The sequence below is a fragment of the Camellia sinensis genome, chromosome 13 (assembly GCF_055761805.1).
Source record: "Camellia sinensis isolate YWXY chromosome 13, ASM5576180v1, whole genome shotgun sequence".
Lineage (NCBI taxonomy): Eukaryota > Viridiplantae > Streptophyta > Magnoliopsida > Ericales > Theaceae > Camellia > Camellia sinensis.
This window is the reverse complement of record NC_138973.1, coordinates 84,623,315-84,695,403: the sequence shown is the minus strand read 5'-3', so window position 1 is coordinate 84,695,403 and position 72,089 is coordinate 84,623,315. Positions and strand designations below refer to the sequence as shown.

The window sequence follows — 72,089 nt, the reverse complement described above, 5'->3', positions numbered from 1 at the left end:
ATAAGGCTAAATTGATCCTAGAACATCCCACACTCTATATTCATCATCTTCCTTGACACAAAAACGTGGAGAAAGAGAGAGAGAGAGAGAGAGAGAGAGAGAGAGAGAGAGAGAATTGAGTGCAACATTATAGAAGAAGGAGATTTGAGACGAATTAGCTTGGAATCTAGCTAGAAATTTGAGAATTGCGAAGAACAACTTAGAATTATTGCTAATTCAAGATCTTAGGTGAGTATTTGACTTCTAATCTTTGTAATCAAGTTCTTAATGAAGAGAAATCAAGAGAAATAAGTTGATTAATGCATAATTTAAGCTAAGGAAGTAGAATTGGGAAACAAATCATGCATGCATGCTCATTTCATCATGTTTTGAAGATATTTCCAAAGAATTCTTACATGCATATGTTTATCCTAGCTTTGTTTTGAGAATTCATCACATATCATGTCATTTTATCTCAATTGATCATGTCTTGGAAGAAAGGAAATCAAATCAATTCATGCATGTTGAATACATATGAGTTTCAAGTTTGGTTTTGAACAACTGGCTTGCTTTTAGGCTTTGATTTTGCAAAATGATTTTCAATTCATGATGTACTATAAGTTTCTAAGTGTTTTCTCAAGATTATGGCCCAAAAGGACATGATTTTGTGCATTGGAATTGAGTTTGGAATATGAAACAGAATTCTGGAAATTCCATAATTCTGCTTCATTGCTTGAGTGGTGAAAGCTTCGCTCAAGCGAAGATTGTGAGCTCTCAGAAGTTTTACAGACCAAGGGGTCCACTCTAGCGACTAGAGTTACGCTTGGGCGAACTGCCCCTGTTTTTCAAAATTTGGCAAGTGTTTTCAAAATATATTTTGACATCCTCATTGCATTCTAGATATTCTTAAGCCATGATCAAGACATAATAATGAGGATAAAAGTTAGAAACACACACTAAGAAAGAAGAATAATAATTTAAGCATCTATGGGACATGTGTTCAATGTGTATTTATCACGTGTTTGTGTAGGTCATGCGCCATAGTCCATTTGATCTATCTGATTCGTTTGATTCGCTTCTGGAGCTATTTGTAAGTAATAACTCCGTACAGCTATGTTTGACTATAAGTATTTTTTGAACAATATGATATGATCTGTTTTTTGAAATGCTATTTTGTGAATCATGAATGATTGTCCAATTTTCTGAAATGTATTCTGAAATGTATTCGTGGCATCCTTAGCATCATGTGATATCAGTTATCTGTTACTTGGTACTGAGGTTTCATGTGAATCTCTATGACCGTCTCATGTGCTTATGAGTCATCTGTATATGGGTCTTTATGACCGTCCCATGTAATTATGGGTCATCTGGTCCCATGTGATCATGGGTCATCTGCATATGGATCTTTAAGACCAAACTGATTTGTTAGCACTAATGGATGTACCACATATGACTATCTGTGAATTTTGAATATGAATATGAATCTGTTTCTGATCTGAATTCTGATTTATGAATCTGTTATGGACATCATTCATAAAACCCTTACTCTATTGTTATTCACTTTGCTCTAGCTCATTGTATTATTTATGTATATAGGTGATTAGGCGTGTGATCAGGCTTAAGCTGTTGCCTAGATCTGTTTTGTGTTGGCCAACCTGTATATCTCCCGAGGAGGTTCTCGAAATGCTTCAAGTGGTCAAAATTTGTGAACTAAGTTTAAAGCTTTTGTTTTCTTTTGTTTAAATCTGAAAAAGTCTTTTGTTTACTCTGTAATAGGGCTATGACCCATTTTGGTTTTATCTGTATATGAAAGTGATGTAAAACTGATGTAATTATGACATCACATATATGTATATGAGTCTAAGATTTTTCTGTCCCATATATGTCTGCACAGCTCTATAGACATTGTATGTTTGATATTTGCTTCCGCTAGCCGCTTATTTTGTTAATCTGTCTCAAAAGCCTTTGGTAATCTTAGGATTACTGGTCAGTTACACTGCTAAATCTATAAGGGCGGGTTTGGGTCGTAATAGTTGCTTTACATGCCAACTCAATGAACATTGCTGCTATTGTGCATTTTCCATGAAATAACTGCATCATTTGGGGTTCATTATGATAAAGTGAAAGAGTTGACATCTAAACAAATAAAAATGAAAAATGTTATCCGGAAAAAATAAAATAAAAATGAAAAATGTATAAACACAAGCAGTTTTTAGTATGATTCAAGCTGGTTAATGGTAATTGGCTTTGGTTCAAGCACTACCATGATAGAAGTTCCCAGCAATCTGTAAGTGCTAATACAGGGAAAGTCTATAGTACATTTTGTACAAAAAATGTATGTGTAACAAGTCCGCGGGGGGGACCTCGCTACAGTTCGGACTCGATTTGTGTCGCGGTTCTTAATCTGAACCAAAGAGTCCAAATCTGGCAAATCGTTTTGAGAAACAGATTTTTGAAAAAGTAGTGCCAAACATGGACTGCTTTGCCAGATACAGAGTCGCCACCTAAATATTTTTAAAATGGGGAAATTTAGGAAACCCTGACTCGGTGCCGAAGGCCACATGTCCGTCATCACCGGAGTTGTCTCGGCTCGGGAGCTTGGGTACGATGGGGGAAGGTCAGCTATGAGCACCCCCTTTCGCCCGGTCCGAAGACCGGCCTCTACTAACCGTGATATCCGTTTTTGAAAACTTTATGTGTTCTTAAACCAATTATTAGCCTAGAATTACTACGTTATGCGCGCAGCAAACAAGTATAGACTAGATTGCCTAATTTGGAAAGAAACATTGCATATCCGTTCGTTTTGAAAATGCTTTGGAATTTGCTACTCGCAAGTAGGCTAAAACACGGATTTCAATGAGTTCTTCCAACTCAAACAATCCAACCTTCACCCACAGGCATTCAAGCAGTTTATAACACATAAGCATCTAGCCACATGTTAAGCATGCTGTTATGGCAACATTCACACTCATGCGATATGCTAAAGCGGAAATACTTACATCGTACTCCGTGCCAAAACAAAGAACTGTTAGCAAACATGCATGATCCAAGTCCATGTTGAGTGTCTAATGCATCGCATACAAAATGTTGCTAGAATAGGCTCGGCTATCCTAAACATGTCATGTGAAAATGCATAATTATCACATATTCACTTTTTGATTTGAAGTACGAATGCAGTTAGCGTGATGTACCGAGCCTAATGCATGTAATACAAAATGCATGAATGCACGCATGCATAGCATAAGGTATGCTGAATTTAAACATGCCCTAATCTACCATCATAAGCAGGTAAATAAAAGGGAAGAAAGACGTGAGGTTGGAAGACATACACACACTCACGCACACTTATTACAGATTTGCCCTCGCTCGGAGGGACCGAATAAATATTACAAATTAATTAACTACGCAAGCTAATTAATATTACAAATTGCCTAATTTAATTAACAAATTAAATAGGCTAAGAAAAACAGTAAAACGCCTCGAGAAGCGTGTCGCCATGCACAAGCTGCCTCTGTTTTCCTTCCTTCACTCCTCTGGAGGCTGTCAAAACCTCAGGGTTACATCCCTGGGCACTGGGGAGTACCACCGGCTGAGTGAGATCATCACCGGCACTGGTATGTGGCCATCGGCACAAAATTGAAGCTGTCGGCAGAGAAAAGATTGCCGGCCGGCACCTTACACTGCCGGTCGGCAAAGAAAGCCTGCAGAACCTGCAACTCACAGCAACAGAGGGCAAAACAAGGCATGGCAGCACAATTCAAGGCATGTATGCACCAACCATGTCCCTTATCGTGATAATGACTCAAAGGGGCATGTGCCTCGATTCTCGGACCACCAATCACGCATTTCCATGCATGATGGCCCAAAGAATCAAGTATGCAGCTTTGGTTTCAAATGCAACGCAAACCAATCAAACAAAACTCCCAATCCCTATCACCCAAGTCAAGGGACAAGGAATGCATGCAAGATGCAATGCAACCTAGGCATACAAGCTAGGAATGCAACATGGCATGGCAATGAACTTATGCAATTATGCAAGCATACATGTGGCAATGCAAATGGATGGCAAGATGGGCTTATACATGAATTAGGCAGCTCTAATAAGGCCTAAAACAGTGGCCATAATGACCAAAAAAAGAAGCCAAAACACATGCACACGTACACGCGATTAAGGCCCAACACTTAGGCGCAAATTAGACAACCCTCAAGCACACTTGAAAGGGGCAATCATGGACTATTAACATGCAACATAGGCTCTGAAAATGCATGTTAGGATGGTGTCAAACCAAGCAACAAAATCAAGTCAAACATGCAACAAATAGTCCAAGTATTCAAAGCAAACCAATGGAGCATTGAACTACACTTAACAAGGCCAAACATGGCATGAAAAGAATGACCAAAATCAGAGGTTTAGCATGTTAAAACAAAGCTAAAGGACTACTTAGATGGCATCTAAGTGACTCAAAATCAAAGGCATGCATAAACACCAAAACATGGAGCATTGCTACACAAGCTTAAGAGGCATTAAAGATGCATGCAAGGCAATCAAACAAGCATGGAAATGGGACTGAAATAACATATAAAGTGACCCCAAATCACCAAATCAATGCAAAGATGTCATGCTATACATCCATATGCTCAAGGCCAACAATCCTAAATACAAAGGAGCTATATGATGCATGCCAAATTCGACCCAAACAACCTAGGACAGACCTAGAACATGGCAAAACATGCACAAAATCTTCACAAGACCAAGCCTAAAACATGCTCCAACAAAGGCTAACAACCTAAGACATGTTAAGGCATAACAAGGCATTACAAGGCAACTATGCTAAACATGCATGGAGTACCAAAACCAACTTAAAATCATGTTATATTATGGATATATAAGCATGAAAAACAGCCTAAACATGCTCAACACACACTCAAGAATAGGCTCTCTCAAGAGGCCAAAACATGCCCTTTTCAAGGACAACAAGGAGAGGGGGTGGCCCTCTCCTTCTTGGGACTTCAAGGCATCATCTTCACCACTGAAATCCCTCAAGATTTCAGTGGTGAAGAGACCCCAACACCAAAATCCCGGAGCTAGCACAAAATGGCTCAAAATGAGGCCTTTCAAGGCCTAAGGGGGGTCAACCACCCTCAAACAACAAAACACTCTTAATAAGAAATAAAGAGGGCCTAAAAACAGAACTTTTTTATGTTATACAATAAGCACAAAAACAGCTCTAAGATGGGTATAAAATCAATGCAAAAATGGGGGAAAATGGGACTAGATTCTCACCCTTGAAGCCTCCTTCACAAATGATGCTCCAATGGCCTCCTTTGGCTCCAAACCAGTCAAGAAACTCAAGAACAAGCCCTTAGAACCCTAGTTTCAAGAGGAAGGTGAAACACTAGGTGTTTGTGTGCAATAGTAAGACACAAAGCACCTAGTGAACAAATGGGAGGGAAAGAGAGATAGAAAATGTATCTCACCCAAACCCTAGAACAAGAGCTCAACAATGGCTGTCTTTTGCTCCCAAAATATCTCTCTCTCTCTAACCTAAGTCCTCTCTTCTTGTTCCAAGAGAGAGCCTCTCTCTATATCTCTTGTAAAGCTTACAAGACAAGCTTTACAAGAGGGAGATCCCTCCATACACGTGTATGGAGGAGAGCAAAAGCAAGACAGCTGTCTAAAAATATCTGCAAAAGCAGATGAACAGCAATCGGCCAGCCAAAAATGCCATCTTGGCCAAAAAGAGTGCCGACCGGCACAAAATAGTGCTGACCGGCAATAAATAGTGCCGGCCGGCAAACTACATTGCCGGTGGCATCAAACACCAGCCGGTGGCCTCTAGCCATTGCCGGTGGTGGGTGGGGATGGTCTACAAGCCTCACCCTGCCTCTCAAAGGCAAGACACAAGTGTTCGGTGTGAAACCGGACACTAAACGGTCGAGTTCGGGGATCCTGAGGCAAGGCGCACGAGCCAAGACCTCCGGGAACTCCAAACGAACACAAACATGGAAGATCACCGTGTGTTCAAACGGTGACGTCCAAGTCTTGAGGACGGTCAAAAATGGGGTGTCTACAGTTGCCCCTCTTTGACAGAACTCGAAAGTCATAACAATGACGGGAGTGAATGCCAAAGCCCAGAGACGACCCATTTTTGACAAGGCCGAAGACTTAGACAAACATGCAAGACAATCAAGATATGCGCCCGAAGGCAGGGGCAAAATGCAAGACAATGCAGAGAGCCGGACATAACTTATGATCATGCAAAGAAAGCTGTAATGAAGCAAACATGCGACAGTTTTAAGCTAGCATACCAAACTACACTATAATGCAGAAAGGATGTAAGAGAATTATGGAATTCTCAATACGTCTCACTCGGAGGATACAATACCTGTGCGGCTCGTCTGGTTGCACCAGCTTCAAATGAACCGTACATACAATATCGTGCCTGCAAAGAAAACAACTTAACAGGTACAAAATCGTTAGCAACATGCATGACAATGCAAATGTGGATGCAAAACGAGATGCAATATATACAAAACAATGTATAAACAATGCAAATGAAGATGCAATGTAATTGAAACAATGCAAGCTACATGCAAAGCATTTGAATCGTGATCCAATCACGAACGGTTCGAAACCACACCTATGTCAAATAGATTGATGGTGATAACAAGTCTGTCTACCATAGAACGGTCAACTGAACTATGAGCATTGTAGACAGACGCAAGAACAAGTATTGGGTGGAATTGACATAAGTGGGGAAACGACCCGCTGGAGAAAGGACTACGATCCTAATGCCGGATGCAAAAATTACACTACAATGTAATACATGGATGAATATGCTAGGAAGATGGCAATGGATATGGCACGCAGGCCAAACCAAATCTTGCCTAGGAAAGGTATGTACGCATACAGGCCATGTGTAACATAGAAAAAGTGCCGCAACCCTCAACCAACATATCAGCGTGGAATCGGCGCGATACACATGCAGAACTGTGTTTTAACATGAAAAGTAAGGGCACATACCGGACCAAGCTCAACCTGGAAAGGCGCAAGCCATAGGCGGAAGGTGATGCAATGAATGCATGCAATCTACAATGCAATATCTACAAATATGCAATGGAGTGGGTATGGATACAATGGATATGGCATATAAGCCAAACCAAATTTTGCCTAGGAAAGGCATGTACACATACGGGCCATGTGTAACACAGAAAAGGTGCCGCAACCCTCAACCAACATATCAGCGTGGAATCGGCGCGATACACATGCAGAACTGTGTTTTAACATGAAAAGTAAGGGCACATACCGGACCAAGCTCAACCTGGAAAGGCGCAAGCCATGGATGGAAGGTGATGCAATGAATGCATGCAATTTACAATGCAATATCTACAAATATGCAATGGAATGGATATTTACAACATGCATGACAATGCAGTGCAATGCGACCTACTGGGGAAAATGCAATGGATGCATGCAAGCTACAATGGAAATGCATGACAATGCACTATGATGCAATGACTATGATTGCAACTTTCTCTATCTTACCAACAGGTCGATATACTAGGTTGGTTCAGTATCCAGAATTGAGGCGTAGACATGCCGCCTCAACCTATGGGGCTTCCATACAGATTTCAAGCCGAGGGTAAACCCCTGGGTATTTAAACCAGACTTTAGTCTCGGAACTCCCGAACCTTTGCGTTCTAGGCATAAGCCGTTCGAACTCTAGTTTACACCGTCCCAGTTGGTCTTCTAGGAACTCATCGCAAACATAGGCAGGTGGCTTTACCAGACCACCGAAAGTCGTTCGGGCATGATAAACACCAAAGGAATTGCACCTTTAGAGGATTTAAGGTCTCCTAGACCGTGCGTGTTTAAGGTCTCGCCAGACCGCTAAATACCTGTCCGGTTCGTCTGGTCGCTCCAGCCTCAAATGAACCGTACATACAATATCGTTCCTGAAAAGAAAACAAACTTAACAGGTACAATATTGTTAGCAATATGCATGACAATGCAAGAATGAGGCACGCATGCCGTATGGAATGTAAGTTGATGCAAATGGACTTATATGCCGAAAAAAAATAGACGTGCACATCAATGCACCGGAGGTTTCGTACCTCCCAAGGATTTAAGGTCTCCTAGACCGTACGTATTTAAGGTCTCGCCAGACCATGGAGCAAAATGTAAGTGTGGTGCACAAAACAGTGCGATGCGCAAAACAGCGCGATTGAAATACAATGCACAAAACAGTGCGACAATTTGAAATGCACAAAACAGTGCGACAGTTTGAAATGCACAAAAAAGACTTAAATGCCCAACAACGCACGTGTTCCGGAATGCATGACAATGCATGGAATGGAAATGCGATGATGATGCATGAGAAATGTGCCTGACAATGCAAAGGGGTGCGTGTTGCAATGCATGTAACACGTGCATAACAATGCAAATGTGTGGCGCATGACAGCGTGATGTAATGCACCGAAGTAGTGTGATGAACTCGTGCAACACACATGGGGCAACTTTTGAATTTAAAAGGATACAAAAAGGATACACCTTGCACGAATTCGAGTGCCACGCGCTGGAGACACGGCCCGCGGTCAGAACGGAGGCCGGTTGAGCGTCGGAGATGCACTTTCTTGCACTTTCTTGAGCTATGAAGACCCAAAACAACTCAAATGGCCTAAACAAGGCTGTGGGAACCCCACCGGCCGAAAGGGGAGGCCACCGGCTGGCCATCGGCATAAAAACAATTCTATCGGCACAAAAAAGTGCCGGCCGGCACAAAACATTGCCGACCGGCAAACAGTTGCTGATGCGGGGCAGTTTTGACTTTTCACCTTGGGTGTTATAAAATAGGGTTTCAAAACCCTATTCCTCACTTTCCTACCGCCGAAAACTCTTGCCCTCTCTCTCTAGAGTGTTTCTCTCTCATTTTTCGCCCGTTTCTTCGCGTTCTACGCTCGTTTCGTCATCGGATTCGCGATTCTCTTCGCGTTTCGAACATTTTCCACCGATCGCATTTTCGTTTCGGTGCCTCGTTTGGCGTTCTAGCCTTTTCGGGGTTTGTTCCCCTCACTTTCCTCTTCATTTCCGTGCCTTTTCACATTCTGGCCTTCCCGGCCATTTTCGACCCTCTCGGGAGTTGACTTTTTGGTTGACTCTTCGTATTCCGACCCGGTTTCCCTTTTCCGGGCCATTCTCACATCATTCTCTACATGGCGGATGACATTCCACGTGGCGGGACTCCCCCGGACCACGAGATGGATCCCGGGGTCGAGCTCTTACCACTGAGCGAGCGCCCGTTCGACCCGGCGACCTACCGGCCGGCGATCCATATTCTGCCCCCCGACGGCCTGCGTCAGTTCCGGAGCTTCGAGAGGCATGTGGCGCCTGAGCTACTACTGCGTGAGCCTACCTCCCACCTTTCATTCGGCACTTCCGAGGTAACTCTCTTTCTTCTACTTTACTTTCTGCAATGTAGGATACAAAACTGCCGTAGCTAGTTGTATTCTTTAACTGCTGAAAACTGATATGCTGTAGACTGTAGTTGACTGTAAACATACATACAACTGACATCTGCTTGAGACTGACACATGCACACACACTGCACTAGCCCTGAATCACTCAAACACACTGTACTCACTGTATTCTACTGCACACACACTGGCACCCAGTATTTGTCTGAATCTGTCAAACCTGCATGCATGCTATATCTGTTCTGAAACACCCAAGCACGTTGACACAGCACACGTATTTCACTGTAAGCACACCGGCACCCGGTATTTTCCTGAAACTGACAAACTTGCATACATGCTATATCTGTCCTTTCAAAACTGCATTTTGAATGTTGTCTTGCCACCGTTATTTTCTGTTTACAGGAGGGTTCCCATACCATTCGCGGGTATGGAAATACTGGTGCGCGGGAGTGGTATGATGAGCTCCCTGACGCAGTCCGATGCATCGTAGACCGAGCGGGCTTCGGGACCTTCTGCCGAGGGCTCTCTAGATTGTCCACATGCAGACCTCTCCTTGCCGCTCTGGCGGAGAGATGGTGGGACACCACCGATTCTTTTCATTTCTCTGCTGCAGGGGATATGACGATGACCCCTCATGATTTCTCGATGCTCACTGGCATCGGGGTAGGGGGGATCCGATCCCTTTTGACACAGACATGGATGAGTGGATCGCCGCTCAGGTCCATCTACTGGGGGAGGCGCCACCCCTAGCTCGCCCAGGTTTCGTCCGATACTCCTGGTTCGAGGTCCAGTTTCGAGTCCAGCCCGTGTTGGAGGAGGAGGCGCAGATGACCCCGGAGGACGAGGAGAGGTATGCTCGCGGCTTCCTCATGTTCCTGTTCGGGACTACCATCTTCGTCGACCGGGCGAACACCGTGCCTCTCTGTCTTCTCAACGCACTGGTGGACGTCCGGGACATCCTGCACTACGACTGGGGCGGTGCTGCTCTGGCCACCCTTTATGGATATATGAGCTCGGCTTCGCGCGGCAGCGGCCAGCTACTCGGAGGCTACTGGCGGGCTTGGGAGGTACACTTCTTCTCCGCTTTTTTCATTTCTGTCTCGTACTTTCTGTACTCTGTACACTGCACACATTGTAGTCTGCTCTATACTTGCTGTATACTGTACACACGGCACACACATACATTCTGCTTTACACTGACTGTACACTGCTCACACTGTACACTGCAAACAATACACTGCACAACACACGGCTCTGCTATTTCTGCTTTATTCTGTATATCCTGCTTTATCTGATGGTCATACTGATATCTGTTTTGCAGTTGTGGGTTTACGCCTACTTTCCTAGGCTTGCCCCCGTGCCAGTTGCGGAGACTCCCCTGGCCGTTCCCTTCTCGAGTCGCTTCGACGGGAGATGCACCCGGCGACCACGGGAGACGTTCGGCTTCTTCCGCCGATATTTCGACACCATCACCCCCGCGGAGGTATGCTTTACTTTCAGTTCATTTAAGCTTCGCTTTTCAACTGTATATTTCAATAACAGTAGATAACAAACTGTCTGTCATTTTCAGATCACATGGCGGCCGTGGGCTCCTATGCCGGCGGCGATGCGGGGTCGGTTCCCTGGTGCGGAGGAGACCTCGCGTTTCCGGATTCTGCTTGAGGGCCCGGTCTGTCGGGCTTGGTACCTGGGGGAGCGTTTTCTACGCCAGACCCTGGGGTTACCTGAGCAGATAGTCCCGGTTCCCCCTCCTGCAGACATGAGGGAGACCGAGGGGCTGACCACTGAGCAGCTGGATGATTACTCTATCGGCTGGGAGGAGACCGGTTTCCGAGGCACTGGAGACTATCAGGAGTACGTGCGGACGTACCTGATGCGCCCCTTGAGCGGCCGTCGAGCAGAGGGGGCCAGGCCTGTGGCATCGGCGGCTGGGGCCGGAGTGGGAGCGGGGGCTGGATCTTTGAGGAGGGCCCGGGTCCGTGGTAGGGGTAGAGTGCAGGGAGGACGGGGAGCTGGCTGGCCTGCCCTGCCTACTGTACTGACTTTCCAGGGGCAGGGTGGGTCGACCTATCAGATCCCCTTCGCCCCTCCACCGGCTGGTCACGAGTTCATTGATGTCCCCGACTTACCTCCGGTACGTATTACTGTATTTTTGTACAGTTATTCATTTCAGTTTACTTGATATTCCACAGAATATTGATGTATCTAATACTTTTGCAGGCTTCTTCTGGGTACACCCGTCAGTCGTTGGCGATGAATGCCTCGATGATGAGGATGCTCCAGCGGACATTTGATCTCCTAGCCCTCTACAGCATACCGGTATGTCCTTCTAACATTGGCCTCAAACCACTCATACACTGCTTTGCATAATCTGATGCACGGCACAACCCCTGATACATTGATCTCACAGCATCTGACACACTACATACACTGCATTCTGCACCGTACTCTGTACTGATAAACTGCTCACGGCATTCCTACACTGTACTCGCACACTGCATTCTGCACTGATAGACTGCTCACGGCATTCCTACACTGTACTCTGCATTGCATTCTGCACTGATAAACTGTCTACAGTATACTGATGCATTTCCCTTTTGTGTACCTTTTCAGCCTCCTTTCCAGATTCCCATGGCAGGAGGTGCTCCAGCCGGACCTTCAGTCTCTGCTCGAGGGAGAGATGAGGGGGGCAGGATATTTCCCCGTACCAGGGGAGGGCGTACTCATGTCGGGAGTAGCTCGCGAGCTCCAGTCCCGGATGACGACGACGACGAGGAGTCAAAGGCGGAGGCAGAGGCGGAGTCCGAGTCATCGGAGGAGGAGACCGGAGAGGGTTCTAGCTCGGGCTCTGACGACGATGCTGATGATGCTCCTGGACCCTCGTCCAGGAAGAGGACCAGGACGGACTAACAGCCCTTGGAGTGCTCGGCAGAGATGCGGATTTTTGTTATCTTTCTCTTTCTTGTACTTTTCTTTTTTGTTGGTAGATAGATTACCTTGTACTGCCGCAGGCAGATTTTTGTTTCCAAAACTTGTACATTTGAAAAGATAATGAAATGAAACGGACTTTTTATCTGAAAAAGTGTTTACATTTACACATTTCATGCATTGCATCGCATCTCATCATGTTACACCTCAATGTAAATGAAATTGATTGGTTATCTGAAAATTGAACACTTGCACTGTAATAATCAGATAACTTAAACAGCCAATGGCGAAAATAACCCAAGCAGCCCACTGCCTGATTCTGGACACACAGCCCTTGCTCTGTTGGGGGATTAATCTGCATACAACCCATAACACAACATTCGATTCATTCTGTACACGGCAAAATTCTGAACAAACGGCCCAATCTAACAGGACGGACCTCAAAGATGGAACCGGTTGGAGTCGAAAACACGTTCAAATGTAGAGAATGGCACAACATTCTTGAGCATAAATGATTTTTGAAATCGAATGAGGGTTTTTCAGACCGGGATGTCGAGCCTACAACTGAACACAGCGGGGCGGACTCAAATACAGGTGCACGACCTAAACACAACGAGACACGCTCGGGAAAGACTAAAAACAAAAGACGAGAGCATCAAACCAAAGAGACACGACACACAGACGCGTTAGCGAAGATGGGGACCTCGGATCGCGAGGAGCCAGTTCAATCTGGGTATTGTTTCCCGCCCCCTTCTGATTTGTGATTCTCACATCACTCGGCTCTCGAGCTCGGATTTTCTCTCAAAACCCTTTTCCTCACTTTTCTCTCAATTTACACCTCTCTATTCTTCATTCTCTCATTTTTCATCCCTCCCCGGGGTGATTGATGAATGAACAGGAAGTTGCGGGTTCACGCCCGATGCCGTTAGCTCACGCCTATTTCTTCCGGCGGGTAGAGCGCCCTTCTGGCAAGTACGTCGATGACGGGGAAAAACAGAACGCCTGACTCAACTGTGCCCCTAGTTCATCATTTTAACCATTCTTTTCGTTTTTGTTTTCTACTAAAACAGTTTTGATCGAAATGAGAATCGGATTAACGTACTTGTTCGATTTTTTGATTTGGAAAAGCATGCAAGTCAGGCAGCAAGCACTGAGAATTTTCCTTTTTTGGGGTCCAAGACAATGGTCCAGTTTTGGAAAATGAAATAGTTTACGAGAAAATAGTCAACCTCAGTAAAAATTTTCAAAAACTATTTTTGCAAACAGCTGATGCTCAACAAGCATAGGACTTACTCTTTGAGATGCGCAACCTCGGATCAGAGGCAATGGAAAATTGCCCCTGGTTTGAAGGGGGGTGGGAGGCAACGGAAAGTTACCCCTAGTTTGAATGGCGGCTCACGGCGGCTTGTGGCAACGGAAAGTTGCCCCTTGTTTGGGATGGTGCCGCAGCAATTTGTAAACAGTCTTCATTTGGCGATGGTCGAACTCTCAGACACAGCGATGACGAAGACGGTTACAACACATATATGGACACAATCACCTTGAAGGGTGTTGGCCACTGGACTTTGGGGATGAAATCGAAACCATTGCATGGACTGAGACGCTATGAAAGCGTTGGGGGCTGGACTTCATGATGAAGTTGCCTACGTATCCCAAACATGGGAATCAAGCCTTACGTAGTTCCGGTTAAGGTACACTCGGGTATTTTAACCTTCACTTTTTTTTTTTAGGCTCTCACTTTTGCCAAGGCGCCCAATGCGGGTTTTCGACCTTGCGAGCTTTTTTTCATCTTCTATTTCTTTTTTCTTGCATTTTTCTTTTTCTTTTCTTTTTTGCATCTTTTGTCTTTTTCTTTTCTTTTCTTCTTTTTTGTATTTTTGCTTTTTTGTATTTTTCTCTTGCTCTAACTTTTGCTTGGGTCGCCCTTCTGGGTTTTCGACCCAGCGAGCCTCTCAAAGGGTAAAAAGTGTAGCAAGTCCATGTCAAATGGTTTTTTTTTGAAATTGAAGCCTCTCTGTGTCTAGGAGAACGGCTGTTGTAATGATTTGCGGAAGTATCCATCCTGGTTACTCCACGAGCTTCTTCCGGTGAGATCTACTCCTTCTGATTCGGCTTTGAAGCTTCTTGATCGAAGGCTACTTCAAAACTGGCCACACGGGCCTTTCATGGCGTTTGTCCGTTGAACTTTCTGAACGTTCTGAATGGGTTCAAAGTCGGAAAACAAATGGGTTGAATCTTGAGGCTGAGAGCGATCCTAGGCTGCGCGACCTCAAGAAGGATTCCACACAAGTCTTCACGGGGCCGCGCAAAACATTTGCTTTTGAAAGTTTTTAAGAAAGCGACAAATCGCTCGCGTCGAAGATAGTGTGGAACCAATCTGGATCAGGGCAGGATCCTTCTCAGTACTCACGCCGACAAGCATGATTTCATTCATAAAAAGGCTTAGCACGCCTCTCTTTCTCTCAAAATGATCAAAATTTTGCAAAACCCGAGGAATTCCTTCCTCTTCGTTTTTATCACCGCAGTGTTCAAAAGGTTTGTTTTTTGGAAAACTTAGGTTAATGCAATGAGTTTGGCACGCAGGAGAGCAGGCGAGATGTACTGTCAGCCCAATCCAATTCTCTGGCCCTTATGCTGAAAGCAAGCATGAAGTTCGAGATAGCAACAGCTGTTTCAATCGGCTTTGATGGGTGTAACTGGCTCCTTGGCAGAAACAGACTCAAAACAAAAAAAAGATAATTACAAAACAAAACGGTGTTCGGGATAACAACCCCAGAATCACCTAGTATTATATACAACGGGGACTGACTCGATACAACCAGACAGACCCTTAAGCAAAAAAGACTGACTCAAGACAAAGAGACAGACTTAAAACAAAAGACTGACTCGATATCCCAGCCAGGATTTACAAAACTCAGTTTCACCGATGCTCAAAAATGCGTGCCAGACGCTTCATCCAAAATATACCAAATGTTGCCCGCAGGCGGTCCACTTCACATACTCGCAGTATCTGAGCCCTCAAAATCCAACAACTGAGTGGTGACAGGCTTGCCTGAGGTGGGTGGTAGGATAACCTTGTTATCGATCAAATCCTGCACTTCATGACGAAGGCGGGAACATCCATCGGTACTGTGACCGGACTGTTGATGGTACGCGCAGTACAAGGTAGCATCATGAGTGGCGGGGAGATTCTTCGGGAGTGGCCGGGGCTCCAAAGGCTTAAGATGCCCATTCTTCGCCAATATTAGTAATGCCCTAGACAAAGGCATGTGGAGGTCGTGAAAGACCCTGCGCCCTCGGGGCAGGTACTTTGCAGTTTGAGGATCCTTGCCAGATGCGCTAGCGAAAGGATTGGCTGGCGCTGCCTTGGCTTTTTGAACCTTTCCCGGTGCAGGGTTGGGAGTGACAGGAATTGTCTGGGCATGACGGGGCCCATCTCGATTTTCTACCTGGCTTGAACTGCCTTTGATCGGAGCAGGGAAAGCATCATCCACAGCTTTGATCACGATTGCAGATGTTTGTTGCTTGTTCATCCCTCTGGCTTTCAGAGCCTCGACTGCCCACAGCAGTTGCTCAATAGGATCGGCGTCTACCTTTGCCTTGTCTTTTCCTCTGGCCTCAGCCTGGTCAAGGGTCTGGGTCGATGCTGGTATGTCGCGGCTGTAGCTGGAAGCCACCTCTGGCTGGCTGAGCTCTATCACAATCCGCCCCAGCAGCGGAGGCTCCTGTGGTATGAAATTCCCGGCATATGGTGCCGCTGGCGGTGAAGCCGACATTCCATAGGCCAGATCGGCCACGGACCTCTGGAGGTCACCTATCATTCCCATCAATTCAAAGGTGGTGGGCTCACGAGCCTGGTATAACTGGGGAGCCCAGACCGGGTGCACAACGGGCGACCTGGGTGGGTGTGACATACTGATGCTGGCCTCACTCTGCGGAGCGGTCCCCTGCTCCAATGCATCCGTCATAACCACAACTTCTTCTGTATTTTGTGCTGCCATAAATCCTGCCTCAGCAAGGGGAGACACTGGCTATTCTATATCAACTCTGCCACTCTCTGAACTGAAAGGAAAAACAGGCAGCATTTCAGTCCAAACTGATCAAACACGGGCGTAGCCAAACAACTGTACCCTACTGCTGATCACTGTTCCCAGATTTCTGTTCCCAAAATACTGAATCTGATACCCGCGGATAACTGATTCCTGATAACTGATTCTCAACAATACTGATTCTTGTGCCCTCGGGCCCGATACTCAAACTCGCAAACTGGTATATGCGTTCCTGTAGAGATGCACTCTAAAAGCACATAGCAAGTAAAGAGAGCTCAATCACCCCTATGTTGGGGTAGGGTTTCCCTGTCCTATTTTGTCAGGAGCTAGGGTTTCACTACGCACACAGCGGTTTTCAAACAACCTAACATCGGGTAAGCAACCTGTCCTAACTTGGAATGGTCACTATGGATCCGAATATACACTAGGTCGAATGGTCGAAAAGGGTGCCTCGGTAAAAACCGGGGTTTGTGTTCCCATGCTGTCAGAGCCCATAGCCGGTCAGCCTTATGGACATGTCTTGACAAGACAAGCCTCCGGCAAACCGTTCAGGAATGGCAGATGGCAAACACTGTGTTCCTAGGCGCACCAATGCACATGCAATGCAAAGAAACACATAAGTGAAATCAAAACAGGATATCACGAGTTCGAGTCAAGCTCTCTAAAATTCCCCAGCAGAGTCGCCAGAAACTGTAACAAGTCCGCGGGGGGGACCTCGCTACAGTTCGGACTCGATTTGTGTCGCGGTTCTTAATCTGAACCAAAGAGTCCAAATCTGGCAAATCGTTTTGAGAAACAGATTTTTGAAAAAGTAGTGCCAAACATGGACTGCTTTGCCAGATACAGAGTCGCCACCTAAATATTTTTAAAATGGTGAAATTTAGGAAACCCTGACTCGGTGCCGAAGGCCACATGTCCGTCATCACCGGAGTTGTCTCGGCTCGGGAGCTTGGGTACGATGGGGGAAGGTCAGCTATGAGCACCCCCTTTCGCCCGGTCCGAAGACCGGCCTCTACTAACCGTGATATCCGTTTTTGAAAACTTTATGTGTTCTTAAACCAATTATTAGCCTAGAATTACTACGTTATGCGCGCAGCAAACAAGTATAGACTAGATTGCCTAATTTGGAAATAAACATTGCATATCCGTTCGTTTTGAAAATGCTTTGGAATTTGCTACTCGCAAGTAGGCTAAAACACGGATTTCAATGAGTTCTTCCAACTCAAACAATCCAACCTTCACCCACAGGCATTCAAGCAGTTTATAACACATAAGCATCTAGCCACATGTTAAGCATGCTGTTATGGCAACATTCACACTCATGCGATATGCTAAAGCGGAAATACTTACATCGTAAACAAAGAACTCGTTAGCAAACATGCATGATCCAAGTCCATGTTGAGTGTCTAATGCATCGCATACAAAATGTTGCTAGAATAGGCTCGGCTATCCTAAACATGTCATGTGAAAATGCATAATTATCACATATTCACTTTTTGATTTGAAGTACGAATGCAGTTAGCGTGATGTACCGAGCCAAATGCATGTAATACAAAATGCATGAATGCACGCATGCATAGCATAAGGTATGCTGAATTTAAACATGCCCTAATCTACCATCATAAGCAGGTAAATAAAAGGGAAGAAAGACGTGAGGTTGGAAGACATACACACACTCACGCACACTTATTACAGATTTGCCCTCGCTCGGAGGGACCGAATAAATATTACAAATTAATTAACTACGCAAGCTAATTAATATTACAAATTGCCTAATTTAATTAACAAATTAAATAGGCTAAGAAAAACAGTAAAACGCCTCGAGAAGCGCGCCGCCATGCACAAGCTGCCTCTGTTTTCCTTCCTTCACTCCTCTGGAGGCTGTCAAAACCTCAGGGTTACATCCCTGGGCACTGGGGAGTACCACCGGCTGAGTGAGATCATCACCGGCACTGGTATGTGGCCATCGGCACAAAATTGAAGCTGTCGGCAGAGAAAAGATTGCCGGCCGACACCTTACACTGCCGGTCGGCAAAGAAAGCCTGCAGAACCTGCAACTCACAGCAACAGAGGGCAAAACAAGGCATGGCAGCACAATTCAAGGCATGTATGCACCAACCATGTCCCTTATCGTGATAATGACTCAAAGGGGCATGTGCCTCGATTCTCGGACCACCAATCACGCATTTCCATGCATGATGGCCCAAAGAATCAAGTATGCAGCTTTGGTTTCAAATGCAATGCAAACCAATCAAACAAAACTCCCAATCCCTATCACCCAAGTCAAGGGACAAGGAATGCATGCAAGATGCAATGCAACCTAGGCATACAAGCTAGGAATGCAACATGGCATGGCAATGAACTTATGCAATTATGCAAGCATACATGTGGCAATGCAAATGGATGGCAAGATGGGCTTATACATGAATTAGGCAGCTCTAATAAGGCCTAAAACAGTGGCCATAATGACCAAAACAAGAAGCCAAAACACATGCACACGTATACGCGATTAAGGCCCAACACTTAGGCGCAAATTAGACAACCCTCAAGCACACTTGAAAGGGGCAATCATGGACTATTAACATGCAACATAAGCTCTGAAAATGCATGTTAGGATGGTGTCAAACCAAGCAACAAAATCAAGTCAAACATGCAACAAATAGTCCAAGTATTCAAAGCAAACCAATGGAGCATTGAACTACACTTAACAAGGCCAAACATGGCATGAAAAGAATGACCAAAATCAGAGGTTTAGCATGTTAAAACAAAGCTAAAGGACTACTTCGATGGCATCTAAGTGACTCAAAATCAAAGGCATGCATAAACACCAAAACATGGAGCATTGCTACACAAGCTTAAGAGGCATTAAAGATGCATGCAAGGCAATCAAACAAGCATGGAAATGGGACTGAAATAACATATAAAGTGACCCCAAATCACAAAATCAATGCAAAGATGTCATGCTATACATCCATATGCTCAAGGCCAACAAGCCTAAATACAAAGGAGCTATATGATGCATGCCAAATTCGACCCAAACAACCTAGGACAGACCTAGAACATGGCAAAACATGCACAAAATCTTCACAAGACCAAGCCTAAAACATGCTCCAACAAAGGCTAACAACCTAAGACATGTTAAGGCATAACAAGGCATTACAAGGCAACTATGCTAAACATGCATGGAGTACCAAAACCAACTTAAAATCATGTTATATTATGGATATATAAGCATGAAAAACAGCCTAAACATGCTCAACACACACTCAAGAATAGGCTCTCTCAAGAGGCCAAAACATGCCCTTTTCAAGGACAACAAGGAGAGGGGGTGGCCCTCTCCTTCTTGGGACTTCAAGGCATCATCTTCACCACTGAAATCCCTCAAGATTTCAGTGGTGAAGAGACCCCAACACCAAAATCCCGGAGCTAGCACAAAATGGCTCAAAATGAGGCCTTTCAAGGCCTAAGGGGGGTCAACCACCCTCAAACAACAAAACACTCTTAATAAGAAATAAAGAGGGCCTAAAAACAGAACTTTTTTATGTTATACAATAAGCACAAAAACAGCTCTAAGATGGGTATAAAATCAATGCAAAAATGGGGGAAAATGGGACTAGATTCTCACCCTTGAAGCCTCCTTCACAAATGATGCTCCAATGGCCTCCTTTGGCTCCAAACCAGTCAAGAAACTCAAGAACAAGCCCTTAGAACCCTAGTTTCAAGAGGAAGGTGAAACACTAGGTGTTTGTGTGCAATAGTAAGACACAAAGCACCTAGTGAACAAATGGGAGGGAAAGAGAGATAGAAAATGTATCTCACCCAAACCCTAGAACAAGAGCTCAACAATGGCTGTCTTTTGCTCCCAAAATATCTCTCTCTCTCTAACCTAAGTCCTCTCTTCTTGTTCCAAGAGAGAGCCTCTCTCTATATCTCTTGTAAAGCTTACAAGACAAGCTTTACAAGAGGGAGATCCCTCCATACACGTGTATGGAGGAGAGCAAAAGCAAGACAGCTGTCTAAAAATATCTGCAAAAGCAGATGAACAGCAATCGGCCGGCCAAAAATGCCATCTTGGCCAAAAAGAGTGCCGACCGGCACAAAATAGTGCTGACCGGCAATAAATAGTGCCGGCCGGCAAACTACATTGCCGGTGGCATCAAACACCAGCCGGTGGCCTCTAGCCATTGCCGGTGGTGGGTGGGGATGGTCTACAAGCCTCACCCTGCCTCTCAAAGGCAAGACACAAGTGCTCGGTGTGAAACCGGACACTAAACGGTCGAGTTCGGGGATCCTGAGGCAAGGCGCACGAGCCAAGACCTCCGGGAACTCCAAACGAACACAAACATGGAAGATCACCGTGTGTTCAAATGGTGACGTCCAAGTCTTGAGGACGGTCAAAAATGGGGTGTCTACAGTATGGTACATACAAAATCAATGGTTAGGATTGAGCCACATCATTAAAAGTGACCTGCTAAACAGGTCACTTTTTATAGTTATGAGCTAAAATCATATTTCTTCATAACTATAATCAAATTGATCATAACTTAGCTATAACTACATCTCATAACCAATACCATTTTGTTCATAACTAATATCACATATTTCATAACCACATCTCATAACTAACACCATTTTGTTCATAACTAATATCACATATTTCATAATCATAATCACATATCTCATAACCAACACCACTTTGATCATAACAAATATCACATATCTCATAACTATTGATCACATATCTCATAACTACTACCCACATACATCATAACCACATCTCATAACCAATCCCTTTGAGTCATAACCAACATCACATATCTCATAACCACTAGTCACATATCTCATAACCAACACCTTTTTGTCATAACCAATATCACATATCTCATAACCACTAATGACATATCTCATAACAACTACCCACATACATCATAACCACATCTCATAACCAATCCTTTTGAGTCATAACCAACATCACATATCTCAGTCGACCCAAGTAAGATTGAAGCCGTTGTGAATTGGCCGACACCGACTAATGTGACCGAGATTCGTAGTTTTCTGGGTTTGGCCGTCTATTACAGGAAATTTGTGAAGGATTTTTCAAGGATTGTAGTACCGCTGACACAACTAACTCAGAAAGGAGCGGCGTATGAATGGACCGAGGATAGGGAGTCCGCTTTTCGAGAGTTAAAAACGAGGTTGGTTACAGCGCCGATACTTGTTTTACCGTCAGACAAGGAAGAATTTCAGATTTATAGTGATGTTTCACATAAGGGATTGGGCTGTGTGTTAATGCAAGGAGGTAAGGTTATAGCATACGCATCCCGTCAGTTGAAACCCAATGAAAAGAATTATCCTACCCATGATCTGGAACTGGCAGCCGTGGGTTTTGCTCTAAAGATATGGCGTCATTACTTGTATGGAACTTCTTGCCAAGTTTTCACAGACCACAAAAGTCTGAAGTACTTGTTCACTCAAAAGGAATTAAGTATGAGACAGAGAAGATAGCTTGAACTATTAAAGGATTATGACATGCAGATTCAGTACCATCCAGGTAAGGCAAACTCCGTAGCCGACGCGTTGAGCAGGAACTTAGTTGGAAGTTTGGCGTGCCCGGCAATGATTTCATTAGAGCCGACCATAATGGAGGAATTGAAGACCAGACAGATGGAGGATAAGTTCCTCAAGAAGGTAATTGATGAATTCGTCACCAGGCCAAGGCCAGGGAAGGGAGATTGTGCGTGGCCGACATCCCAGAGTTGAAAAGGAAGATTTTGCAGGAAGCCCATAGCTCCAAATTTGCTGTTCATCCAGGAAGCACCAAGATGTATCAAGATGTGAAGCGGACTTTCTGGTGGTCAAATATGAAAAGAGAAATAGCCGAGTTTGTATCCCAGTGTCTATGTTGTCAGCAAGTGAAAGCAGAACACCAGAGGCCAGCAGGATTTCTTCAACCCTTGTCAATTCCTGAGTGGAAATGGGAACATATCTCCATGGATTTTGTGATTGGTTTGCCGAGAACGCAAAAAGGTATGAACTCAATTTGGGTTATAGTTGACAGATTTACTAAGTCAGCACACTTTTTTCCTGTCAAGACTACATTCAATGCCGACCGACTTGCTGAACTTTATATGAATGAGATTGTGAGGCTTCATGGCGTGCCGATGTCCATAGTGTCAGACCGATATCCGAAGTTTGTTTCTAGATTTTGCCAGAGTTTACAAAGGGCTTTGGGAACCGAGTTGAAGTTTAGCACAGCATTTCATCCCCAGACCGATGGACAAATAGAAAGAACGATTCAGACACTCGAGGATATGCTCAGACTATGTGTGTTAGATTTCAAGGGAAATTGGGAAGTACATCTACCGTTAGTAGAATTCGCTTACAACAACAGTTACCAAGCCAGCATTGGCATGGCACCGTACGAAGCTTTGTATGGAAGGAAGTGCAGGTCGCCAATATGTTGGACTGAAGTGGGAGATAAAGCTTTGATTGGTCCCGAACTGGTTCAAGTTACAATCGAGAATATTAAGCTCATTCAACAGAGGATTAAAATTGCACAGAGCCGGCAGAAGAGTTATGCCGACCAGAGAAGGAGGGAATTAGAATTTGAGATTGGGGATCATGTATTTTTGAAGATCTCGCCGACGACAGGGATTTCGAGATTTGGGAAGAAGGGTAAATTAGTGCCCCGATATATTGGGCCATTTGAAATTCTCGAGAAAGTCAACCCCGTTGCCTACAGGCTTGCTTTGCAGCCAGGATTAAGCCAAGTCCACAACGTGTTTCATGTTTCGATGTTGAGGAAATATATCCGGGATCCACTGCATGTAATCGATTATTCTGAGATTGTGGTTAATGAAGATTTAGGCTACGAGGAAAAGCCGATGAGAATTGTTGACAGACAAGAGAGACAGTTGAGGAACAAATCGATACCGATGGTAAAGATCGACTGGGAGGGACATTATGGCAAGGTGGCTACATGGGAAAAGGAAGAGGAAATAAAAATCCGTTATCCGAAGTTATTTGTAGAGGAAGGTAACTAAAGTTTGGGGACCAAACTTCTCTAAGGAGGGTAGACTGTAGTAACCCTCATTCCCCACCTTAGCCTCGAGCACGAGCATTTGTATAATCTTGTTTTGCTAAGCTTACAGTAGTGAATTTTCTTGACTTGTTATATCTAGAATGAGATTTTTGTCTTGGTCTGTGCTTATGCGAAATTTACTTGTTGAGTCTTGTTCTTTTCCTGGTGAGTCTAGCCGAGGTCACCTTAAAGCTAGAACCATCTTGAAGCCACTTTGGTTGACCTCTACCTTCGTCCTGGCATATTGGCCGAGATGTCATTTTCTAGGCCGAGGTGCATCATCAAGGCCGAGAAGTGTATCATCTAGGCCAAGATGTTATCCTTGAACCCAAGTGATCTTGTTCCGGATTGGTGCGACCTAGACCGAGGTGTGGCACATCTAGGCCGAGGTATGGCACAGCTAGGCCAAGTGTTGTCCGTCCTAGCCGAGATCATAGATACCTCACCTACCGGAGCCGATGTTTTCACCCGATGTCAGTACTTTGTCAGAGTGCCATGCCACTTTACTTATTAAACACCCTTTCACCATGCTTTTGTCTGGTCTGTCAGTCACCTTTTCGAGGAGAACCAACCAGCCGTTGCCACGTGTCCGAGTTGAGTGTTAAATCACCCGGCAGAGAGAAGAACCTATCATTTTGTATCATATCTTTGCCTTTAGAGAGAGAAGCTCTAGAAGGAAGAAGGAGTTTTAGAGTGAGGAAGTGAATCTTCGAGCTTGATTCCTAGAGATCTAACCGTTAGATTCGTGTATTAAGGTTAGATTCTTGATCTACTCTTGTTGTTCTTGTTAATCATCTCACTGCATTGCATGATCGAACCTGATTTGCTAGCCATGCATTGATTGAAAGTTCGGTTTTAGAAAGAGTAAGTGGTATTCATGTGTTCTTGAATAAAAGCCTTGTTTGATCCGAAAGTTTGCATCAAGATTCATGCTTTTATGTTTGTTTCATAAGATCTTCGAGTATGGGTACCCAGGTCCATGTTTTTGAATTCATAGCATGAAGTTCCAGATTTCGTAGTGACAAGTTAAGATTGAGCATTCATGTGTTTCATGTTCGTCATATTCTTCAGCAGAGGGAAACCCAGATTTTCCCGACTTCATTTCCTTGAGTGTGGCCACCGGGACCACACCTCGGCAAGAAGGTGTGGGACCTCGGCAATAGCCTGGTTGGTACCCAGCATGTTTTCCCGAAAGGAGAAACAGTGTTTTGTCTTGGTTCGACTTAGTTTTGAAGAAATGCCGAGATCATTTGCATCCATGTAAAGCTTGTTTGAAAGTACATTCAATAGACTTTGCCATGTGTTTGTAGGACTTGGACTCTCGCTTGACCCCGACGTTGAAGAACTAAGTGAGTGGTATTTTTAATAAAGCTACGTTATAAAGTTTTGATAAAGCTTTGCTTTGTTTTGAAAAGTAATTGCTAAGCATGAATGACTATCCCTATTTGTGTATCAAGTATTAGCTTTGATCTTGACAATCTTGAAAGTCCGTACGTGATAGGGGACTATAAGCATTTGTAGCACAATCTTGAAAGTCCGTACGTGCTAGGGGACTATAAGCATTTGTAGCACAATCTTGAAAGTCCGTACATGCTAGGGGACTATAAGCATTTGTAGCACAACCTTTGTAAATGTCATCCCTTGAAACTTGGAAGCCTTGAAAGACTTTGATTGATGAAGCTTGATAGATTGGTTAGATGAACTTGATTTATCCCACGCTTTGTTATAAGCTATGATTATGTATTGTTTTGTTAAAGATCTCGGATGTCATACATGCAAACCCTTTATTACTTGTACCATTCACTGGGTATCCAAGCTCACCCTCTCTATATATATGTAGGTGATGAGCAAGAAGGCAATGAGGCCTAGACGTGTTGCCGAAATGTTTTCGAATGTGTTTGCCGACGTGTTTTGGATTCACGTTTTTGTAACATCTTGAAGATCATGCTTCTTAGCTTATATTTCATTGTGTTTTGTATATGTCAGCTTGAGAAGCCTTTTGGTCAAGATGTATTTTGTATTTCATTTCATTATTGTATCCAAGTTGTAAGACCTTGTAAAGATGTATGCCATTTCATTTGACTTATGCATAGCTCTTATGGACTAATTAGATTTGTATATATACTACTTCTACCCATGTTAGCCCCATATGTAATACTCTGGTTGTGTGTGAATTTTGAAAGTTGGCCTTCGGTAATCTCGGATTACTGGCCATCACGGCACCATTCTACTAGGGGCGGAATGGGGTCGTGACAGATTGGTATCAGAGCACAAGTTTCTTACAGTACGTTACTCACACACTTTGAGTCCTAAAGAGCATAGGACTTTCCATAGGATTGATGTTAGGATTGCATCCTTATGCTTGCTACTTGACAATGTGTGCATCATCTCGTCGTGACTATTTGCTATTGCATGCATATTATTTGATCGTCTTGTTTTAAAGTCACATTTTGCACACTCTTAGCATCATGAGAAGAGGTAGACCACTGGTTGGCCGAGATCATCCTGAAGACAGATTGGATAGATTAGAGAGACTGGTCGAAGGTTTGGTCCGTGAGTTAAGGCAAACTCGGCCACAAGACGCTAGTACTACTTCTACTCAAGCCGAACAGACAAATGGCCAACATGCAGTTCCACCTCCGCCTTCTCCAGTGCCGCAAGTGCCTCCACAACAAGCTTTATATGGGGACGGCACCATAGCCTTGATCAGAGAGTTCAAAAAGATGAAACCGCCGAGGTTCTCTGGGGGTATTGAACCGATGAAGGCCGAAGCGTGGGTCTTGGAAATGGAGAAGCTGTTCGAGATTTTTCCCAACATCGACGCCCAGAAGGTGTCATTAGCAACATTCACCTTAGACGACGATGCACGAAGATGGTGGATGATGACCCGAGAAAGCAACCCAGGTTTGACTTGGGCCAGATTTTTGGAGCTGTTCTATAACAAGCATTTTCCCCTTAGTGTTCGGGATCGCAAGACCACGGAATTTTAGACTCTGACACAAGGTAACAAGACAGTGGCAGAATACGATCGCAGTTTTATCGAGTTGGCGAGATACGCACCTCACATGGTCGGTGATGAATACAGAAAAGCTAGAAAGTTTGAAAGTGGACTGTGTGGACCAATTCAGGACCGAGTTAACATGCTCAACATGCTGACTTACGCCAGAGTGTTGGACAAGGCCATCCTTGCAGAAGCTAACCTGAACCGATATCAGAATTCAGGAGAGAACCAGAGGAAGAGGCAGAACAATGATAGTCGCCGAGTTCCGTTTAACGCCAAGAAAAAGGTGAATGTGGGCAGCTCCAGCAACTCGAACCAGGAAAGTAGCGCTAAGCCGGCGTGTGCAAGTTGTGGGAAGCCGCATTTCGGAGTTTGCCGTTGGGCATCAGGAGCCTGTTTTGAATGTGGTGAAATGGGTCATCGCGTGAAAGACTGTTCGAAGACCAGGACTGATGATGGTAAGAAAGATGGGAGCACCTCGGGCTCTGCACAAAGAAATAACATCGGGAGGGCTCAAATGAGACAGGGCAGAGTTTTTGCATTGGTACCAGGAGACACTACGAATGCTGAGACAGTGGTGTCAGGTATACTCTCAATTTTCTCTCAAGATGCATACATATTAATTGATTCGGGATCTACACATTCATTCATATCTGTTAAGTTTGCCGAGAAATTAAATAGAGAACAAGAACCCCTTGATTATGTGTTGCATGTGGTTACTCCATCTGGGAGAACTATGATTGTTGCATCCATTTATAGGGCGTGTATTGTTGTGATTTAGGGTGTAGAATTATTAGTTGATTTAATGCCGTTATGCATGACTCACTTTGATGTCATACTGGGGATGGACTGGTTAGTAGCGAATCACGCATCTATTAATTGTGTTTCGAAGAATGTCACATTGAAACCCCCAAACCAAGCCGAGGTTATTTTCCAGGGTAAAGGAGTAGTACCCCCACCTTACTTAATCTCATCTATGAAAGCCTACAAATTGATCCAAAAAGGGTGTCGAGGTTACCTGTGTAGTATACTAGGTGATCTGAATGGAAGTGTTGAGCTAGCCGACATCCCAGTTGTCAAGGAATTCCCCGACGTCTTTCCAAATGACTTGCCTGGCTGCTTTGTTGATAGAGAAATAGAATTTACGGTTGATATTACGCTGGGAACCCAACTTATCTCCAAAACACCCTATAGAATGGCCCCAGCCGAACTTAAGGAATTGAAACTGCAATTACAAGAATTGTTGGGTAAGGGGTTTATTAGGCCGAGCACTTCACCATGGGGAGCACCCGCTCTGTTTGTTAAGAAAAAGGATGGCACACTTCGTCTTTGTATCGACTACCGAGAACTGAACAAGGTAACCATTAAGAACAAGTATCCGTTGCCGAGGATCGATGATTTTCTTGATCAACTACAAGGGGCACGAGTCTTTTCTAAGATTGACCTCAGGTCGGGCTACCATCAGCTGAAAGTTAAGGCCGAGGACGTCGAGAAAACTGCTTTCCGGACAGGGTATGGCCACTACAAATTTTTGGTAATGCCTTTCGGAGTGACCAATGCTCCTGCAGCATTCATGGATTTGATGAATAGGGTCTTCAAGCCGTACCAAGACGAGTTCGTGGTTGTTTTCATCGACGACATATTGATCTATTCCAAGAGTGAAGTTGAGCATGAGAGGCATTTGAGGCTAGCCTTACAAGTCCTAAGAGACAAGAAATTATATGCCAAGCTTAGCAAGTCTGGATTTTGGCTCTCCAGCATCTCGTTCCTAGGGCATGTGATTAACGAAGAAGGTATCTCAGTCGACCCAAGTAAGATTGAAGCCGTTGTGAATTGGCCGACACCGACTAATGTGACCGAGATTCGTAGTTTTCTGGGTTTGGCCGGCTATTACAGGAAATTTGTGAAGGATTTTTCAAGGATTGTAGTACCGCTGACACAACTAACTCAGAAAGGAGCGGCGTATGAATGGACCGAGGATAGGGAGTCCGCTTTTCAAGAGTTAAAAACGAGGTTGGTTACAGCGCCGATACTTGTTTTACCGTCAGACAAGGAAGAATTTCAGATTTATAGTGATGTTTCACATAAGGGATTGGGCTGTGTGTTAATGCAAGGAGGTAAGGTTATAGCATACGCATCCCGTCAGTTGAAACCCAATGAAAAGAATTATCCTACCCATGATCTGGAACTGGCAGCCGTGGGTTTTGCTCTAAAGATATGGCGTCATTACTTGTATGGAACTTCTTGCCAAGTTTTCACAGACCACAAAAGTCTGAAGTACTTGTTCACTCAAAAGGAATTAAGTATGAGACAGAGAAGATAGCTTGAACTATTAAAGGATTATGACATGCAGATTCAGTACCATCCAGGTAAGGCAAACTCCGTAGCCGACGCGTTGAGCAGGAACTTAGTTGGAAGTTTGGCGTGCCCGGCAATGATTTCATTAGAGCCGACCATAATGGAGGAAGTGAAGACCAGACAGATGGAGGATAAGTTCCTCAAGAAGGTAATTGATGAATTCGTCACCAGGCCAAGGCCAGGGAAGGGAGATTGTGCGTGGCCGACATCCCAGAGTTGAAAAGGAAGATTTTGCAGGAAGCCCATAGCTCCAAATTTGCTGTTCATCCAGGAAGCACCAAGATGTATCAAGATGTGAAGCGGACTTTCTGGTGGTCAAATATGAAAAGAGAAATAGCCGAGTTTGTATCCCAGTGTCTATGTTGTCAGCAAGTGAAAGCAGAACACCAGAGGCCAGCAGGATTTCTTCAACCCTTGTCAATTCCTGAGTGGAAATGGGAACATATCTCCATGGATTTTGTGATTGGTTTGCCGAGAACGCAAAAAGGTATGAACTCAATTTGGGTTATAGTTGACAGATTTACTAAGTCAGCACACTTTTTTCCTGTCAAGACTACATTCAATGCCGACCGACTTGCTGAACTTTATATGAATGAGATTGTGAGGCTTCATGGCGTGCCGATGTCCATAGTGTCAGACCGATATCCGAAGTTTGTTTCTAGATTTTGCCAGAGTTTACAAAGGGCTTTGGGAACCGAGTTGAAGTTTAGCACAACATTTCATCCCCAGACCGATGGACAAATAGAAAGAACGATTCAGACACTCGAGGATATGCTCAGACTATGTGTGTTAGATTTCAAGGGAAATTGGGAAGTACATCTACCGTTAGTAGAATTCGCTTACAACAACAGTTACCAAGCCAGCATTGGCATGGCACCGTACGAAGCTTTGTATGGAAGGAAGTGCAGGTCGCCAATATGTTGGACTGAAGTGGGAGATAAAGCTTTGATTGGTCCTGAACTGGTTCAAGTTACAACCGAGAAGATTAAGCTCATTCAACAGAGGATTAAAATTGCACAGAGCCGGCAGAAGAGTTATGCCGACCAGAGAAGGAGGGAATTAGAATTTGAGATTGGGGATCATGTATTTTTGAAGATCTCGCCGACGACAGGGATTTCGAGATTTGGGAAGAAGGGTAAATTAGCGCCCCGATATATTGGGCCATTTGAAATTCTCGAGAAAGTCAACCCCGTTGCCTACAGGCTTGCTTTGCAGCCAGGATTAAGCCAAGTCCACAACGTGTTTCATGTTTCGATGTTGAGGAAATATATCCGGGATCCACTGCATGTAATCGATTATTCTGAGATTGTGGTTAATGAAGATTTAGGCTACGAGGAAAAGCCGATGAGAATTGTTGACAGACAAGAGAGACAGTTGAGGAACAAATCGATACCGATGGTAAAGATCGACTGGAAGGGACATTATGGCAAGGTGGCTACATGGGAAAAGGAAGAGGAAATAAAAATCCGTTATCCGGAGTTATTTGTAGAGGAAGGTAACTAAAGTTTGGGGACCAAACTTCTCTAAGGAGGGTAGACTGTAGTAACCCTCATTCCCCACCTTAGCCTCGAGCACGAGCATTTGTATAATCTTGTTTTGCTAAGCTTACAGTAGTGAATTTTCTTGACTTGTTATATCTAGAATGAGATTTTTGTCTTGGTTTGTGCTTATGCGAAATTTACTTGTTGAGTCTTGTTCTTTTCCTGGTGACTCTAGCCGAGGTCACCTTAAAGCTAGAACCATCTTGAAGCCACTTTGGTTGACCTCTACCTTTGTCCTGGCATATTGGCCGAGATGTCATTTTCTAGGCCGAGGTGCATCATCAAGGCCGAGAAGTGTATCATCTAGGCCGAGATGTTATCCTTGAACCCAAGTGATCTTGTTCCGGATTGGTGTGACCTAGACCGAGGTGTGGCACATCTAGGCCGAGGTATGGCACAGCTAGGCCAAGTGTTGTCCGTCCTAGCCGAGATCATAGATACCTCACCTACCAGAGCCGATGTTTTCACCCGATGTCAGTACTTTGTCAGAGTGCCATGCCACTTTACTTATTAAACACCCTTTCACCATGCTTTTGTCTAGTCTGTCAGTCACCTTTTCGAGGAGAACCAACCAGCCGTTGCCACGTGTTCGAGTTGAGTGTTAAATCACCCGGCAGAGAGAAGAACCTATCATTTTGTATCATATCTTTGCCTTGAGAGAGAGAAGCTCTAGAAGGAAGAAGGAGTTTTAGAGTGAGGAAGTGAATCTTCGAGCTTGATTCCTAGAGATCTAACCGTTAGATTCGTGTATTAAGGTTAGATTCTTGATCTACTCTTGTTGTTCTTGTTAATCATCTAACTGCATTGCATGATCGAACCTGATTTGCTAGCCATGCATTGATTGAAAGTTCGGTTTTAGAAAGAGTAAGTGGTATTCATGTGTTCTTGAATAAAAGCCTTGTTTGATCCGAAAGTTTGCATCAAGATTCATGCTTTTATGTTTGTTTTCATAAGATCTTCGAGTATGGGTACCCAGGTCCATGTTTTTGAATTCATAGCATGAAGTTCCAGATTTCGTAGTGACAAGTTAAGATTGAGCATTCATGTGTTTCATGTTCTTCATATTCTTCAGCAGAGGGAAACCCAGATTTTCCCGACTTCATTTCCTTGAGTGTGACCACCGGGACCACACCTCGGCAAGAAGGTGTGAGACCTCGGCAATAGCCTGGTTGGTACCCAGCATGTTTTCCCGAAAGGAGAAACAGTGTTTTGTCTTGGTTCGACTTAGTTTTGAAGAAATGCCGAGATCATTTGCATCCATGTAAAGCTTGTTTGAAAGTACATTTAATAGACTTTGCCATGTGTTTGTAGGACTTGGACTCTCGCTTGACCCCGACGTTGAAGAACTAAGTGAGTGGTATTTTTAATAAAGCTACGTTATAAAGTTTTGATAAAGCTTTGCTTTGTTTTGAAAAGTAATTGCTAAGCATGAATGACTATCCCTATTTGTGTATCAAGTATTAGCTTTGATCTTGACAATTTTGAAAGTTCGTACGTGATAGGAGACTATAAGCATTTTTAGCACAATCTTGAAAGTCCGTACGTGCTAGGGGACTATAAGCATTTGTAGCACAATCTTGAAAGTCCGTACATGCTAGGGGACTATAAGCATTTGTAGCACAACCTTTGTAAATGTCATCCCTTGAAACTTGGAAGCCTTGAAAGACTTTGATTCACGAAGCTTGATAGATTTGTTAGATGAACTTGATTTATCCCACGCTTTGTTATAAGCTATGATTATGTATTGTTTTGTTAAAGATCTCGGATGTCATACATGCAAACCCTTTATTACTTGTACCATTCACTGAGTATCCAAGCTCACCCTCTCTATATATATGTAGGTGATGAGCAAGAAGGCAATGAGGCCTAGACGTGTTGCCGAAATGTTTTCGGATGTGTTTGCCGACGTGTTTTGGATTCACGTTTTTGTAACATCTTAAAGATCATGCTTCTTAGCTTATATTTCATTGTGTTTTGTATATGTTGGCTTGAGAAGCCTTTTGGTCAAGATGTATTTTGTATTTCATTTCATTATTGTATCCAAGTTGTAAGACCTTGTAAAGATGTATGCCATTTCATTTGACTTATGCACAGCTCTTATGGACTAATTAGATTTGTATATATACTGCTTCTACCCATGTTAGCCCCATATGTAATACTCTGGTTGTGTGTGAATTTTGAAAGTTGGCCTTCGGTAATCTCAGATTACTGGCCATCACGGTACCATTCTACTAGGGGGGAATGGGGTCGTGACAGTTTTACTATCTCAGCTCTCTTCATCTATCAAACATCTCTCTCATTCCTTACTGTCATTGTAGATATCTCCGATGTTCCTTATCGGAAACAACACCATCTTTGACATTATTTTCACAGACGACAAGTCCGTTCAGTCTTTCTTACTCACATTCCCTTTCCTTTCGTTCTATTGGTTAATTTTCTCTAACTCTCATTCCCTATTCCATGGCTATAAGTCGTGGATTAAATTATTCAATTATTATCATTACATTCTGTGTTTATCTGTATCATTAGAGATCCCGATTGGTGATTAAATTATTTAAAAATTTTAGATGTTTTTGTTACACCAATTAGTGGATAGTTACATAATTTTTGGTTAATGTAATGAAATTTTGTAAATTAGTTATGACATTTGTGATTTTCTATAATTTTAAACAATTTCGTTACGCCAATTAGTGATGCAGTTCTGTATTTTCTATTTTATATCACAAAACTCTGTGACTTGATTACAATATTATGGTCTGTTTGGTAACTATTCCGTTTATAGTTTTCAGTTTATATTTATAAAATTTTTAAAAACTGTCATAAAAACTTATTTGATAATTTTTTTTTGGTTTATAAATGATTGTCTCAGTTTATAAATTTGAGGAAAAAACGTAAACTCAAAAAATGAGTTTACGTTTTCAGTTTCCATTTTTTTTTCAATTAATTTATTTTCAATTATTTTTTTCAAATGATTTTTTTGAAATAATTTTTTTTTCAAATAAATATTTTTTTAATTATTATTTTTCAATTAATTTTTTTTTCAATTAATTTTTTTTTTCAAATAAATTGTTTTTCAATTATTTTTTCAAATATTTTTTTTTCAATTAATTTTTTTCCCAATCAAATTTTTTTCAATTATTTTTTTTCAAATAATTTTTTTTCAATTATTTTTTTAATTAACTTTTTTCAATTATAATGTGTGTGATCCCATTGTTATAAATAATAAAAATAAATATAAATATTTTAAGCCTGAACAGACATATTTTTTAGTTTATATTTTTAAAATTTTGTAAACATTTGTTCAAACCAAACGCGTTTGTAATTTATGTTTTTTCTAAAAATAAACAAAAACCAATTTATAAAATTTTTGTAAACATAAACCAAAAACGTAAACATTACCAAACACTGCCTTATAGTTTCTAAAATTTTGTCTATTATGTTTACGCCAATTTATGGTGTGATTATACATTTTGTAAATGATGAGTAAAATATTTTTTTTTATTAATTTTACTTAATAAAAATATATGAGAATTTATATTAAAATAAATAAAAAAATTTTGAGTATAAATTGATAAAATTATTAATCAATAATTTATTTTATTATAAGACTCTAATTATTTTAATTTTTTTTATTATGATTATTGCATAATTTCCTCCAAATAATTTCGCCCAAAAATTTGGAACAAACATCCAAATTTCCAAATTTTGTGAAAATCAAAATTCCCTCCTCTCGTGACAAATCCCTCAGACCCTTTCTTCATCCCAAACGTCTTCAAAAATTACTCTCTCTCTCTCTTTCTCTCTGTCTCTCTGCCCTTGCCACGGCCGAGACCTGTTTTGTTTTCGCCGCCGCATCCTCTACCACGGAGAAAAGCTCCCAAAGTTGTTGACAAAGTTCTCTATAGGATCTCGCCGGAGCTCCTTCTCGCCAAGCACCGAAGAGTGAGTTTATTCTGCCCTTTTCTTTTCCTCCTCGTTTTAGCAAGCTACATGCCTCAATGTATGTCTCTCTTTCTCGCTCTGCTACTTGTTTCTCTCCCTTTCTCCATCTCCATTCTATGAAACCCTAGACCGAAATCCCCTTCTTCGAAACTGCCCCTTTCACCTTTGTGAACTCACTGGGTTGGTTTATAAAATTAGGAAAATATGAGTCGAATAGGTTTAGGTTTTTTATGTTTGTTAGTTGTGTTGATTCCATATATATATATATATACACTTGAAATTTGGCTTGTGTGAAATCTGATGTGTGGGTAATTGAATTTTGTAACCATGTAACTGATATGAGACTAATTTTTTATTTGCTTATTGAAATCTGTTTATTTTTCTAACAATTACTCGTGGTGGCTTGATTTTCCTATGAGAAACAAAATTAAAGTGGTTTGGATGTATTACCTTTAGCAATTTTCTGGGAATTGTATAAACTGAGAAACGAATGGATATTTTGATATTATTGTGTAAACCCATTAAGGTTTTATAGTTCACAAGCTCACAGACAAACAATTGGATATTGTAAGTTCATGAAGATGCATTGATAATTCTTTGTCACATTTCCCTTTACAAGTTATTGACCATAAGTTTTCTGAGTTTCTATAGCTTGAATAGGGACATTTGTTTCTGTTTCTCATTTTTTCATTTGTTCCTCTGTTATTGCATGATGTAGTCCTTCTGGTCATTGGTGCTTTTGACTCACTATAATATTCCCTTTTCGCAGTTACAGCTGCATATTTTGCCTCTAAATTTGAGGATTTTGATTTGGTTGTTTATACATATTACTTGGCTATAATTCTGACATATTTTTGCCATACTGCAGGTTGAATCTGAGTACCTCCCTCTGTACACTAACTATGGTCTAGGTCTTACCACTTGGAGTCCACTTGCATCAGGAGTTTTGACTGGAAAATATAACTCTGGAACCATCCCACCTGATAGTCGGTTTGCATTGGAAAATTACGAGGTAAACCTATTTGGAAGTTACAATTTTGTTTGCTGAAGTACAGATTTATTATCATAATTTATATTTGGCTTAGTTAAATTTGCACTTGAGTCTCCTGTAATTTTTGGTGAATGTGTTCTCTGCATGGTTCATCTTTTATCTTTGTTATCTTGCTTTATTAAAATAAAAACTTGAAGACATTCATCTGTGGGTGGCTAAGTATTTTTTTATGTGAAATATATGGATGCATAGATTCTTTTGTGAAGATATATTGGCATATGCAATGCTACATTAATTTCTGTAACATGGGATAGTAATCCTAGTTTTCATTGAGTAGATAAACTAGGTTGCGAGAGAACGGACAGCACTCTCTTTCCTCCCCTCTTTTTCTGTTGAGCACTGCTTCTTCTTTTTTTTCTTTTTTTTTCTCGTTCTTCGTTTGTATCACCCTTTACATGGTAGAATCTCATTCTTTTTGGTTTTCTCCTTAATTTTCTCTTCAATGCAATGTTCCAATCACAAGCATACTTTTAGGATGTGACACAAAAAAGGTGAAACTAACCATTTAAAAATAACATTTTGATTTAGTTTTCTTTTCCTTCTAAATCTTCAAATTTCAGAATTTATCACCAACTTGGTTTGGGAAATGAAATCAAAGCCAGAAAATCAGAGAAGTTGGGGGACTTGGTGGCTTACATCCGCCATTTGGGGACATTGATTGTCAGCATCTATTCAAAAGTCCTAGTCTAGTTTTCATATCTCTTTTCTGCTCCAACCAGAGCATTTTTTATGCAAAGTTGATCTTACAAACCATGCATTTTTTCAGATTATTGAACATGCAAGTTGGATTGGTCTGATAGGCACTCTAATTTACTTAATTGTTGATTTGTGATGGGGTTTAATGTGTTATCTGTGTGTTGGTGTGTAGGTTGATTCTGTAATCATCATTGGCTCCTATTCCTTATTATCTACTAGTAATATAGTTGGAATTTGCATTTTTTTTTCTTTTTTCATTTCGGTTTTTTAATTTTCATGGCTCCGAGTGCTAAGAAGTGCAAATAGGATTACTGGATTATGTGGAACATCTGTATCTGGGTATCTACCTTAAGAGTCTCAGGTCAGTTTTGTCTTAAGGGTGTAATTCTAGGTTCTGTGGTTTTGTTTTGTTTTTATTTGATTTTCTCTGCCTAGGTTGGTTTTGTATTTCAAAGCTCATGCTTTTGCAAATGGATTTCACTTGTGAAGTTTTGTCATTCTTTTAACAATTTTTTCTTCATGAATTGTTTGTGTTAGTGAAATAGATTTTCTTCTAAACTAAGAAATGAAAAATAGAGAAAAGACCTAAAAATTAGGATACGGGTACAACCAACATACATTCGTAAAAAGATATATATATAATTTTTAGTATTGTATTATATATAAACTCAAACCATTCTTTGAGCCAATGGCCAACCACTTTATGCTTTTTTAGTAGGTCCTACACAAATTTCATTTCAATATCAAATCTACATTGTTTTTATTGTCCTTGTACATTTTGTTTTTATTCTTTATATGTCATATGCAATAGTGTTGTACACAAGTTTACTTGCTTGTTTAACTCCAATTTTAGTGTGAAACAAATAATAAATAAATAAAAATATAAAATTTTTGAAACCTCAATAGCATCAGAAATTTCGGGAATTGCTGATAATTCCCCACCTACAACTTTGAGTGTAAAGTCCATGTTTTTCTGTGGCAGAATCATAGGGGGAATTGTAGTATAAAAAATCAAGTGCATAGTAATTTTTCAAAATTTTATATAATTCTTTTTATGATGACAGGATAGATATATGAATATTTGCACAAATTTGCGTGATTTATCATGAAGAAATAAGTTGAAGATCACCTGTATAGGTAATCCAATGCCGACTCTAGTTTTAACATCAAGTATGACACTTTTCCTGTATGGTGAACTGCCAGTCTCCTTGCTGTACTGGTTTACCGTATGGTGAACTGTTCTGGTTTCTGATTTCAAGTAGGCTCTGCTGTTTTGAACTGCCATTCTAGTGTTGCTGCTATTTGAGGTGTTTTGTTTGCCTCAGTTTTGGTGTGGCCTCAACTGTTGGCCTTGTTTGGTTCTGCTAATCCAGCTTCTGCTTATTCTGGTTTCCATATCTATCTGTGCTGTTCTCTGTTTGATTTGTGGGTGGCTGTTCTTTGTTTGATCTGTTATTTGGGGGCTGTTATTTAGATGCCATTGCAGTGCTCTTGTAGTTTGGTTATAAGTTGGAATGTTCATCAGTTTTCCCAAGAAAACATGCATGGAATTCTTTGAAGCCCAATTTCTGTTGTGCCAATGTTCTTTTTAAAGATATTTTTTGGCTTATCGGATGCCATTGTCAGTGTTATGTCAAGGCCATGCTTCCATAGCACTTTTTGTTGTCTCGATAATATCAGATGCCTGCTCTGCATAAGTATTCCTGCTCTGGGTGTTGTGTCTGGTTGTTGGTTGGTCTGTTTTTTTTCTTTTTTTCTTTTTTCTCGACTTCCTCATCAAAGATCAAACAGAAATCAAACAAACCTGTGAATTGTGCAGCCACAGTACCAAGAGTCAACTTTTAAAACTTGAGAGATGATAAGATAACTGATCTATATTGTTCAAGAATTGGCTTAGCAGAACTTCAAATTAGCTCTGATGTTGCCTATGCCACCATGTGTCAAAAATGAAGTAATTTAAGTAAAATAAAATAAAATGCTTTCATTATCATCACATTGAATCCAACAACAAATAAAAAGTTAAACTACCAATATGTCCTAATAGCTGTCATTATTAGCATCATCAATGATCTTCATTGATATAGGGTGTGGTCCACATCACATCAAGTTAAATATATACCAAACATTCAAATTCTAGGAACTTTTCTACGTATAAATAATTTATGTTAAGCAAGAATTATAACCAAAGCCATAGTTGTTGTCATTTATAATTACTCACTTTATGATATATAACTTCATGTAACTATAACATATGGATTGATGTTGGCACAAATCATTTGGAAAATCCACTCCCACATTTTTATTATATTTTGAATTTTTTTGGAAAATAATAACCTAGCACAAAAGAAGAAGAAAATTATGAGAATGTGTTTTGCTTTCTATAACGTTGAAACCATCATATTTCCTTAATGTTATGTTTGGATCATGGATTTAGCTAGGGATTTGGAAATGGAAAGGGAAAGGGAAAGGGAAAAAGTGTGTTGAATGTAATTATAAGAACATTTTTTTATTTAATTTTTTTTTGTATATATTTTTATTTAATTTTTTGTTGAAGTGGTCAAACGGTTGGTTGTGGTACATTTGTTTAAGTGTTTATTTATGTAATGGTTATTGAGACTTTGAACAAAGGTAGTAGACTTTCATCTTTGTTATTGTTTATGCAGTTTGTTAATGTCAAAAGATGTGCAAAATAATATTTTTTATACATGGATTCTTTCTTTTCTCCCCACAATCATTAATTTCCTTACGTATTGTCTTCTTTACTAACTGTATTTCAATGTTCTGTTTTTGTTTGTTATAGGTCCTCAATTTCTCCATCTTAACGTAGAAGTAAAGCTATACCTCCTCCATCCCTTCGCCTCTAGCGGTTGCATTAGCAGGTGTGTTTTTTAATTTATTTGCTTTTAATTAATAACAGGGCACTGGCGGGTGTGCTATTTTATTTATTTGTGCTATCTTTTTTTTATTTATTTGTTTATTTTAATTGATAGCAGGGCACTGGCGGGTGTGCTATTTTATTTATTTGTGCTGTCTTTTTTATTTATTTGTTTATTTTAATTGATAGCAGGGCACTGGCGGGTGTGCTACGTTATTTATTTGTGCTGTCTTTTTTTATTTATTTGTTTATTTTAATTAATAGCAGGGCACTGGCGGGTGTGCTATTTTATTTATTTGTGCTGTCTTTTTTTATTTATTTGTTTATTTTAATTGATAGCAGGGCACTGGCGGGTGTGCTACGTTATTTATTTGTGCTGTCTTTTTTTATTTATTTGTTTATTTTAATTGATAGCAGGGCACTGGCGGGTGTGCTATTTTATTTATTTGTGCTGTCTTTTTTTATTTATTTGTTTATTTTAATTGATAGCAAGGCACTGGCGGGTGTACTATTTTATATTTGTGCCGTCTTTTTATTTATTTGTTTATTTTAATTGATAGCAGGGCATTGACGGGTGTGCTATTTTATTTATTTGTGCTGTCTTTTTTTATTTATTTGTTTATTTTAATTGATAGCAGGGCACTGGCGGGTGTGCTATTTTATTTATTTGTGCTGTCTTTTTTATTTATTTGTTTATTTTAATTGATAGCAGGGCACTGGCGGGTGTGTTACGTTATTTATTTGTGCTGTCTTTTTTTATTTATTTGTTTATTTAATTGATAGCAGGGCACTAGCGGGTGTACTATTTTATTTATTTGTGCTGTCTTTTTTTATTTGTTTGTTTATTTTAATTGATAGCAGGGCACTGGCGGGTGTGCTATTTTATTTATTTGTGCCGTCTTTTTATTTATTTGTTTATTTTAATTGATAGCAGGGCACTGGCGGCTGTGCTATTTTATTTATTTGTGCTGTCTTTTTTTTTATTTGTTTATTTTAATTGATAGCAGGGCATTGGCGGGTGTGCTATTTTATTTATTTGTGCTGTCTTTTTTATTTATTTGTTTATTTTAATTGATAGCAGGGCACTAGAAGGTGTGCTTTTATTTTGTTTGTTTATTTTAATTGATATTAGGATACTTGCGGGTGTACTGTCTTTTTTTTAAAGGGAGATGATGTCACAAGAGAAAGATTGAATTCATTTTTGGTTGAACTCAAATTTGTTGAATGACATGTAAATGTCTGGAAATTCTGAACTGATACTTTTGCTTCCCACCCACGACAAAAATAAACATAATTTTGAGGGAGTAGAGAAATGTACATGTTTGAAAAGAAAGAACTCAAGGGCAAATACATCACAAGAGAGTCTGGTTCAAGTAAATTCATTAATTTTGATAGACATTTGAAAATTGTATACTGAGATTTTGCCTACAGCCACCCATCACAAATGAAGCATGAATCCTCTAGAGTGTTTATTTTATTTTATTTTCAAGTGATTCTACATATATAATAATTGTTTCCAAAATTGTGTTGTAAGTAATAGAGAGAATAAGGTATGGAGGGGATGTAAAATGAGAAGACAAATAGTTGTAGTCCTATTTAAACCCTCTTTAGGGATAACAAACGAGTTGAATAGTTGATTGTTATAACTTGCTTTGATAACTTTAGCGAATTTTAAAATTTGTTCAACTTTGGTTCGTTAAATTTTCGAGTCGATATCAAATGAGTTTTTCTCAAGCCGACCTGAAGTAGTTTGGTAGTTTTAGATTCATCAAACAGAGCCGAACAAGCAATTGACTATTCAAGTTTGGCTTATTTACTTCACGAACTAAGCTCGAACGAGTTTTTAATGAGTTGAACATAAGTCGAGCTCAAGTTGTTTGGTTCGTTTATCACTCCTAAAGTTGTTGAAAAAGTTGCCAATGGCTGGCGGATGGCGGTAGCTGGCAACAATGGTTGGTAGCAGTAAGGTGGGACAAATAGGTGACACGTGTATAATTTGGTGATATTTGGACAAGTAATTAGAAAAGTACGTGACATGTGTACAGATAAATAACATTTGAACATATAGATAAATTTTTGGACAGATAACCTCCTTTTCATTTGAACACGTGTATAAACAATTTTTTCATTCGAGGGTATAACCTCCTTTAGCTTTCTATTGATGTTTTATTTTCACTACCATTTTCATTTATATTAAAAAAAAGTAATTTTCTTGGTAGGGATATACATAATATCACTTTTTCCTGAATAATTTTTGATTGGGATATCCCCTAGTATATCAAAAAATTTGCCCCTATGTTTATGTGTGTTGTAATTATAAGAACTCTCTCGATTCTTATTTACTTGGAATGGTGATCCATAAATATATGGGTCCCTCTTATTTTCATAATTAATAGATCTATAAGATGAAAGATTATATCTATAGTATTTTTGAAAATTCTCATTTTGATTTGGTAATGAATATACTTTGTAGTCGTTTTGTTTTTTGTAATGAATTAATAGGTCTTTTTCATATGAATTCTCTTTGTTTAAATATTGATTTTGAATTGTACGACATTGATTGATTCTATTTTTCCATTTTGCTGCTATTAATCTAGACCATCTAATCTGAGATAAATGGTATTGATAATGACCTTTTAACCAGTTTTTCCATTGATTTAGTCAAGAATTCCGAAGTTTCTTAGGTCTTAATTCATAAAGAATTATTCCTTGTTTTCCAAAATAATCTTTTATTGAAGTCTTAAGAAAAAAAGACGTTTTGTGATATTAAAGAATAGATCTTAACTTATACAAGGAGGATAAGTCAAAAAAACTCTGTGAATTCTAATTACTAACATTATATATAGTCGAAATAAAATTCATTTTATTTTTATTTGTTTTATTAATTCTTTGCTATAAAGTTATAAGTTTGATTAATTATTTGCTATAAGTTGGACAGTGTGATTTTCAATAACTATGTCATTAATGGCAAGTTATTGAATGTTTTCAATAACTATGTCATTAAATCTATGTACATTATTCTATTATTGTTTTTGTCGGTTATTTGCTCTTTTACAAAATTCTCTTATGTGATTTTAGGAATTTTCATTCATTTTATAAGATAATGTTATTCTTTTCGTATTGTTTTTGATGTAGTTATCATGGATCCTTTTGGATGTACCAAATTTGAGCGTAAGCTTGAAGATGACGAAGTTTGTGGGAATAAAGAAGAATTAGGTTCCCATGCAAATGACCCTATTCAAAGTTTAACCAAGAATGATGTTCTTGAAATGCAATTCAATTCAGAAGAGGATGCCAATGATTTCTATAATCAATATGCTAAAGTTGTGGGATTTAGCATTAGGAAAGACATGCGAACAATGCAGGCAACAAAGGTTCTTAGTAGAAAATGGGTATGCTCAAGGCAAGGCCAAAGAGCAAAGCAACACTTGGCCCGTATTGATCGAAAAAGAGCTGCCAGGGCATTGACTAGAGTTGGTTGTGATGCTCATTTCCGCATAAGGTACAATCTGGATGTAGGCAAATACATTGTCACTCACTTTAACATGGAACATAACCATCCATTGGCAACATCACCATGTGTGCCATTTCTTTGGTCGCATAGGTTTGTAAAGATCCCCGACAAAGCTCAAGTAAAGACTTTGCACGATGTTGGTGTCAAGACAAGCCAGACAATGGATTTGTTGGTGCAATAATCTGGGTCTTTCGCGAATGTGGGCTTTATTCACAAGGATTTACACAATTATATTCAAGCTGAGCGCAAAGTAGAAATGATGGATGGTGATGCGGAGTGTGCTTTGGCTTACTTATGTGCAAAAGCTAATGCTGATCCTTACTTCTTTTACAAGTATGACAAGGATCAAGAGAATCGGCTTGACAAATTGTTTTGGGCAGATTCAAGGTCTCGCCTAGACTATGTTGCATTTGGTAACGTGTTGGTCTTCGATACAACTTATAAAACGAATGCATATAACAAACCTTTTGTTATTTTCGCCGGGGTCAATAACCATTTTGAAACCACCATATTTGCATGCAGCTTGCTTGTTGATGAGACAATTGCAACATACACATGGGTTTTGCAAAAGTTGTTAGAGGCCATGGATAACAAAAGACCAGTGTCAGTGTTGACAGATGGGGATATGGCCATGCGTGAGGCAATACAAAAAGTCTTCCCGAGTTCCAAGCATCGTCTATGTAATTGGCATATGCATAGAAATGCCAAGCGAAATGTTCGAGTTGATGGATTCGAGGGACATTTCAAGCATCTCATGGATCTTGATGTGAATGAGGTTGTATTTGAGGAAGCTTGGAGTAAGATGGTTAGAAAATATGGCCTTCAAAATAACAAGTGGGTATCAAACACCTACAATAACAAAGGCATGTGGGCTCAGTCATATTTGCGTGGTCATTTTTTTGCTGGAATGAAGAGCAGTCAGCGTTGTGAGGGTATGCATGCTTTTTTCAATGAGCGCCTCAAACGAAAACTGAAACTATTGGAATTTGTTAGATGTTTTGACATGGCCCTTTATCGGTTACGGAACAAAGAAGTGGATGCCGAGGCAAAAACTGACAACAGTAATCCTTGTCTTACCACAGCACTTCAGCCTCTAGAGAAACATGCAGCAACCATCTTTACCAGACGTTTGTTCTTAATGTTCCGTAATGAAATAATTGAGGAAGCATTGTTGATTTTTGATGGAAGGAAAGAGGAGTTCGATCATCGCATATACAAATTTTCAAAGTACACTGAATTTGGTTCCACATGGGAAGTGTCATACCATCCCGCAACTAGCATAATGAAATGTAGTCGCAAAAAGTTTGAGTTCTTTGGACTTCCTTGCAGCCACATGATTTCTGTGATGAAATGTGAACACATGACTGAAATTCCCCCCAAGTTGTGTGATGCATCGTTAGACAAAGCAAGCAAGAAAGGTTGGTGAACAACATTGCCAAGCCCAATTCTCTAGCACTCTTACACAGGAGACACGTTTTGGGGTTCTTTGCTCTTTTTTTACTGAAATGTGTTACTATGCCTCACAAACATCTGAAGGATTTGAAGAGGCTAGGAATGCATTTTTCACTATGACATGTCGGATGAAGCAGCTTTGCATGGCCAAGGGAAGTAATGTTGATGAAGGAAAAAGTTCACTGCCGCCATTTGGGGTTGGGGATCCGAAAGTAGTGAACACGAAGGGGAATACTGGGGGATCCTACATGGCTAAACCTCGAAAGCCAAGGCGATGCCAATGTTGCAGGTATACATTATATTGTGCTTTGTGTCTAAATTTTGTTATTGTGAGGTAGTCTTGGCATTTTTGTTCTCTTTAATGATTGGTGATTTACTTGACAATGTAGGGGTGTCGGCCACACAAGGAGAACTTGTCCCCAAAACGATCATAAAACGTGACAAGTGGGTAGCAATTTGTTTGAGGAATATGATGATTATTATCCAATTGGTACTCCCACCCCTTTTACACCGAAGCGTCTCAGGAATAATATGAGGCCATGTAAGACCCACCCTGTGAAGAGATGACTTTTTGTCACTAATGTGGATACGTCTCTAGTGCAGTTGAGCAAGAATGTTAATGACTTGCGTAGTTGCGATGCACAAGTCGTCCAAAATTCAGCGTTCACTGATGCGGATACGTCTCTAGGTGATTACTTTTATGGCATCTTTTCAGTTCAAATTATGTTCATTTTGCTTACATTTGTTTTGCAAATTTCATGTGTGGCTGCTTAATTCTAATTTCTTGATATGCCAAGATAGATTTTAGCTAGAACATTTAGATGTCATAACTAATTATGATGTTTACAACTTGATTATGAAAATAAATAATTTACGAACAAAAAATGACAAAAGAGTGTAATGACCAATATATCAAAATTCAATTTGTTATGATTTGAATCATAGATTTCAAGTGAACAAACCTTAACGACAATATAATTTGTTTCTGCAGGTGTTGCTATGGGTAATAGTTGATATGATCGAGCGGGTGATATTGGGAGCTAAACTAAGATTTTTTTTTAAATTTTTTTTGAGGACTTAAATCTGTTAGTATTTTGTATAAATACTCTTAAATGATGGTTGATGGATATTTGTTTTGCTGTATGGAAGTTCATATTTTGTATGCACACTTCTTTTTTTTCTTGAAGAAAGAATTTTGTAAGGAATTATCATTCACCAAATGAGGTTGTAAGAAATCCTACACTACCTTGCAGTAGTAACTCGCTTTTCAATATTGTTGATCTTCCGTCCAGGTTCATCAAAAGAGTTGAATTGAATAAATAGTTGTATGGACTTGACGAAGACTAGAAGAAAAACTCTGCAATATTATTTTGATGTGATTGATGGTATAAATGGAAAGAATATTTTTGTTTCTACGTAAAATATTTTTTTTAATGCATCGATTTTATCTAGAAAAATATTATTTTTATTTTCGGCATTTGGTTGACACTTAAAACAAAAATATTTTATTACTTAATTTAGAAATTTTGATTTAATAAAGTGTAATTCATGCCTTTTTAGTGAGTTAATATATTTTTTTGAAAATGGTAAAAAGGTGTTGAAAAAATAGTGAGTGAGAATCAATTTTATAAAAATTAACTTATGAAATTTTAAAAGGTAAGTCATTTTTTGAAAAATTATACAAAAATATTTTGCTTAAAAAATATTTTACTTACTTTTTATTTAGTCAAATAACAAACAAATATTTAAATGTTTTACGTTAAAATAAAGGGAACCTAAATTATCAGCTGCTTCCATATCTCTATGTAAGCCCCCATATCTTATCCATATAAGGTTGTGATTCACGTTATCATATGTATAGATCTAATTTAATTTATAATTTATTAGAATTCATAAAACTATAATTTATTAGAGATTCAGAAAAACGAATGTTCAAGTTTTCAACTCAACTACCACGGCCTGCGTTGTCAACCACATGGCAATAGAGTGAATTTATTTAAACAATTTAAAGTAATGATAGGGATCATAAAAAAACATCATAAAAATGGTTATGAAAGATTCTTTGTCGTTACATCACATATATAATAAAATATCTCACATTAATCAAAGAACGAAAAATTTTTAAAAAATATTTTATGATATTTTTTCGTGATTTCTAGTATTATTTTTTTTATTAGTTGAATTAAAAGAGTGTTCCTATAAATAATGTAAAATTAACTAACGGGATATTGAATTAAGAGAGTAGTCCAATAAATAATATGAAATTAACTAATGAGAGAGTTAGGGGTGTAAATCTGGTCCCCAGCCCATGTTGTGCAGTAGGAAAGATCTATGCCAAACTCACCCTCTTATGTCTCAATTTAACGCTCTTTTTTGAAAATCCTTTTGGTTGACAAATTAAGCTGCTAAGGCTCCCTTTATTTATTATTTATTTTAAATGGTTAAAAAGTCATCAACAAATGAAAGGAAAACATCACAAGAAACAAGATTGATCATCAACAAATGGTAGGTTATTCATGCAATCAGACATATCAGTGAGCTACCAAGCAGGTGGGGTATGTGATGTAATTTGGCAATGTTCTTCAATTCAATTCAATAGCTAAGTTTGGCAATGTTATAATTTGGCATAAGCATTGACAGACCATTGGAGTGGAGTTTTAGAGAGGTCTTTGTTATAATTTGACTTTGGCTGCTGTAATAGCATCCCATTGCTGTAATGCTGTAATACCTGTTTTGGTCTATTAACACAATTCCCCAACAATGGTGAGGGAACCCGTCCCAAAAATATTAAGAATATATGTATATATATATATATTATCATAACTAAGCAAAAATATTAGTGTTATTGATATCTAAATAAAAGATAAGACCACCATCTGAAAAAATAAAAAATATAAGATAAGACCCATTATCACATAAGATGATATCCAAAGAGCAATCATCAACCTAAAAAAGAATAACAGCCAAAATGTAGTGGTTGCTTTCATTGCCTCCTGTCTTGTCCTGGTAATTCCCAGGAAAGAAAATGATATAATGTGACTAAAATGACATACACACGCACAAAATGGATTGTAAGACAACTTGTTCAACCTAACAATACTTAAGCAACAAACAACTCATTGATTTTTCACTGGAAATTTCAATAAAAATTAAGCTACTTTATAATTGGTATTTTTAAAAATATTATTTTCTTCCACACAAAAAAAAAAAAGAGAAGCAAAGTTTAGCTATTAAAAGCAATAAAATAACTTTCAAAAGGTATAACCAAATTCACTGATTCCTTCCATTTAAAGATTCTGTTGAATAGTAAAAAGCAGTCAAGGTCTTAAAAACTTGTGGGATGGATGGCCAGAAAAAAAAAAAATTGAATAGTAGGGAATGGATAAAAGGCAGAGCATAATAGATGCACCAACCATCTCAAAGGGCTTCTCATATTCCTGTCGTGGCTGCTCCCAGACCCGCAAGAAGCCTACAACAATGCCATCTCAAAGCACTTAGTAAAGTAAAACAAAAACGAATGATAGACGATGTAGCAAAAAATTTGTATCTTTAACTGAGCAAACTCATATTTGTTTGTACAACAACTATCCCAGAGAAGTAGACAAGATGAAGGTACAAAAATTATTAAGTATAATTTGACAAATTTGAAAAGTCAACACCCCTTGGCTACATTACAAATCTGAAAAATCTGGACAGATTTCACAACGTTTTTGAAAAACGTCATAAAAAAAAAACGTCGGTGTATCCTCTTTTTTTTGTAGTGTCTTTTATCCTATAAATAGTGGTTAGCACTATCTTAATAAAATGACCAACAAAGTCAATATGAAGTTGGTAATGATGTATTGATAATGCCTCCATCCATTCCAAACATCAATAAGATCTTCAAAACTCATGCTAGTTTAAGTATTTCAAAACAGACATACCATCATAGGTCTCACTAACAAAATCTAATTTCCAGCTCATGTTAGCCTCTACTTCCATTTCAATTCACCCCTAGCTCTGAGTTCTGCACAAGATAGCACACTTGAGAATATAATTTTATAACAAAGGTTGAGTTATAAACCCAAAGTTCACGAGTTTAAGAAATGTGATAACGTCATTGATTGTACGAACTTATGAAAAATAAAAAAGAATAGAGCATCACCAGCTTTATATTGCGCAATATCACCAACAATAGGAGCTGAATTATGCTTGTATATCACAAGATCAAGTAACAAGCGAGCCCTATGCAAATAGTCAAACTACATGCCAAAAGTAGTGAGTACGTAAAAACATCACACATTATAAAATTAGTCTTCATAAAACATAAGATACTGATAAGTGGACAGTTGGGTATAAATGTAAGTACCTTGATTACACCCGAAGGCAAAGGTTTCCCTTGCATATATTTGATGACGAAAAGACCACAATCATAGCTATAGGAATGAGTGTAGTTGTAACAATAGAGTCAACGAACTTAGAGATTATAACATTAATGCTTATTTAAAAATTAAGAACGATAATGTAGTGTATTACCTGTTGTCTTGGCGCGGCATGTCTTCCAACCATTGAAATGCAAACGAACTAACATCTTGAACATAATCTTCTCCATGTGCATATTGAAGCAGCTTATGCAATGATTGTACCTGTTGGTGGTAGGTAGTAAGGTACATAGATCAAGAAACAAAAAAGTGGATACAAGTGGTATCATAATGGTTATTCTATTACCAATAATGTAGCTTGATTTTTTCGATCCTCATCGGTGCCAATACATCTGCTGGAGTCGAATAGATAGGCAACCCATTTTTCCATGTTTACATTCAAGCACAACCAGTGGTTTTTCCCATGGTTGAAGGGCATGTAAATCTAAAAATATAACGTCAAATGTACATGCAAAAAATAAATAAATACATAACATGGATCAAATGTTATTGTGCATGGTAAATTTGGAAATTGGGTAATAGTAGTATTTTATCATGTTACCTCCTCACAAGCATGAAGGGGGCCAGTGTATCTGTAAATTCCAAAATAATCTTCTACTATATCTTTCATTGTGTCATCAGAAGGTTGACACAAAATCTTTTGCTGCATATTCAATTTTAACATATAAATAACTTGTGCCTAAATAAAAAAAGTCTTTAGGTATGGCTAATACTTACCGATACATGGGTCGGAAAGTACCAAACCTTGTGATCCTTATTTGGAAACTTTTTCCTTTGTTTATTTGTCAATTTCACAACAATGAGATTTATAATCTGCAATGCAAAATATATGAAATTTATGAATAGACAAAGTAAAGTAACTTGGATGATGGAATGGTAGCAAATAAAATAGGAGAATGAGAAAAGTCTTACACATGAGGATATCCACTGATATGGTTTCAAGGACCACAATTCCTTCCGTGTTGCAGATTGTGCTTCCACGTAGTGCAGTTTCATCTGTACAAGATATTCCCTAGCACATGGATAACTATATGAGTTAGAAGGTATAATACTTCATACATAACAAGTTAAAGGTAGTCAAATTGTACCCTTCTGAAAGAGATTCATCAAATGCATATCGTAGAACGAGACTGTCATAGTCATTTAATGGGTCTGGCAAAGGCACGGATGACTTGTAAAGGTATTGAGAAGAATAGTGCATAAAACAAATCAAGCTTGGTTAGTGTATGTTCATGAAGATGGAGTAAGCGCAAAATAACCACATATACAAAAGATACTATAATAGTTAGTTCCAAACCTTTGGGATTTCAGGAACAACATTACCCCCAAGTTGATCAAGTAAATTATCAAATAGCTGATACAAGTAAAAAAAAAAGTAAGAAACAATCATTTAGTTTAAATATGTTACACATATATCAAACATGTTTTCAGGAACAACACTATTTGTTACACATATATCAAATATGTTTTGAGACACAATCATTTAGTTTACTTGATCGAGATTGTCATGAATATTATTGTCAACGTTGTTGTCAGTTGACGATGGCTTCAACTATGGTCTTTTCTTCATTACATCAAATTTCACAAAAGGTGTATGCAACCACTGACTGGCTTTGCAATTCTGGGTCCCTCGAGTTTGAGGACCACGAATAACACTACATGATGATGACATTGTTACAGCATTCACTTCAACTGCCTTTGTATCGCTCTTTTTTGCGCGCGATCGCCCCTTTTGTGGAATAGGAAGCTGTTCATTATTTAATGCTTTCCCACCAACCAATTTGGCTCGTTTCTTTGCAACTGCCTTTGCATTTGGTGGTGTGAGGATTGGTTTTGTTTTTCTCAAACGCAAAGTTTCCATTGGTTGTTTGTCATTCATATTCCTTATCTCATCCTCATCTACAAACTTCGGGGAATTGGCTGCAACCTTTTCGATACCACTATCATCGATACCAACCATTTCAATGTCAATTCGATGCTCCTCATGTAGTTTGCTTGGTGGGGCTTTAACATGTCCACCATCAAATGGAATGCGTCGTTCTAACAACTCAAGAATTTGACCAACTTGGTTCTCCATTTTGACCAGTCGCTGCTCCGCAAGTAGTTTGCTTGGTGGTGTTTTAACTTGTTCTCCATCAACTGGCATGTGTTTTTCTAACAGCTCAAGAATTTTTTCAACTTGATTCTCCACTTTGGTTAGACGCTTCTCATCCTCATCTTGCCTTCTGTCCTTGTGGCCTTGGACCAAAAGGGCATGAATTTCAATGACTTGTTCCTCAACTTTAGCCAATCGGGAGTCATCATTCTTGTCAATTCTTCCCTGGCTAAGAGTTATTGCATTGGACTTTTCAACAATGTTAGGCAAAGCCACCTATTCACACATATACAATAACTTGTTAATGTCATAGGTGTAATGTAAATTGAGCTATAATTATAAAAAGTCATGTGTTGTAAATATTTACCTCAACATTTAAATATCCTCCCAAAGCTTTAATTTGATTCAAACCCTGTTTAATTTCTGAATTGCCCCAATAGGATAAGTGTAACGCCCTCAAAATAATAACATTAAACCCATCAATAGAGACATGCATTGATATATAAAAGTTCCACTTTCTTCTATTCATCAGAGTTCCATTAACAAAAGTATTACATGTTAACAACAAAAGCAAATGCCCTATAGGCTTACAGCTTTCCAAGTTAACACTTGGTTACATCAAAAGAGTACTAACTCATTTACACATTAAGCCCTTGGCTTGAATATACATGTAATACATCAAAGAAATAAAACAACAAAAGTCCGCCTGCCTCTAGCCTCCCAAGCTATGTCCTTGGAGGTGGCATGCTGCATGTTCCTGAAAATGATATTCCCATATAGGGTGAGCCACAGCCCAATAGAGATATACTAAACCAAATATGAACAATGACTAAAAGATTAGCAGTTGATAGATGGCCAACACTGATACTTTCCCTTATCACACTTTACATTTTCGTGACATACAAGTCCATATTACCATTCATTTTCCAATTCCTTTCAAATTCTCAATTTATAACTATGGCTCAGAACCTGGCCAAACAACTCATAATAAGCGCTTTCCCATTTCATAATAGATAAGCATACTAGCTATATCACACACCAACAGATAAGCATACAAGCTATATCATCACTTCCACAGATATGCATATGAGCACTATCACACTTCCAATGACAAGCATATGAGCTCTGTCAACACATTAATAGATAAGCATATGAGCTCTATCTATGGAGTCCATCCCCTATCTCCTCCCAACACATCTGGTTTAGAGGTCCATCCCCTATCTTCCCCTAAACCGTGGAGTACATCCCCTATCTCCTCCAACACAACACAATGCATATAAACAATAATTATACACATCATCACACAACACATAAATTTAATGTATTCTTTCAACCGTCATACACAATGACACATCCCAGTGATTAGTTCCAGTTTGCCTAATCATCATGCACTGTCTACAACAATCAAGACTATCCTCCACCGATAGCCTAAAGCAGTTATTTCTATACAAAAAATAAATGCAACAATGGATATATAATCAACATTTCAACTAGGTGAGTGATAAATGATCCAACTACACCCTTTTTCCCTTCCCTTTCCAATTTCCACATTTTCAAGTCAATCCCTCATTTCCCACAATTAATTATACAAATTAATCAATCAATGTAATTAGGGCATTATCCATAATTATCATTATAACCCTTAGGTTCCATTTTCATTAATGTTTCAACATTAATTCCACTTTCCCATGCCAAACATGCATTTTGTTTTTATATAAATAAAAACCCCAACTTTGGTAAAATTACACAAAGGCCCTAAACTTTCACAAAATTACCAAACCAACCCCAACATCTCAAAATACTAAAATTTAAAGACAAAACTCATAGTAAGGAGTAGGTTATCCCTACCTCGAAGTTAGAGCTCGGATGGAGAAGAAGCCAAAACCAAAGTGCACCAAAGACCAAGATTCTCGGATCAAAACGATGCCCTCGACGATCCACACAACTTTTACAAAGGCCGAAGAGAAGGAGGACACTCTAACTAGATCAAACCCTAGAGAGAAGGGAGTTTCTAGAGAGAGAGACTCTCAAAAATGATTTTTAAAAAAAGTAGGAGAGATAAAGAAAAGCAAAAAGTGATTCAAAATCACCCAGCGGACAACTCATATACGTATGACCCGCTCGAGCGGAGAACACAACGCTCGAGCGCCAAGAACAAAAATCTGGACACGCTCGAGCGCAATAAGGCCCGCTTGAGTGCCCAGACACAGGAATAAAGTACATCCGCTCGAGCGAGAAAACCAGTCCGCTCGAGCGCAAATCTCCCTCTCCCAGAACCCTCACCAAGACAGTACTACCCGCTCGAGCGCAGAAAAACCAGCTCGAGCGTAGAAAACTCCTCTGCAGAAGTTTTGCAGGGACAAGAAATACTAGGAGTGTGCAATCTCCGCTCGAGCGCCAGAACACCCGCTCGAGCGCTAAACTAGAAACCGAACTCCGCTCGAGCGCAGAATGACCTGCTCAAGCGTAACACCAAAAACCTGGGCAACAAGGATAGAGACCAAGGCTTAACCCACCTATTCAACACAAGCCCATAAACATCCCAAAACTCAAACAATGGATTTAAATGATGGCAACAAGATAGATACAACTACCAACTCCACGGAACCGAGTCCGGAATACAACAGAACAGCAAAGGGACAACCGGGATCGCTATAATAAGCGAGGCATGGAGTTGGAAGTAGCCACCAACTCCCTTTTGCAAGCAAATTGTTCCAAGTAAAATAACTACATGGGAAAAAAAAAAGAAAAAAAAGAAGTCATTTTAATGTGTGTTAGACAATATGCAATAAAAAATAATAGATGAAATAATTACACATCAAGGGAAAGTACCATTAGAAGAAGCAAACAGCCGCACATAGCAGACCGCTCTTTGACCTTGGCAATAGCAATGCGGTCGACAAGAAAATCAAGTGTGTGCTTTGCCCAATTGAATTGACTGATGGACTCAACATTTTTAACCATTTGAATAAATGATTGGTGTACGCCTGCCTTTGTGGTGGGGCACAAGAGGGCTCCAATGATGTGTAACGCCCTCAAAATAATACATAAAACCCATTACTTTAGAGATACATTGATATAAAAGAAACTAACCATTTCTATTCATCAGAGTAGTTCTTACTACCATATTACATGTTAACGACAAAAGCAAGTGCCCTATGGGCTTACAGCTTTCCAAGTCAACACTTGGTTACACAAAAGAAGAGTACTAACTCTATAAAAAAAGAAGCCCTTGGCTTGATGTACATGTAATATAAACAAAAGAAACAAAGGAGCCTTCAACTCCCATATCCATCCAAGCTACGTCCTTGGAGGTGGCATGCTACCTGTACCTGAAAATAATGTCCCATATAGGGTGAGCCAATGCCCAGTAGAGATATGCTAAACACGATATGAGCAGTAACTAAGACATTAGCAATTGATAAATGTTCTAATTCCATACATCAATTCATAACCCATTTCCATTACATGACCACTATGTCCATGTTTCATTTCATTTTCCATTTCTCGTCAATTTCGCAATTTACATTAATGGCTCAGAGCCTAGTCATTCACTTATATGAGACCGTGACTCATATTAAACATTTCCCATTCTACAATAGATAAACATATTAGTTGTATCAACATCTCAACAGATAAGCATACAAGCTGTATCCACATTTCAACCGATAAGTATACAAGCTGTATCAACACTTCCAAAGATAAGCATATGAGCTGTATCATCACTTAATCTGACAAGCATATGAGCTGTATCAGTGGAGTCCATCCCCTATCTCCTCCCAAACAACATCCGGTTTAGAGGTCCATCCCCTATCTTTCCCTAAACCATGGAGTACATCCCCTATCTCCTCCTATACACATACACAAAGTATATACACATTGGTCATATACACAATCAATCAATACATAACGTTAATGTATTCTATCAACTGTCATACTCTATGACATATCCAATTGATTAGTTTCAATTTGCCTAATCATCATGCATTGTCTACAACAATCAAAACTACCCTCCACCGGTAGCCCAAGCAATTATTTCTAAACAGATAATAAAAGCTCCAACAGATAGAATATCAATGTTTTCAAAAGTGAGCGATTAACAAATCCAACTCCACTATTTTACCATATAATGAGCCAATTTCATTATTCTCAACACAATTTCATAAGTCCACAAATTTCCCAAATTAATTATACCAATTAATTTACACCACAAATTAGGGTTTTCTACCCCATTTCCCAACATTGGCCCAATGGCCTATATATCAACAACCCACATCAATATCCTTATTTTGAAACCCAAAATACACATTTTAGAATCAAAATAATAAATTTCCCTTTTTACATTTTGAAACCCTAGATCCCATAATCAAACCCAACATTAACATTTTATCAAAACAACCAAAAATCTATGTCAAAGATCATAAGAGTGAGTAGGAATCCCTACCTCAAAAGTTGACACCCAACGAAAAAGAAGATGAAAATGAAAATGCTCCAAATCGCAAGTTTCCCGGATCAAAAGATAGCCCTCGACGATCAACAACTCTTTTGTAAAGGCCAAAGGTGAGGAAACAACTCTAACTAGATCAATACCTAGAAAGAAGGCAAGGTTCTAGAGAGAGAGGCTCAACAATGGAGTATTTGGGAAAGTAAGAGAGAGAAGAGATGTGAAAAAGTGATTTTTAAAGTCAAGACACGGAGCTTTAAACCCGACGCCCCGCTCGAGCGTAGAAACCCCCTCTCGAGCGTCACTCACAGACTCCCACTCGAGCGTCCAAACCGCCGCTCGAGCGCTGAATACACACTCCCAGCACTTTTGCAGAACCAGGTCCCTGCTCGAGCGTCCAACTCCCCGCTCGAGCGTAACACACAAACTCCCGCTCGAGCGTCCAAAATCCCGCTCGAGCGGACAACCCTGCAGAGAAAATACTGGAAGGGTGATTTTCCCGCTCGAGCGGAAAGGCCAAAATCTGGGCAACTACACTTGGTTCCTAAGCTCAACCAACCTGTTTCAAATCTGCCCAACACAACCCAAGACTCAAATACAAAGAGTAAAGGATGTAAACGAGATGTACACAACAACTAATGAAAAGGGAAACCGAGATCGCTATATGATGTATAAGACAAATTTCCTTTTAAATTCAGTTCCAGCATCTTTTGTTTCAAGCAGATAAGATTTCAGAGATGTGAACGGAACAAATTTATTCTTCACCGCAAGTTCATCACATAGGTTTGTAATTTCATCTACGAACTCTGTTAACTTCACAGGTAGACCATTGGAAGGTAATCCCATCAACTCATGAACATCTTCTATGGTGAGAAGCATTCGAAGACCGTGGACATTCAATGAATGAGTTGAAGGATCAAAGTTCTGAACTAACCAATGACACAAATCATGATCTATGTGCGTGCACCTAAGGCTTAGGATGCCATGAAACCCTATATCAATCACTGCTTGTTGTTGTGCTTTGTCTAACCTTCTAATAATCTTACAAATTGATGTAAGCTCAATCCGGGTTTGAATTTTTACTTTTGGAGGCTTTTGTTGGACCACAGTTTTTAATTGGGCATATTTTTCAGATTGCAGCTTTCCCATTTGTATATACATATTTTTTTCTTCTTCAGGAAGTTGATTCCATTTGTCCCCAATATCCTATATTACATGCATAAAATCATATGAACAATTACATACAAGCTTACAAGTACAAAAGGAATACTACAAACAACAAGAATACGTTGCACTTACCTTCACGTCTACTTTCATTTGGGTTTTTTTTAACTCCATTGATTGTTCTTGGCTATAAACATATGAAAGTGAATATAAGAATTTGTATAATGGAAAATATATAACTACATACAAATAGATATTAACGAAATACCAAAAGAAAATGAATGGAGTGATCGGGCGCTTTGGAGGATCAGTCAGTTTATCCATTAGGCTTCAATCAGAATTCCTTGTAAAGAAAGACACGAAAAATAAACTCATAATATCTTTGATTAGGAAAAAAAACAAACAAACAAAAATCTTAAAGGTTATAGTACATTCATCAAATGCACGACATGCACACATGAATGGATTTGTTTTATAATAATGTAGTTAACAAAGACTATGTTTCCAATGTAAAAAGGAAAGACACTAAAAAAAATTCTAATCATAAACAAAAAATGATACCCCAGTAGCTTAGGTCACATTACCATAAAAAAACAGACTAAAGAAGCTTATTTTTTAGGACAAAATTTGTAATTTGGTAAGGAAATTTTTTGTCGCAAAAAGGAGCCAAATATTTTGGCACCATACGAATTGATAATAAAAACGACATTGTTTTTTATTTTATTTTTGGGACTATTGTAGAAAAAAATAAAAAACGATGTCATGGTTATGTATAGCTCCTTTGCTGCTTCAAGTCTCACTTTAGGTGTACAGTCAGAAGGTTGAATAACTTTATTAACTGGTTTTACTTGCTTTGGTTTTAGCTATGTTGTGGTTCACTTTCCCATATTTTATCTTGCTATTTTTTTTTTTTTTATTCTCTGCATGGGTTTGGGAATGGCTTGAACCACATAAAGCACTTGAAAATTATAAATGTTTAGGGAAGCAATTTGTTTTTTAGAATACAAAATACAAGAAATGAGAAAATGGGAGAATGATTTGATACAATTGTATTTAGTAATATACATACACTAACTAAAGATTTGATGCACTAAGGACCCTTGCATACTGCTATACCCACTGCCACTCACAATTGAATCTTGGGTTGTGAATAGAGCTTCTCTTGTATTAATGCTATGATTATTATTTGATTTTATTATTTACATTTATTCTATCATTGATACTTTAGATTCATAATAAACTAGACTATTATCCGTGCTATGCACGGGTTGTATTTCACCACTTTGTCTTTTTTTTCCTCATAATAAAAAAAATAATTGAAAAAAAGAACCATTAAAATAGTAAATAAAAAGATTATTCAGAAGCATTGAACAAACTACAATCACATTTTTCTTTTTGTGAGTGTTTATGTTTATCTAACTTCAATCATATTAAAAAATCAAATTATAAACAAAAGGAGATAACTTCAACCACACAAATCACATTTTTTTTAATGCTATCTAACTACAATCACATTTTTCTCATAATAAAAAAAATAATTGAAAAAACGAACCATTAAAATAGTAAATAAAAAGATTATTTAGAAGCATTGAACAAACTACAATCACATTTTTCTTTTTGTGAGTGTTTATGTTTATCTAACTTCAATCATATTAAAAAAATCAAATTATAAACAAATCACAAATTATAATTTTTTTATTCGCTAGACAAATCACAAATATTTTTATGCACTATCTAACTACAATATTAAGACAGTAAACAAAAAGAAAAGTCAAAAAGGAGAAAGCAAAAACAAGACTTACTGTTTGCATACGTGGTCATTGAAGTTGAAAGTGTAGAAGCGTGAAGTCAAGAAGGAGAAAACAAAAAAGAGACTCATTGTTTGCAATAGGTATGTGAAAAGTTAAAAAGAGTGTGTATTGGAGAAGTTAAAAAGACTTAGAAGAATTTAATAAGTGTTAAGTTTTTTTTCTCAAAAAAAAAACAAAAAAATTAAGAAATTAAGGTTCAGATATTGGAACTCCCACAAAACTTGTGGATTGGAGATAGATATAAATAAATAGATAGATATAGATATAGATATTTATATTTGTTTTAAATTTTTTTTAATATACAAATTATTTGTTTTGGAAAAGGCACTGCAGTAATTATGAGAGAAGTCAAAAAGTCTTGTGGGTTGAGAAAAGTTAATAAATGCTAAAGTTAATTTTTTTTTTTAAAAAACAAAAAATTAGAAAATTAGGATTGACACATTGAAGCTCCCATAGGGCTTGGGGGTTAAAAACCCCTTTTTGCTTAATAGATAGTATAGATAATACTAATATATGAGCACTAATACAAAATTGGTTAAAGGTCACAATTTTTAACTTTGACCTTATACTTTTAGTCTTAGTTTTTTTTTAATACAAAAACTGTGATGAATGAGAGTGTGACTGTACAAGTTATATCATAAATATTTTGCTTTTTAATTTGGCCATCACGCATATCATATAATTTAAATATATTGAAGCATAGAGGACCTTGTAGGAAAAAATATGTACTTGTCCAAGAAGTAGTTCAGCAACAACACAACCAGCAAACCAGAAGTCAATAGCTGTAGTGTACTCCGCTGATCGAAATATAAGCACAGATGTAAGAGGTATTGGGCTCTCCTTTTACCTGCCAAAAATAAGGAATGAAGCATTTCAATCAAAACACAAAACTAAGGGAGAGGGGAAAAAATTAAAAGACATAAACCAACATGTCAAAACTTTAGAAATTCCAAAATGAAGTTGTTATTTGTAAAAGAGTTAATGAGGTGGTGGGAAAATAACATATATGAAAGCGCATCATTAGTGATGGAAAAATGTAAAATAATTACAATTACACATGAGGGTTTATAGAACTCTAATAAGTATATAGCATATTAATTAGGATACATGTTAGAGTGTAAATCCTTTGGAAATTAGGCCAAATGTTATAATTTGCATATGGTACACATCTCAAAAGGGTTGTAGTAGCATGACCATACATACCACACATAAACCCATATAAACTCTAGTTTGGAATGAATCAATAAATCAAAGACCCCAAAAACAGAAGAACAATAATTTTTTAAAGGCATTTTTCTGTTTCATGTATCTTCATGCTCTTGTAGAAAAAGCAATAAACAACAAAGAAGGGGGGGGGGAAAGAAAAGAAAAAGAAAAATAAGAAGTAAATTAATAATTTAGTGTCTTTGAAGTTTGAGGGTTTTGAATGAAAATAGGTTTTTCTCGAATCAAGTAATTTTGATTTTTTTTTATTATTTAATGGAAAATCAAGATGTGTGTATTTGCTAGTTCGATATGCGGTCAGATGTGTTATTTGACATGAATGTTGGAGGTAATCCTATCCTCTTTTTTTTGTTTATCATTGTTACTTACCTTCTATTGAAGCAACAAAAAAAAAAAAAAAGAAGCCAAGAAGGGTTGCTAATCCTGCTAGGAAGAGTGGGAGTAACTAAGTTGGAAGTGGGAGGGGTTTATTGAAGGTCATTATCTTTTGTTGTGCTTTTTGTTGCTCTTTCATCCCTTATGGTCACCTTGGAGGATTAAGCTCTCTCTCTCTCTCTCTCTCTCTCTCTCTCTCTACTTGGGTGATAAAAAAAAATAAATTAGACCATGAAATGCTAAAGGGATGGCAATGAGGGGAAGTAATGAAGGCGGCGGTGGTGGAGGTGGCAATGATGGGTTGACTAGGGATTTCTTACGTCTTAGAACAATCTCTCATAGGGGGTTTCCAAACATGGCTGGGCTTGATCATATGATAGTAGTTATGACTAATATGGTATTTGTTATAATATAAAATCATATAAGTTCATAACTAAATGTATGGTACATCTAAATGTACCATAGCATCACCCATGATGAGAAACCTCCATTTAATGATTGTTATCGATAAAAAATTGCAACGTTGTAGACACCCCATTTTTGACCGTCCTCAAGACTTGGACGTCACCGTTTGAACACCCGGTGATCATCCATGTTTGTGTTCGTCTTGAGTTCCCGGAGGTCTCGGCTTGCGCGCCTTGCCTCAGGATCTCTCGACTCGACTGTTTAGTGTCTGGTTTTGCACCAAACACTTGTGTTTTGCCTTGGAGGGGCAGGGAATGCCTTGTGAGGCATCCCCACACATAACCGGCCATGGCCAGAGGCCACCGGCTGGTGTTTTGTTTCCATCGGCAATGTATATTGCTGGTCGGCATTCTTTGTTGCCGGTCGGCAGTCCATTTTGTCAAAATGGCAATTTTGAGCAGCCGACTACTGTTCATCTGCTTTTGCAGATATTTTAATACAGCTGTATGGCATTTTGTTCCCCTCCATACACATGTATGGAGGGATGGCCTTCTTGTTAGCTTACCTTGTAAGCTTTACAAGATTGGCTCCTCTATAAGAGGAGCTCCCCTCTCCCTTGCTTAGGGTTAGACATTTTTAGAAAGAAAAAACATTGGTAGAAGCTCTGGTTCTAGGGTTAGAACTTATATACATTCTATCTCTATATCTCTCTCTCTTGAGTGTTCTAGGTGTATTTGTTCATAGTATTGCACACAAACACCTACCATTACACCTTCCCTTGGCTATTGAGGTTCTGAGGGATTGTTTTCAGAGTTTTGGAGCTGGTTTGGAGCTTAAGAAGCTGCTGGAGCTTCATTTCTGAAGAGGGTCTTCAAGGGTAACAATCTTACTCCTTTATTCCCCATTTTTGCATACTATTTTTGCCTATCTTAGAACTGTTTTTGAGCTTAGTGTATAATATAAAAAAGTTCTGTTTTTGGGTCCTCTAAATAGTTTGTTTAGAGTGTTTTGTGGTTTGGAGGTGTTTGACCCCTCTTAGGCCTTGAGAGGCCCCATTTTGTGCTATTTTGAGTGAGCTCCGGAACCTTGGTGTTTGGGCCTCCTCACCACTGAAATCTTGAGGGATTTCAGAGGTGAGGATGGTGCCTTGAGGTCCTAGGGAGGAGAGGGCCACCCCATCTTCTTGTTGTCCTTGAAAAGGACCGTTTTTGGCCTCTTGAGGGAGCACCATGTTTAGGCCCATGTTTATCATGCCTTAGCTATTTTTTGTGCTTATTATGTCATAATATGCCTCTCTTTTTAGTTGGTTTTGGTACACCATGCATGCTTAGCATGCCTACCTTGTAATTCCATGTTTAGGCCTTAACATGCCTTAGGTTGTAAACCGTTGTTCAAGCATGTTTTAGGTCGAGCTTTGTGAAGCTTTTGTGCTTATTTTGCCATGCTAAAAGTTTGTCCTTAGTCATTTTGGTAGGCCATGTTGTGTTTGGCATAGCCCCTTTGCATTTCGGCTTGTTGGCCTTAAGTGTGCGAGTGTGTAGCATGCATTACTTGCTTTGTTTTAATGATTTGGCACCGTTTATAGCATCATTTTAGTCCCCTTAGCATGCTTGTATGCTTGCCTTGGATGCCTCTTTGATGACTTATGAGCTTGTGTGGTATGCTCCTTGAAAGTGCATTTGTGTGTGCTTTTGAATTCAAGCCATTTAGGTGCCATCTAAGTGGTCTTTTGGGCTTTGTTTTATGTGCTAAAACTCTGTTTTTGGTCATTTAAGTCTTGCCATGTTTGGTCTTGCTAAGTGTAGTTCAATACTTCATTAGCTTGCCTTGAACGCTTGGGCCATTTGTTGCATGTTTAGCCTATCTTGTTTGCTTGGTTTGGCACCATGTTCGTGCATGATTTTCAGAGCTTAATGCCTGCCCCATGTCCATGATTATTCCCTTTTAAGTGTGCTTAAAAGATGCCCTTTGATGCTTGAGTGTTTAGGCCTTAACATGCGCATGTGTGTATGTGTGTTTAGTCCCATATTCTTAAGCTTTAGCCACTGTTTTGGGCCTAGTATAGGGCTGCCCAAATTAGTTTAAGTCCACTCTTTACATGTTGTTACATGTCTTACACTTTGCATACTTTGATTGCATCATGTCTTGCATGTCCACTAGCTTGCATGCTTGTTCATTGCTTGCCTGTTTGCATTGCCATGTTGCATCCCTAGCTCGCATGCCTAGATTGCATTGCATCTAGTATACATGTCTTGTTCCTTGATCTAGTGATAGGAATTGGGCTTTGGCTTGTTGGTTTGCTTTGCATTTGACATCAAAACGTGCACGCTTGGTCTCTTGGGCCATCACGCATTGAAATGCGCGATTGGTGGTCCGAGAACCAAGGACCATGTCCCTTTGAGTCATACACATGAAAAGGGGCTTGGTAGGTGCATATATGGCTTGAATTGCATTGCCATGCAAAGTTCTGTCCTCTGCTGCTGTCAAACAGATTCTGCAGGAACTTTCTGCCGACCGGCAGTGTCCAGTGCCGACCGGCAATCCGTCCTGGGCCAATAGCTTCACCAACAGTCGGTGATCACATACCACTGCCGGTGGCCATTCCACTCAGCCGGTGGTGTCTCCCAATGTCCAGGGAAACAATCTTGAGACTTTGGCAGTCTCCAGAGAAGTATAGCAAGGAAAACAGAGGCAGCTTGTGCATGGCAGTGTACTTCCGGGCAGGACCGAGCACGCATTGCATTAGGCTCTCTTCCCGAGGCGGTTTATCTATTTTCCCTAGAATAGTTAATTTGCTTAGCTAATTAGATGGCCTGTAATATTTAATTAGCTTGTAGGTTAATTATCTGTAATATTTATTTGGTCCCTCCGAGCGAGGGCGAATTTGTAATAAGTGTGGGTGAGTGTGTGCATGTCTTCCAACCCCCACTTCTTTCTCCCTTTTACTTACCTGCTTTGATGGTTAGTAATAGGTCATGTTTAAATTAGCATACTTTATGCTATGCATGCGTGCATCCATACATTTGTCTTGCATGCACCGGGCTCGGTACATCATGCTAACTACATTTGTACTTCAATTCCAAATTGAATACGTGCATCAATTGATTGCATTTCACACGCCATGTTTAGGTTAGCTGAGCCTATTCTAATTGCATCCTGTATGTGTTGTATTAGTCAATTTGACATGAACTAGGATCATGCATGTTAGCTAACTAGTTTATTGTTTTGGCACGGAGTACGATGTAAGTATTTTCATGCTTTAGCATATCGCATGCGTGTGAATGCTATCATAACAGTATGCTTACCATGTGGCTAGATGCTTATGTGATAAACTGTTGAGTGCCTGTAGGTGAAGGTTGGATTGTCTGAGTTGGAAAAACTCGTTGAAATCCGTGTTTTAGCCTACTTGCGAGTAGCAAATTCAAGATATTTTTCCAAAACAAACGGATATGCAATGCTTATTCCCAAATTAGGCAATCTAGCCTATACTTGTTTGCTGTGCGCATAACATAATAATTCTAGGCTAATAATCGGAATAAGAACACATAACGTTTTCAAAAAGGGATATCATGGTTAGTAGAGGCCAATCTTTGGATCGGGCGAGAGGGGGTGCTCATAGCTGACCTTCCCCGATCGTACCGAAGCTCCCGAGCCAAGGCAACTCTGGTGATGACGGACGCGTGGCCTTTGGCACCGAGTCAGGGTTTCCTAAATTCCCTCATTTTAAAATATTTAGGTGGCGACTCTGTATCTGGCAAAGCAGTCCATGTTTGGCACTTCTTTTCAAAAAATCTGTTTCTCAAAACGATTTGCCGGATTTGGACTCTTTGGTTCAGATTAAGAACCGTGACACAAATCGAGTCCGAACTGTAGCGAGGGCCCCCCACGCGGACGCGTCTACAGTTTCTGGCGACTCTGCTGGGGACATTTAGAGAGCTTGACTCGAACTCTTGATATCCTATTTTGATTTCATTTATGTGTCTCTTTGCATTGCATGTGCATTGGTGCGCCTAGGACACCGTGTTTGCCATCTGCCATTCCTGAACGGTTTGTCGGAGGCTTGTCTTGTCAAGGCATGACCATAAGGCTGACCGGTTATGGGCTCTGACAGTATGGGAACACAAACCCCGATTTTTACCGGGGCACCCTTTTCGACCATTCGACCTAGTGCATATTCGGATCCATAGTGACCATTCCAAGTTAGGACAGGCTGCTTACCCGATTATAGGTTGTTTGAAACTGCTGCGTGCATAGTGGAACTCTAGCTCCTGACAAAATAGGACAGGGAAACCCTACCCCAACATAGGGGTGTTTTGGCTCTCTTTACTTGTTATGTGCTTTTAGAGTGTATCTCTACAGGAACGTACATGACAGTTTGCAAGATTGAGTATTAGACCTGAGGGCATCAGTATAAGTTTATAAGAATCAGTTATCTGCGGGTATCAGGTTCAGTTTTGGGAACAGTGATTCTGGGGAACAGTGATCAGCAATAGAGTGCAATTGTTCGGCTACACCTGTGGTTGATCTGTTTGGGCTGAAATGCTGTTTGTTTTTCCTTTCAGTTCAGAGTATCCAGAGAATTGGTACAGAATAGCTAGTGTTCCCCTTTGATTGAAGTAGGACTTATGACGACACAGAATTCAGAAAAGATTGTGGTTATGACAGCTGCATTAGATCAAGGGATCACTCTGCAAAGTGAGACCAACATTGATATGTCGCATCCGCCTAGGTCACCTGTCACACACCCAGTCTGGGCCCTCAAGTTGTATCAGGCTCGTGAGCCCACCAGCTTTGAATTGATGGGGATGATAGGTGATCTCCAGAGATCCGTGACCGATTTGGCCTATGGAATGTCGACTTCGCCACCAGCGGCACCGTATGCCGGGAATTTCATGCCACAGGAGCCCCCGCTACTAGGGCGGATTGTGATAGAGCTCAGCCAGCCAGAGGTGGCTTCCAGCTACAGCCATGACATGTCAGCAACAACCAGGCTTCGCTCTGAAGTAGTAATCCAAACCCTTGACCAGGCTGAGGCCAGAGATAAGAACAAAATGAAGGCAGATGCCGATCCCATTGAATAACTGCTGCGGGCAGTCGAGGCTTTGAAAGCCGGGGGGATGAATAAGCAACAGATATCCGCAGTTGTGGCAAAAACTGTGGAGGATGCTTTCCCCACTCCACCTGAGGGTAGTTCAAGTCAGTCAGAAGATCGGGATAGGCCCCGTTATGCCAGAACAGTTCCTCCTATTCCCAACCCTGCACCTGGGAAAGATCAGAAAGCCAAGGCAGTGTCTGCCGACCCTTTCGCTTGTGCGTCTAGTAAGAACGCTCAAACTTCAAAATATCTGCCCCGAGGGCGCAGGGTCTTTCATGCTCTCTACATGCCTCTGTCTAAGGCACTTCAGATCCTTGCCGAGAGGGGTGTAGACACCCCATTTTTGACCGACCTTAAGACTCAGACGTCAACGATTGAGCGCTTGGTGATATTGCATAATGTGCTCGTTCAGAAGTTTTAGAGTCGCGGCCGTGAGCCCTGCCTCCGGACTTCCGAACCCTCTTCTGTGCCTTGTCTCGGTTTGCGAACCAGACTCGGTTTTCTCTGTTTCTTTTCCTGAGGGGAGGGAGAGGTCCCGTAGACCATCTCTCAATGTCCGTAGGCTACATTTGGTGGCCGTAGGCCATTTTTCCCATTTCGGAGTCCGGTTTCCGGTTTTCGGAGCCGTCAGGCCGTGTGCCTCGGTTCGGGACCGCTTAACCATCTCCTATTGCTCTAATTTTTGGCATACTTCCTATTTGCTCCCTTTTGAGGGACACTGGGGGCTGAGAAGCCCACTTCGTGGCCGAATGCCACTTTTGGTGCTTAACAGCCCATTTTCGGGACCCCGAACTGCGTGTTTTGGTGCCCGAGCATTCGTTTTGCAACGGTTTTCGTTCATTTTTGGCAGGTACCTCTGTTTTATCACCGGGGAGGTCACTGAAGGGTGGGAGGCCAGCGATTGTTGCAGCAACCAGTTATACATCCTCCGACGCCCTCCGGCGCCCGTTTTTCGCACTTTCGGGCTAATGTTGAACACCTTGGGCCCATTTTCTCGAACTTTGAACCACATATTTGTGATGTACACACATGAGAGGACCCTAAAAGTTCATGGCCGGCCATTAATTCAACTTGACCCTTTTGACCCCCTCCTTCCGGGCTAATGTTGAACCCCTTGGACCCTTTTTCTTGAACTTTGAACCACATATTTGTGATGTACACACATGAGAGGACCCTAAAAGTTCATGGCCGGCCATTAATTCAACTTGACCCTTTTGACCCCCTCCTTCCGAGCTAATGTTGAACCCCTTGGACCCACTTTCTTGGACTTTTAACCACAGGGTTGTGTTGTACACAGATAGGAGGACCCCACCAGTTGGTGGCCGGCCAGAAAATCTGATTGACCTTTTTGACCCCTAGCCGGCCGGCTAGGGGGTGTGGCCGGCCGGCCACCTGCAGCAAAAGTACCAGGCCGGCCGAGCTCCTTGCACTGTTCCCTTTACAGCTGTGGGGCTTTATCCCCCAGAAAAGATCTTTATCCGGGGGATATTTTGTGGGGGAAAGTTACTCTCCTTTTCCCCCACCTTTACACCCCCTTTTTGGCCTATATAGCAAGCAAGATATATCCTTTGTTGGGGTTAGAAAAATTCTCCTTCAAGCCTCCATACACAACTCCATCTTCATCCTTCTCAATTCTTTGAAAAACCTTAAGTCCTTAAGCACCATTCCTTCTACACCACCAAGCTCTACCACCACCACCTCATTTCCAGCAACAAGGAAGGTTTCTCAAAGACAAAATAAGCTGCAAATCCATCCAAGAAGCAACAAAAGTTTAAGTCTTCAAGGGTGAGTGATACTTTTCCCCTTTTGACCCTTTTTCTTGATTCATTTGTAAGCCTCACTTGCTTTTTGTTTCAAGCTCCGGCCCCAACTGAAAAGGACCCTCTTCTGAGCTCATCTGCACTTTTCATTAAGGGCTCAACCCTGTTTGAGCCCTCCATGACACACTTGCTTCATTGATCCTCTTGTATGTCATAGTTTTGCATGCTATTTTTGACCCATGAAAAATCTGTTTTCGAGCATGTTGTAAACTGATATTAGGCTTATTTTGAGCCCCTCTTCAACATTGAAGAAGGGCTCAACACCATTTGGGGTTTCCTTGTTGTACCTACCTTTATACTCCTCTTTTCTTCCCCATTCTTGCATGCAATGGCAGCCTACCATGCTTTTGTTTTTGGCCATTTTACAGTTCTGAAAAAGTTCTTATTTTGGTCCATACTTCATGTTTCATTTAGATTCTTTCATGGTTTGGGGCTTCCATAGGTCACTTCATGTTATATCTCTCTTTTATTCCCCATTCTTGCATGTTTAGTTAGCCTACCATGCTTTTGTTTTTGGCCATTTTACAGTTCTGGAAAAGTGCTTATTTTGGTCCATTCTACATATTTTATTAAGGGCCTTCGGCTGTTTGGTGATTATTTTGCATACCTCATGTTATAGCCACTTTTGAGCCTTATTTTGCATCACATTTCTATCATGTTTGTATACTGATTTTGAGGCTTCCATATACTGTAAATATTCATATTTTTGGTCCCTCTTCAATGTTGTAGAAGGAAATGTTTCAGTTTGGGTTTTGCTTATATCACTTGCTTCATTACCCCTCTTTTGGCCCCTATTCTTGCATGCTATTTTTTACCATACCTATGCTTGCTGTTTGGCCATGTTTATAACTGCGAAAGTGCATTTTTTGGGACTGTCTAGCTTCTGCCTTTGCATTGCATGTCCATATTGTGCATGTTTGGCATAGCTATAGGTCATTTCGGGTGCCTAAATTCGCATTTCGGGACAATTCCTTGCATTTCATGTCATTTCGCCTCATTTCGGGACTGTTTTCCCCCATATTTTACTGCTGAAATTCCATCAGAATGATTGCATGCTATTTCCATGTCATTTCATCGCATTCCGTCATCGCCTCGGTTCGCGTGCCCGTGTGCACGTATTTCGAGGCGCCCTATTTTCATTCACCGGCATCCCATGTGAGTGTGGCTGAGGCTCACTCATGTTGGTATAAGTCCATATCATGTTTTCATGTCATTTCATCGCATTCCGTCACTGCCTCGGTTTGCGTGCCCGTGTGCACGCATTTCGAGGCATCCCATTTTTTATCCGCCGGCATCCTATGTGAGTGTGGCTGAGGCTCACTCATGTTGGTATAAGCCCACATCATGTTTCCATATCATTGCATCACATTTTATCATTGCCTCGGTTTGCGTGCCCCGTGTGCACGCATTTCGAGGCGCCTCATTTTCATAGCATTTTGCCATCGCCTCGGTTTGCGTGCCCGCGTGCACGTATTTCGAGGCATCTCATTGTCATTGCATTGCGTATGCCATCGCCTCGGTTTGCGTGCCCGCGTGCACGTATTTCGAGGCATCTCATTGTCATTGCATTGCGTATGCCATCGCCTCGGTTTGCGTGCCTGTGTGCACATATTTCAAGGCATCTCATCTTCATTGCATTCTTGCATTTCCTCGGTTTGCGTGCCCGTGTGCACGCACTTCGAGGCATCTCATTTTCATAGCATAGTGCATACTAGGTTGTATCTTAGATTGCATTATGTCATTTTCTCGGTTTGCGTGCCCGTGTGCACGCACTTCGAGGCATCTCATTTTCATAGCATAGTGCATACTAGGTTGTATCTTAGATCACATTCTGTCATTTTCTCGGTTTACGTACCCGTGTGCACGCATGACGAGGCATCTCATTTTCATAGCATTGTGCGTGCTAGGCTGTATCTTAGTTGCATTTCATGCATATCATGCATATTGCATCGTGTCCGGAATAGGAGTTAGCCCGGGCACGGGAAACGAGGTACATTTCGTACTCCGAGTGACAGAATGTGTCTCAATTCCCCAGTCACCGACACTCCGGATTATCCATGATGGAGTTAGGTTTTAGCTGTAGTTTCATGTGCATTCATCCTATATTGAGTTGTGCATTTCGACTCCTCGGCCATCATGCCTCGGTATGCGTGATTGGTGGCACGAGGATCGAGACATGCATATATCTGTGCAAATACATTGCTATGCCCCTTTCCTGCTCTCTGTTGCAGCAAAACGAAGAATCAGCAACTTTTTGGGGCTTGGCACGCATTTCAAGAACAGGTGTAAACAGAGGCTAATTGGGGCATTCCGGTGGATTTCCGCGCAAGACAATCCGGACATGCATCATCCATTAGAAGCAAGGCAGTCCCTGGCTTGCACGCCAGTTTTACTTGTTTTCTTAGTTAATTTGTTAATTAATTAGGATTCTGTAATATTTTGGACTGTAATATTCTTTTATTCGGGACTGTAATATTCGGACTGTATCATTTATTCGGACCCTCTCTGCGATGGCATAATTGTAATAAGTGTGCGTGAGTGTGATGTATGTTTTCCAACCCCACGTCTTTCTTCCCTTTTATTTACCAGCTTACGATGGTTAGATTAGGGCATATTTAAATTAGCATACAGTATGACAGCATGTTTGCATTCATTCATCTGTATTGCATGCACCGGGCTCGGCGCATCATACTAACTGCATTGTACTTTCAATTCCAAATTGAATAAATGATAGCTGTAGCATTTCATATACCATCTTAGAATAGCCGAGCCTGCCATAATTGCATTTTGTATGTGTTGCATTAGGCATTTCTGTATAATTAGGATCATGCATGATTTCTAATGAGTTTCTATTTTGGCTTGGAGTACTTGGTAAGCTTTATGCTTTAGCATCCTTGCATGCGTGTGAGTGCTGCCATGAATAGCATGCTTACCATGAGGCTATGTGCTTATCTGATATACTTGCCTGAATGCCTGTGGATGAAGGTTGGGTTATCTGAATTGAAATAAATCATCAAATGTTTCAAGCCTACCTGCGGGTAGCAAACCATTTTCAAAAACAAACATGAAATGTTTCGTTCCAATTTGGGCGACCCGGTCTATACTTGTATGCTATGAGCATCACATAGTAACCTAGGCTAATAACCGGAATAAGAACATACAATATTTTCAAAAATTGATATCATGGTTAGTAGAGGCCGATCTTTGATCGGGCGAGCGGGGGTGCTCACGAAGTGACCTTCCCCAATCGTATCCAAGTTCCCGAGCCGAGGCAACTTTGGTGATGACGGACACGTGGCCTCTTGGCACCGAGTCAGGGTTTCCTAACTTTCCCAAAATAAAACATTTAGGTGGCGACTCTGTATCTGGCAAAGCAGTCCATGTTTGGCACTTCTTTTCAAAAATCTATTTTTTTCAAAACGATTTGCCGGATTTGGACTCTTTGGTTCAGACTTAGAACCGTGACAAATTTGAGAGTCCTGAGCTGTAGTGACCCCAAAGTGAACAGAACGGGAGCTCGTTCCTCCCGGGGCATTCGGGGACGTCTACAGTTTCTGGCGACTCTGCTGGGAATTTAGAGAGCTTGACTCGAACTCATGATATCTGTTTTTGAGTACACTTGTGTGTTTCTTTGCATTGCATTTGCATTGGTGCGCCTAGGACACCGTGTTTGCCATCTGCTATTCCTGAACGGTTTGCCGGAGGCTTGTCTTGTCAAGGCATGACCATAAGGCTGACCGGTTGTGGGCTCTGCCAGTATGGGAACACAAACCCCGGTTTTACCGGGGCACCCTCTTTGACCATTCGACCTAGTGCATATTCGGATCCATAGTGACCATTCCAAACTAGGACAGGTTGCTTACCCGTTTATAGGTTGTTTGAAGCCGCTGTGTGCGTAATGAAACCCTAGCTCCTGACAAAATAGGACAGGGAAACCTTACCCTAACATAGGGGTGTTTTGGCTCTCACTTATCTGTTATGTGCTTTAGAGTGCGTCTCTACAGGAATGCATGTATCAGTGTATGAGTTTGGGCGTCAGGCCTGCGGGCACCAGTTTGCGAATTTTGGCATCAGGCCTGCGGGCATTACTATCAGTATTTGGGAGTCAGCTTTACCCGTGGGTATCAGACTCAGATTTTGAGGCCGAATTTTGGGGCAGAATTCAGTAGAGAGCATACTCATTCAAATAGGCTCATATCTATTCAGGTGGAATCAGGCTGAGATGCTGTCTGTTTTCTCTTTTGCAAGGTAGTCTGGGAACCATAGCTTCAGAAGGCTCCGATATCCCCTGAGGTTCATCGAACTTGTGCTGATTAGACTTTGTTAGGGCAGAAATTCAATTCAAGGGCAACCAGTGTTCTTTCGCTGCGGCAAGGTAAAGAAAAGCCGGTCAGGGCTCATCTGTTCATCTAATCCGTCAGTCGCCAGTCACATCACTTTTGTTCAGACTCAGCAGACCGTGATGGCACAAGGTTCGGAAGAATTCGCAGCCGTGACAGTAGCGCTAAATTTGGGAACTGCCATGCAAGCTGAGACCAGTATTGAAACGCAGCGCCCATCTGGGGCATCTGCCTCACATCCAGCTTTGGGACCCCAGCCGAACTTTGACCCAATTCCGCCAGTTGAAGATTTGCAGTGTCTGAATCCTCGAGAAGGGTTGGCTCAAGCTCAGGTGCTCAGACCCCTGGTGCAGCCTAATGAGAAAACTCAACCCTTTCATGTTGATGAGTTCAATCCGACTGCAGTGAAAATTGCAAACCTTGAGAAGCAATTCAAAAGGGCACAGAGCCTTAATTCCATTCCTGGCATTGAGGATGGGCACACCGAGGCTTCCATCCGGCTCCCAGACAGATTCAAAATGCCATATATCGACCGTTTCGACGGGTCTGGAGATCCAATGGTACATATCCGACTTTTCTTAGATGTCTTGAAGCCGATGGGTCTGACTAAGCCACAGAAACTCTCTCTGTATGGAAGAACCCTGTCGGGTGTAGCAGCTACTTGGTATACCAAACTGGAGGATACAGTGAAGCAAAACTGGGAAGAACTGGCTGAGGCCTTTGTCGATCAGTATTCCTACAATACCCAAGTTGAAATGACCATCCAAGAGCTTGAAGTAACCCGCCAGAACCCAACAGAGCCTTTTGTGGGATTCGTTGCAAGGTGGAGAGCAAAGGCAGCACAAATGACAGATTGTCGCCCTTCTGAGAAGGATCAAGTGCAGATGATGGTCCGAAACCTGGAGCATGATATGTTACAAAAGTTGATAGTTGCTCCACTATTCACTTTCAAAA

The 72,089-nt window shown here is 40.3% G+C and overlaps 2 protein-coding genes across 2 annotated transcripts; both read left to right on the top strand.

Annotated features, from left to right (window-relative positions):
* The first annotated feature begins 40,905 nt into the window (after nucleotides 1–40,905).
* Nucleotides 40,906–42,670, top strand: LOC145805527 (protein FAR1-RELATED SEQUENCE 5-like). The gene is made up of 2 exons (XM_082900686.1): nucleotides 40,906–40,927; nucleotides 42,111–42,670. Exons 1-2 carry the CDS (start codon nucleotides 40,906–40,908, stop codon nucleotides 42,668–42,670), a joined length of 582 nt encoding a protein of 193 aa, XP_082756812.1.
* Nucleotides 42,671–42,745: 75 nt separating this feature from the next.
* Nucleotides 42,746–44,955, top strand: LOC114300405 (protein FAR1-RELATED SEQUENCE 5-like). Its single transcript, XM_082900685.1, has 5 exons — nucleotides 42,746–43,907; nucleotides 44,026–44,223; nucleotides 44,331–44,431; nucleotides 44,545–44,629; nucleotides 44,933–44,955. Exons 1-5 carry the CDS (start codon nucleotides 42,746–42,748, stop codon nucleotides 44,953–44,955), a joined length of 1,569 nt encoding a protein of 522 aa, XP_082756811.1.
* Nucleotides 44,956–72,089: the final 27,134 nt, after the last annotated feature.

Coding starts and splice junctions, on each gene's coding strand:
- LOC145805527 (XM_082900686.1), top strand. CDS start 40,906: ATGGCGGTAGCTGGCAACAATG. Junction 40,928..42,110: donor GGCGGTAGCTGGCAACAATG/GTTGGTAGCAGT, acceptor TTTTTGATGTAG/TTATCATGGATCCTTTTGGA.
- LOC114300405 (XM_082900685.1), top strand. CDS start 42,746: ATGATGGATGGTGATGCGGAGTGTGCTTTGGCTTACTTATGTGCAAAA. Junction 44,224..44,330: donor AAAGCCAAGGCGATGCCAAT/GTTGCAGGTATA, acceptor TTGACAATGTAG/GGGTGTCGGCCACACAAGGA. Junction 44,432..44,544: donor TGATGATTATTATCCAATTG/GTACTCCCACCC, acceptor TCTCTAGTGCAG/TTGAGCAAGAATGTTAATGA.